This window comes from Chelonoidis abingdonii, chromosome 11 (assembly GCF_003597395.2).
Source record: "Chelonoidis abingdonii isolate Lonesome George chromosome 11, CheloAbing_2.0, whole genome shotgun sequence".
Lineage (NCBI taxonomy): Eukaryota > Metazoa > Chordata > Testudines > Testudinidae > Chelonoidis > Chelonoidis abingdonii.
The window spans coordinates 41,046,480-41,102,102 of NC_133779.1; the positions used below are offsets into that span (position 1 = coordinate 41,046,480).

The following is a 55,623-nucleotide window of genomic DNA, read 5'->3' on the forward strand; positions in this document are numbered from 1 at the left end:
TGGCACCTTTGCAGGGGAGGGGCCCAGGCCATCAGTTGCTAGGAGACAGAGTGCCAGGCATTTAGGTGCACTGGCCCTTTGCTCTGCAGCAATCACACACCCTTATTCCACCACCTAGATACTTAAGAACTGCCATGGGGACACTGAGGCACCAACACAGTATTCAGAGAAAACATTAAGAACATTCCCAGTTCGTCACACCAGTTATAAGTGCCAGTTCTGCAGGGCGAAGAGGATCGCTTGGGGAGCTGGGCTCACTTGAACAACGTGTTTTAACGCAGCCAAATGCAAGGTCATACCCCTCCGACCCCAGAATGGCATCAGACAGGATGAGGGACCACATCCTGAAAAGCAATTGCCCTGCAAAGGACTGTAGGGGTCACAGAGGATAATCAGCTGAACATGAGTTCTGCATATGGCATTGCCGAGACCGGTCCTGGATGCAGTGTCCAGTTCTGCGGTCCGCACTTCAGAAAGGATGTGGGTGACCTGGAAAGGGTTCAGAACAGAGCTCCCAGGGGATCTGGCAAAGCCTGGCACAGAGAGAGGCACAGGAAGCTCAATCTATTTAGCTTATCAAAGAGGAGGTTAGGAGGTGACTTGATCAGAGGCGAGAGCCTGGAGGTACCTACATGGAAAAATGGCTTCTGAGAGCAGGGGGCTCTTTCATCCGGCAGGCAGAGGCAGACTGGGCTCCAAGGGCTCGGTGCTGAAGACAGATACATTCAGACCAGAAATAGGACACGGTGTTTTAGGACAGGGAGGGGAATTGGAACAGCTCACCCAGGGATATAGTGGGTTCTTCAGCGCTTGGGGTCTTTACGTTGAGACCGGGTGCCATTCTAAAAGATAGGCTTGTGCTCAGCCGCAAATTCTGGGCTGGAGTCTGGAAATGTGGGGGGAGCTCCTCGGGCCTGAGTTACGCTGGAGGCTAGATGAGATTATGGCAACCCCTGGCTTTATGGTTGGGTAGTGTTGTCCTCCCACTTTGCCCAGATGTAACTGACTGGACAAGGGGCTACAGAGAACCGGGCCTGCCCCTTCCGCCCTAACCCCAACTGTTACCTCTCCTCCTCCTCCCCTGGATTTGTTTATTTAAACCAAGGGCTGCACAAGTGAAGACGTGGGGAGACTCAGCAGCAGGAGGGACAGTCTCCACTGCAAAGCCAGCAGTGACTGGAGTGCGCAGGGTGGGCTGGGAGCAGCAGGAGGGGCAGCCTGTGAGATCCACCAGGAGCACCCGTCTCAGCTTCTTACGGGCAGAACTGGTAATGGGCCGAACCTGCCTGGGAACAAGGCTGGGGCAGCCACCCCATTGATTGGAATCGATTCACTCTGCGGCTTGGGCTGCCTCCTGGAAAGCAAAGCGAGCATGGGGCGGGAGAGATCCCATGGCGAGCGCAGTGCAGCAAAAGAACCCAGGCCCATGCGGGGCTGCCAGGGGCAGGGGAACCCCCTTGAATCCTCACAGTTGCTGCTTGCTGGCTGCTCCCTTGAGGGTCCCAGGGCACACAGTGTGCGAGCCCCAGCGCAGGAACGGGGCACACTACTTTGCTCCAGTTAGCTCCCATCTCGCCTGTGTTTCGGGGCTTGAGGCGGATGGTTACAGCAGCCCAGACCTTTGAAAGAAAAGGTGGGCAGGGGGAGCCCAGAGGCACCCCTCGGAGAAGGGACTCGGAAGAGGAGAGCTAGGTAAGACACCAGCGTTTCGCTCTGTACAGGGTGCGACGTTTCCTCCCTGCCAAGCCACTGCAGGGCTGTGTCGCTCAGTGTGTGGCCGGTACCAGTCTGTCCTCAGGACCAGGACCAGCTAAGGCGGATGGCTGAGCAACGTCACGCGCAACGGTCAGGATCCCCTGCCACCTCCACCTGGCCCGGAGCCCTTCACAACGTTCCTGGTAAGCAGCAGGCTGCAATTGGGGGTGTCTGGTGGCAGCAAATGCCCCCTCCTCCTCCGGTTTTGTACTTGCTCAAATTTCCATAGGCCGCAGAGCTGGGGGCCAGGGTCTGGCCACTTCTGAGCAGTGGTCCTAGGACGGCCGCTGCCAGTGTCTGGAGCGTCGCTCTGGCTGCATGGTCCCAGCGCCACTGACATGTGATCCGGCTGCTGCTGGTCAGGCAGAGGGGCAGCAAAGCCACATGTCGTGAGTGGTGCTGTGAGCTGGCAAACAGGGTCTCAGCGCCATCCAGACAGGCCAGTGGTGCTGTGACCTGGCGCCCGGGGAGTCTGTTGCTGCTCAGTGGAGTGCGGGGTGGAGGGTCTGCTCCTGGGAGCACTGGCTCCTGGGGGGCGCAGGGAACTCCCCGGCCCAGGGAGACCTGGGCTCCCTGTGGGAGGATGAGGGAAACATGCGGGGACCAGAATATCTGAACAGGTGCCCTGACCCTGTTAAGCAGACGGGTGACAGGTGCTGGTGACCAAGAGGGGAAATGCCTCAATCTCCCATGGGGCTCCCATTCTGCTCCCCACCAGACTGAGTAGGAAGCAGCAAGGTATCTTTCAAGCCCTTCCCCACTGGGGCTGAGACCGAGGGGCCGCAGCGGTAGCTGGCTCGGCAGCCCGCCCTGGCTACAGAAGTGCAAAGCGTTAGCCAGGGGCCAGACGGCAGCCTGGAGTAGCCCCCTTGGCTGGAATCGCAGCAGCCAGGCATCCAGCTCGGCATCTGCACTGCGGCCTCGACCTGCTCCCGGGGCTCCCCCTTGCAAACCCTGGTGATATGGGCGATCACTGCAGAAACGGAGCCCTGTCTCTAGGACCTCTGCTCCCTGGGCCTGGCTCGCACACTCCCTTACAGCTTGTCCTCTGCCATGCCCTGCCCCCACTGCTGTGTTCTCCTCTTGCCCGTTGCTCCAGCGCCGGCACAGGGATTTATCAGCGCCCTCGCCAGCATCCCGCCCCTGCTGTATTAGGAACAAACCCTCCACGGCTAATCTGCCCGTGGCCGTTTGTCTTCATGAGAGAGGGCGCCGGCAGTGAGTTATCTGTGCTGTTCTCTCGGGTGATGATAAATGTCATAACAGACACCAGCCATCCGGGCTTATGGATGAGGATATAATAGACACCCTGGCCCCTCTCTCACAGCTCTTCCCCACGAAGCAGCTTCAGCTAACATGTGCCCGGGACGGAAGGGGAAACCAGCAGCTGCTAATGAACTCAAGGTGAAAATCACGAGCCAGGCTCGGCACTCGTACGTCAGTAACCAGCAAATGCAACCCATGGGGACGGGGTGCAGTTCCTTTTCCAGCCCTGCCCCACCTGGGCCACTAGCTGTGGCCCTGAAGCATGAGTGCTGATTGCTGGTGGATTAGCCAGCATAGCTCCAAACGGTCGGGTTTGCTGTTACATCCAGCCAGGGTGTTTGTCTCCTGCAGCAGGGAGTTCCGCTGGGGGGCTGCGCTCTGGGGAAAGGGGCACATTTCTCTTTGCTGCCTCACTGCTCCCCACATAACTTTACTGCCCTGGGTAGAGTGCTGCACCGTGCCAGGCTCCCCCATGCTAAGGGAAACAGCCAGTGGCCCTCACGTGGAACAGGAAGATGGGAGCTGGCTCTGAATGAGGGCAGGCCATGAAGGCAGGAGGGTGCGAAGGATGGACAACAGGCCGCCTCACACCACTCTGTTCCTTCCCCGCTCTCCTTCCCCGCGTTCCCCCGGACGGTGCCTCACAGCCGGTTAGCAGGCCCCTCTCCCACAGGTGGCAAAGCCCTGAGCTGGGGCTGACAACCCAAACCTGGGTGCTACCCACAGTTCTTGGAAGACACACTTGTGTTGTTAACAAACACAGAACTACCACAATGGGCACAGGAGTCCCCTGCTCCCCCCTCACACTCCGAGCTCTCGCTCCGCCCTGCCCCTGCTGCAGCCAGAGGCAACACTTCAGTGTGTGGCCCCCTCCTTCCCATGACAGGTTCTCGGCCGGGGGCATGACCCTTGGGGGGGTGTCAGCTCTTTGGGTGGGTGCAGCCAGCCTTTGAGTGGGTCAGTGGTTCTAGTAGAAGGAAGGGGGCAAATGGCAGCTGGCAGCACCCCTCACTCAGGTTTGGCCCAGCAGCTGCCCGGGCCGCTCTAGGCGAGATCTGTCACCCGAGGCAGCTAGTTTGCCTGTAGCTCAAGCGGCTCCCAGGCACAGCGCACTGGGCCACCCCTGGCAGTGATCTGCTAGCAATGCTGTACGCTGTGCCGGGGGAGGCGGATAATCCTGAGCCCTGCTGTGATCCAGTCCTGGGGGCCTGAGATTCACCCTTCCCTTTGCTGCTGGAACAGGCTGTCAAGTGATGTTCAGCTGCAACATGATCCAGCTCAGAACGTTTCTACCAGTGCTGGGGAATTCCCTCCCATGGGGAATCCTGTCCTTTCAGAATAAGGCCGGGGGCATCTCACAAAACATCCCTCACGCGCCCCAGGGTCAAACCAGGAGCACCTGCAAACTCACTGCCAGGTAGAAATTTACCCTTCTCTGTGCTCCAAACTCTCATCACCTTGCAGCCAGACTGTGGCTTCCAGGCTGTGAGCTCTGCCCCTGTTGCTGCTCTCAAAGCCCTACATGGGAGGCTGGGATGTGGCCAGGCAGATCCTTGAAACCATTCACCCCACTGAGCAGAAACTCCCAGGCCAGACTACTCAGGAACAGCCCTGCTCCTCTGAGGCACGGCTCATTAAGCTTCAGTCTCCCCATTTGAAATCAATGAGGTAGGAGTGGTGCTGCAGATCTGGCTCTGCCCCGGGGAGTTCCTGGTAACTGACACCTGCATGATGGTACTGAGGGATGAGATGCTCCAGCTGCTGGAACCAGCGCTCACCTCTCCCCAAACCACAAACCCAGCCTCCGTCTCCTATTTCCCTGCAGGGTCTGATAAGTTTAGATAACTTGGCCCCTGGTTTTTCAACATCTCCGCACTTCCAGCAGGGCCCAGCCCCAGCCATTCTGCTAGGCAGCCAGATGGCCTGGTGCTGCAGGAGAATGCCCAGGAGAATGAGGAACCAGCAATCTTCTGGGGCACAAGAAGCCGCATTCAGATCCCGGTTCCATTGTGTGAATCAAGGGGAACTCCCGCGGAGCAGTGGCTGGTGTTGCACCAGTTTGCAGGAGAGGAGAATGGGCATCGGAGAGTCTCTTAAAGCTGGAGACAATCCATCTTGCTCTGGAAACCAGCCGCAGCGTTGCCTTGGTGACCCTCCTGGAGCTCCCCGTACAGACGATTTCCCTTTGCTGTGACAGAGAGAGAAGAGGGCTGGGCATTTGGGGGAAGACAATTAGCCCCTCAAGGCTGGGACCTTTAATGAGTGGTTCCTCGCCCTGGGGCTAGCACCCTCCCTGCTCCCACAAGAGCTTCAAACCATCAGGGCCCAGCTATCCTATGTCGGCCATGCAGTGACAGCTCAGAGGAGAGTCCAAGGACCCAGGGTAGCAGCACAGGGGAACAGTGATTAAGATCCGCAGACAAAAAGGGGCTAAAGAAGTGCAGAGTTGCCAGGAGTCAGCGCCATCTCACAGCCAGGTGTGCAATGAGTTTGGTGGGTCTTAGATTGGTTCCTACTGGGCACGTGATCGAGTCATAAACACCACCGCTGCCCCTCGTAGCTGACTCAGCAGGGATGCTTAAGGGCTGAATGGATCCTGGCACTTGAATTCACCTCCCATCCTCACTGCTGAGAGAAGGAAGGATGGTCTAGTGGCTAGGGTGCTGATCTAGGACTTGGAAAGCTGGGTCCATGTCCTGACTGTGCCACAGATTCCCTGTGTGACCTTGGGCACATCACTTAGCCACTCAGTGCCTCAGTTCCCCATCTGTAAAGTGGGGACAATAGCACTGTGGGGGGTTGTGAGGCTAAATAGGTTGAAGCATGTGAAGCATTCTATGGAAATCAGGACCGGTTAGGTAGATGAGCTAGTGGGTTTGGGGCAGGGTGGAGGGGCCCAGGCAGCCATTGTCCAGACAGTAGCTTCTCTCTGGCTAGGTGGATGCGGGCCTGTCCACTGGGGCTGGGTACATGCGGCCCGGTTCACTAGCAGTCAATTTATTTTATACAACAAACACCAAGGGAATCAGTTCCAATCTTGTAAGATTTCTAGAGAAGCGATTTGCGGATGCTGCTGACATCTCCCATGGGAACCCTGATCCCTGCGCCGGGGCAAGGCAGGCACCTTTGTGAATGGCAGGCAGGGAGCTGGCTCCAGAGAAGTATTGGGGAACTGACTGCCAAGGACCAAGGGGCTTCTCCCCAACATGGGGCAGTTCGAGCATCCAAGACCAGCTGTCAGAGTCTGCGCCTCCCACTCAGCTGCCTCTAGGGAGTGGATGGGAAGAGCTTGGTGTGGCCGCATCAGTGTTCCCAGGGCTGGCCTCTGAACAGAGCAGGGAGCGAGGGCATGAGGGCAGCTCTTTAGGGATTTGGCCTGAGCCCTTTATCCCGCCCTGCTAAGGCACCTCAGCCCTCACTCCCCATGCCAGGGCCCACCGCTCACAGCACAGCCAATGCCCCTCAGTTGTCCCTGTGGCCCTTGATCCCAAGCCACAGCCCCCTTCCCTTCCCCATCCCCTGCAGTTCCAAAGGCAGAGCCGGTTGCTTGCAGTAGTTTGTGACCTGGGGCAAATTGCCCTCAGGAGCAAGGCTGCAGGACCCTCGAGTCCTAGCTAGCTAGAGGGGTGTGTATGGGGATGGAGGGATGAGTGGACAGACACTGGAAGGGAGCGAAATAGATGGAGGGGGCTGTGTGGGGATGGTTGGATGGGCTGGGATCTGGGGGTGGGTGGATAAATGGACACACTAGGATCTAGACAGATAATGCAGTTTGCATGGCCCGTGTCAGTCGACTGACACACGCGCTTGCTCTGTGGGAGGGTGGAGGCAGCCAGGCTCCTACGGGGGCAGATCGGTACCTGCTCCCATTATCCCCACCACCGTTTCCCGTGTGCCCTTGCTTGCACGGATGATGTTTGTGTGTCTCGTCCCTGTTTCCTCCATCGGCTGATCCCCACAGAGAGGCCTTGTGCCTGTGACATCCTCAGTCTATTGTCATGGCAATGGAGGTGATGTCACCCACTGGGACTCAGGATGGCCTCACCGAGGACGGACGCTGGGGAGCACGATTCTTAGTGCATTAGGGTCAGCAACAAGGAAGAGGAGGAAGTGACTTGGCGGTGCTAGAGGGAGGCAAGACTGACTCCTGCTGGTGAGACCCGAGGCTACAGGCTGCTAGCCACAGCCCAGCAGCAAGGCAGCTTCCCCCACATCTCCCAGCCCCCTCGCCCCATCACGGGGAGATGCCAGGAGGGGAGTTTGGTCTCCGTGGCCCATTCAGTCCTTGGCCAGCGAAGAGGCTGGTTAGTGCCCTCAGCTTTGGTGGAGTTTTGTGCTGTGGATATGCTGCCCCTTTGGAACCGCTGTGACCCACCAAACTCATCACCCCCATGCTGGCAGTGTCTTTCCCATGCTGCGACACCCTTGGGGGATAAGGCCCCTGGTCCAGCAGCCCCACTGGGTCTGTGAAGCAGACTCCTCAGCAGTGCCCAGAGCAGGGATGCTGCAGGGGAAAAGGCTGCCCTGGCAGGGATCGGCCTGTCCTACCCCAGGGGCTGCTGGGACTGGACTCTAACACATTGTAGATAAGCCAGGAGCCTGATTTGGCAGCACGAGCAAAGCACCGTGCTCTGCAGGGACCCCCGCAGCGTGAGGTAGGGCCCACGTGCCAGGATGCACCGGAAGAGGGGGAAACTCCCCACAGGATGGCCTTTCCCAGCAGCCCAGTGCCTCGGTGGCTAGTGGGGGTGGCGGGGGCTCACTGGCGCTGGCTGGCCGGCTTCGGGGGCAGTTGTGTTCCTGCCCCCGGGGTCCAGCAGGAGGAACTCGGCGGCCAGGCTGCTCTCACAGCACCAGCCGCAATTAGACTCTGTTACAGACTGAGCCAGCGCCAGGCTTTAATGTTTAATTCAGTGTTGCCTGGAGTGCAATCCCATTCCCTGGAAAGCAGCCAGCCCAAGCTGAGCTTGCCTCTGAGAGGGAGTGGGCCTGGTGGTGGGAGCAGGGCACGGAGGATGGGTATCTACGCTAAGAGTTTGCACTGAAGTGGCTACACCAGTACCAAAGCAGAGACCTGCATGGACGAGACCAAAGAGCCAGGGCTCCTGGGTCTATTCCCAGCCCCCTCTGTGGCCATGGGAAGGCTCTGCCCCCTCTCTGCGTCAGTCCCCACCCCTGTAAGATGATGAGAACTTGGGGCTGGGGGATTTGGCGTGTGAGAACAGGGCAGGGGCGATTGACAGGGGCCATTGTGCCAATTCATCCTTAAAAGTTGCCCTGTTTTCTGAGACGTGGGGGATTCGTAGGGGGTAGCATGGATGGGAAGGGGTGGAATGGATACAGAAAGCCTCCTGAGCAGTGTCCCACATGGCTGCCTGGGCCACGCTTGCCAGGTCAGGGTGCCTTGCTCATGCCCGCACCCCCTGGCTGTGTGCTGAGCCCCCTGGCATGCTGAGCATGGGGCTCCCTGGCCTCTTCCCCTCCATCCCATGGAGATGCTTGTTATTCTGCTCATGTTCCCTGGCTGCTAATGAAGCCTGTTCCAGGAGAACGGCCACATTCATTCGGAGACTGGCTTATTAATGAGGGCGCTGCAGCTGGAGCCAGTGCCCGGGGTGTGAGCAGAAGGGAAGAGAGGCTCCTCCAAGATGGATGGATGGATGCCTCCCCCTGGTACCACGCTGCACCAGGAAGACCAGCCCCAGAGATGGGGAGGACAGAGTGCTGTTTGGTCCTGATCCTGCTCGTGGTGGGGAACGTCCGTCTGGCCGGTGCACAGGGAGGGGCAGATGGGGGTCTACAGAAGCCATGGTCCATCCCCAAGGCTCCCAGGCTCTCCCCTGAGATGGCCCCAGCACAGAATGAGCCACTCACCTCCCAGCTTCCCCCCCAGATAGCAGGGCTGGCAGCTGAGCATCCCCTGGGTGGTCCTACCCAGACAGGATGCCAGGAGAGCTCAGGGGCTTGGCAGCTTGTCTCTCACCAACAGACATTGTCCAGTCAAAGAGATTCCCTCCCCCATCTTGTGTGTCAGACTTTGTATCAAGCTATTGAGAAATGGGGCTGGATGCCCCAACCTTGCACCCCTTTGCCCAACTGGCGGGTGGGTTATCCTCCTGCTTGGGGCTGACTCTCATTGTTCAGGCTGGGGAGCGCCAAACTTTTTGCAAAGGCACGGAGCTCCTGTTGGACAGATGGAGAAACTGAGGCACAGGTAGGGGAAGGACTTGGCTGAGGTCACCCAGCAAGCATAGAATCATAGAATCTCAGGGGTGGAAGGGACCTCAGGAGGTCATCTAACCCCCTGCTCAAAGCAGGACCAACCCCAACTAAATCATCCCAGCCAGGGCTTTGTCAAGCTGGGCCTTAAAAACCTCTAAGGAAGGAGATTCCACCACCTCCCTAGGGAACCCATTCCAGTGCTTCACCACCCTCCTAATATCCAGCCTAGACCTCCTCTACTGCAACTTGAGACCATTGCTCCTTGTTCTGTCATCTGCCACCACTGAGAACAGCCGAGCTCCATCCTCTTTGGAACACCCTTTCAGGTAGTTGAAAGCAGCCATCAAATCCCCCCTCATTCTTCTCTTCTGCAGACTAAAGAATCCCAGTTCCCTCAGCCTCTCCTCAAAAGTCATGTGCTCCAGCCCCCTAATCATTTTTGTTGCCCTCCACAGGACTCTTTCCAATTTTTCCAGATCCTTCTTGTAGTGTGGGGCCCAAAACTGGACACAGTACTCCAGATGAGGCCTCACCAATGCCAAATAGAGGGGAATGATCACGTCCCTCGATCTGCTGGCAGTACCCCTACTTATACAGCCCAAAATGCTGTTAGCCTTCTTGGCAACAAGGGCACACTGCTGACTCATATCTAGCTTCTAGTCCACTGTAACCGCTAGGTCCTTTTCTGCAGAACTGCTGCCCAGCCACTCGGTCCCCAGCCTGTAGCGGTGCAGTCAGTAGGCGCGCCCTCCCCCATATGCAGACGTGCATGCACACAGCCCCTCGTACCTAGTGTAGCTCATTCAGTTACTCACAAGTTCCCTGCTCCGGAATAGGAGAGTTCTTCTCAGAGGGAGGTTCCCTCTGCTCTGAACTGCTGCTGCAACACCGCCCTGGCTTGGAGTAACTGTGCCAGCTGCGGCGCTGGCACCTGGACCAACCAATGACACCCTGAAACCAGGGCCATGGCCTCCTCCCAGAGCTGGGGCTAGAACCCGGGAGTCCGCTCAACCCCCCTAGAGCCCCCTCCCAGTCCCATCCCTTCAAAGACTTCCTCCTTTGTATTAATTATTTCCTTGTGGAAAACTGGCCCTCATTTTCCTCCCAACCCCCACTTACATGGCATGCGGGTGCAGCCAGGACCATTCGCCCTGTGTACTAGAGCTTTGGCTAGTGGTGAAGGCAGGGGACGGGAGCCAGGACTCCTGGGTTCTATTCCTGATTCTACCACTGACTCATCTGTGTGACCTTATGCAAGACGCTTCCCCTCCCGGTGCCTCAGTTTCCACATCTGCAGCATGGAGGCAATAAGCCCCTAATGAGATCTGAAGCGTGAGTCGTGCGCTGATGTGTGTGACGGGTTTGAGATCTCCGCTGGAAGGTGATGGAGAAGGGCACAGGGGCTGTCATCGCTCTAATCCTGCTCAGCAGCGTCCCTCACCCAAGAGGCTGGAAGATGCTAACAACACGTTCAGGCAGCCTGGCAAGGCGATAATCCGTATGCTGCATCGCTTGTCGCTCCAGCTTGCGGAGACTCCCATGAGGCACAGGGCATTGCTCATTTCCCCCCATCCTGCTGTGGCTGCTGCCTGTGGCCCATCCTCGCACCATGGCTCGTGGCCCAGGCCCTGGCTCGTCTCCATTAAAGTTTTCCGGATCAGCCATTTAACAAAACCAAGACAAGACAATGAGTTGGCAAGATGGAGTGTCCTGTTGTCCCTTCCAGAGACCCTCTGACTAGGATCTCCACCCTCCCTGTGCTCCATGGCATTGCCTCACACCCCGCTTCAGGGCACAAGGGCAGACAGCTAAGGATCTATCCATGTATTGCAGGATCGGGGCCTGAGATAGTCTTGGGGACGCCACATCCCCTCGTTTCCCCCTTCCCCTTTGACCCTGATCCAGGTACTCAGACAGTAAGAGCCCAAGTGGTCCTGCTTTACATCCAAGACCAACAAACACCACAAGGAATCGCTTCATACAGCCCTGAAGTGCAGCTGCCTCTGGGGTGGAGCTGACAGTGCACAGCAGCGAAGGGGACTATCCCAGCCAGTTGGATGCAGCTAGGAATCAGGGAGGCAGGCTGGACTTCTTCAGTGCAGTTTGTCTGGGTCCCAGCTTAGCATGGTCACTCATGACTCCAAGGGGACAGGACATCTGTCTTCCCGTGTCCTTTAGTGGAAAATTTCTCAGAGGTGGCCAAAGCTGCCTGTTCACTCCTCGAGCTTGGGCAAATCAACCCCCCGTAACCCCTGCTTCCCCAGCTGGTAAAAAGAGAGGCCAATGCATGTCCTCCCCCCGTTTGCATAATGCTTTGATGTCGAGGTGCCATTTCAGAGCACAGCCCGGTGCATCTCATGCTCCATTATGATATAATAAGAGCAATAATTTAACCAGCCCCAGCTCAGGTCCCAGCTCCCCTTTCAGTGGGGACTGGGCGACTTCAAACTAATTGCATCTGATTCTCTCTCCGCCTGTTCCCACATATCTGCCAGAGCTAATTACGGAGCTGGCAATGCCTCGCGCCTGCCACATGAATGCAGCCCCAGTGGCCGATAAATTGCATCTAAGGTGATGCTTACCCAGGGTGATAGACCAGCCTGCTCCCTGGCCTGACCCTTGCCTTTCAACTACTCCATCATCCCTTGGTCCCTGCATCAGCACGGAGGCATTGGTGTGTGCAGAGCAGCCCCTGATCTAGAGTTTGGGACGGGAGCCCTGGATTAATTTGGCTCCTGTTGTCTGGTGATACACGACAGCAGCTGGTCAGATAAATGGACCCACCTCGTCCCTTTGGGGCTGCTCCCGCTCCCCTCCAAACCCTGCTGGGAGCTGAGATGATTATTCTTATGTGCATTACAGTAGTGCCTAAAGACCCCGATTGAGACCAGGGCTGCATCATGCCAGGTGCTGTACAGACACAGTGACACCCCCTCCCCTCCCAAAGATCCTGCAATATAAATAGACAAGACAAACATGGGGTGGGTGCAAAGAAGGCTTTTTACCCCAGTTTCCCAGATGGGGAAACTGAGGCCCAGAGAGATTAAGGGCAGATTTTCTTCAGTCTTTGGAAATCAGTGCACTCTATGGTGAGGATGGAGGATTGGGGCCACAGGGATGGAGGCCTGAGGGACTGGGTCTGTTTGTCCATCCCTCTCGATTCACTGGGAGCAAATGGATCATTTCTCTCCTGTCCCTCCAGCTATTCCCCTGTCCCATGCTGTAAGGAGTTTCTGGGGCATCTCTCCTTCCCCCGAGCCCTGATCTGGGCAGTCTGCCCAGCGGCCAAAAGAATGTGGTGCTGTCTGTCTGACCTGCCTTCCTGTCTGTCTGCGGAGGGTGAGTCCCTGCAGAACCATCTGCAGGAGCAGCCTGGAGGTCTGGGACCTTTGGAACAAGGAGAAGATTTTCATCTCTCTCCCTCCAGGCTTCTGCTCCACCCCTCTCTGGGCTGGTGGCTCAGCAGGGGCTTATCCAGCCAGGGGTCTCTGGCCCCTGCTTTGCTGCAAGTTCCCTGCTTTGCCCAGAGCCACAGTGGGGCTGGCAAAGGCTCTGGCCAAACCTTTCTGGCCCCGCTGGGCAAGTTCTGCCTTGCACAGCAAGTCAGCAAAAGCTTCCAGAGGGAGCAAGCTCGGTACAGCTCCGACTGGCTCCAGGCTTGCCAGCTCTCTTGATTTTGTCATGAGTCTCACGATAATCGAAGCCCCAGCTCCTGGAGTCATGTGGCGATGTGATGACTTCAGCCTTCATTTGTCAAGAAAGATTCTAGCCCTCGTGGCTGTGGTGAAAGCTTCCAAATGCGACCTCAGTGCACCTGGCAGGCTCACAAAACAGAAAACAAATACAGGTCTATTGTCTTTCCATAATCTCATGATTTCAGGTGAGCCTGACTCCCGATTTTTGATTTGGGGTTGGCAATCCTGCGGCTTGGGCAAGGGCATGGCAGCATCGAGACTCCCACAGTGTCTGCAGTGGAGGCATTACCCAGCTCCATGCAGCTGCCACCAGCTCATCTGCCAGGAGATGAATCTTCAGTGCAGCTCCTACTGGTTTAAGCCTCGTGACGGGGATGGATTGGACTCAGGTCACCATCCCCACGGTGCTGGTAATGAAACTGCGGAGGGCAACTGACACGAGCACAGGGCACCCAGGCCCAGCGCTGGTCCCTGCAGGGCTGGCTGCATTTAAGTCCCTGCTGTGACTCTCATTGCTCTTAACTGGGATCAGACGGGAAAACCAACCCATTCCCCGCGACTGAGGAAATAAGCAGGGCCAACGTCTGTCAAAGTTCTCCCCACTGAGAGTGGGGTGGCATGGGGGGATACCACTGGGCTGCCGCAAGCCGTTCCCCGCTGCCAGCTGAAATGCCATTAGCTGTCTATTTGTTTTGCTTTGCTAAGTCCCTGAGTCTCATTTTGCTCCTGGCGGTGAGATCCTACATGAAAAATGAAGTGCCCGGCACCTTGTTTAATTTGCAGTCAGAATTACATTCCCAGGAGGTGGGCGCTGGGGAAGTGGGGGGCTCCAGCCCACGGGGGGGGCCGCTGCCTAGTCATAAAGGAGATGCAAGAGCATGGGGCAGCCTCTGGGTCAGAGCCAGGACCTGGGGGGTAGGAGGGGGCAAAGATCCTCGGCGAGGCTGGGAGAGCTGGAAAGGGACAGGCCTTGGAATGGCTAGTCAGGGATTCCCCCTCTGCTGGGGGATCCTCAGCTGGGCTCCCCCCCTACCTCGTCATTATCCTGCTCTGCCTCAGTGGCCCCCAGCCCCCTCACTTTGCTCTGCCCTGGCTCCCTCTCCTCACCCTGGCCCCCTAACCCCTTGCTCTACCCTGGCCATGAGGCAGCCTGGTCTCCTGGCAGATTGATTGTGTTTGAAATAGCAATGCCCAGGGGCCCCCAAATAACCCCTTGCCCCCGGTGATGGGACCATAGAACCGGCCCTGGCTGAGGGACCTTCTCTTTGGTCCTCCCCTCAGGGGCTCTGTCCAAGCCCTTCTTCAGCGTGCTGGGGTTGAGCCTCCCTGCCCTGCTCCCTTCCTTTGTGCTGCCAGGGAGTGAGCAGAGGGTAACGGACAAGGACAAGCCCCTGGCTGGTGATGTGGCCTGTCACCAGCCCGTCCCACGGGGATGCTGTTTTAGCAGGAACCGGGGTGCTCTGGGCCGCTCTCGCCTGGACGGGACCTTGCACCAAAACCAGGGAAAGATTTGATCAATTTTTTAAAAAATCTCCATGGTAACCCCCACCCCTTTGCCAGCAGGTCAGATTGATTCTGTGCAGCTTCCTGGAGAGAGCAACATGTGCAGCAGGTCTGCAGGGTGCCGGCTGGGCCTTCCTCGCCAGGAGCCGTGTGCATCGCGGCCGGGGCTCAGGCAGTAGCCTAGCGGCCTTGCCAGTGTCTTTTATTCACCCTCCTCCGCCTGGCTAGTGTGTAGGTGCCACCAGTGCCCCCTACTGGATAGAGCCTGAGCGGCTCAGCAGTGCCATGGCTAGTGTGGGTTCTCCTTTAGCCCAGGTGGCAGGGTCCGGGCTTTCTGAAGCAGAAGGGTCTGAGTTGTGGCCCCACGGAGGGTGGTGTGTGGTTTGCCAGGGGGCCAGGTCCGTGCCAGCCGGAGATGGCACATCGAGCCCTGCGTTCTTCACATGTGTCCCTGGAGACCTTTGCCTGTCTCCAGCAGGCATCGCAGCGCGGAGGAAGTTTGGCTCCAGTTCTAGGCTGCTGGTTGCAGTAGGAGGGGAATCACATGGGATGAGGCACTCGCCTTGTTCCTGGCAGGATTCCTCGGGGACTGTGAGGGGCTGCAGCAGAGAGAACGTGGCCGGCGCATGGTCCCGCGCAGCTTGGTGTCTGTAGAGCAGCCGGGGCAGAGCCGTGTGTCCAGGGTTTGCAGCCTCGGTCAGGGCTCTTGCTGGGGTTCAGATGTCATCACAACGATGAAGCCGCTGTGGCGGAGCCCAGCCCAGTGTGTGAGGGGCTTCTGGCCTGGGACTGGGCTGCCCACGCAGCATCACGGAGCCCAGCTTGGGTCGCTCTCTACTCCATTTCCACGGCGATACCAGGGAAATCCCCGCTCCCACAGCAGCAGTTGTAGACTGCGGCTGCAAAGGAAGGAGGCAGGGCAGGGATTTAAATGGGGAGCAGCTCCTCGTGAGCTGGAATGGGGATTTTTAATGGTGTCTGGAAATCTGCAGGAGACGGCAAAATATGCCCCGGAATGGAGCCGAGTGGGCAGTGCCAGCAGGCTGCGGGTCGTGCTAGACCCAGGCAGGGACACGAGCAGTGGTGCTGCATGGTACCAAATGGCTCCCTGGCATGGGGCCTGGATCCCAGGATAACATACACACACACTGCAGCTGAAGCATTGAAGTTTTCCAGCTCAGTCTAAGGCAACGTGCATCTTAATGCTCCCAGCCCTGTGCTCTGGCCATTAGAATGAACTACAGGATTCCCCTGATCCCCTTGGGGTGGCTGAGCCATGTCTGCTTTGGTGGGAGCCAGGAGCCCCCTTGTGTCAGGGGGCTTGAACACCAGCAATCGCGGGGGGTTGCTGTCACTGGCCCAGGGCAGCACCCGGCATATGGCCTCCCCTGCGGTCCCATCCGCTCCATGATGCCAACAGTGACGCTGTGGAATAGAGCTGAAGGGAGCAAGTGCTGGATCTCCGGAGAGGAAGCTCTGGCCCAGGTCTGAGTTTGCTGGAGTGGAGAGACTCCAGTTTACCCCTCCCTGAAATCCCAGCAGTGAAGCCGAAGGCTCGTTTTCTTGGGGCTGGCGACTGGCTTAACTGAGCAAGTCCAGTCCAGCATCTGGCCACCTCTCCCTTAACAGAGCATCACTTCTCGCCTCCCTCCCCCAGGGCACGTGCTGCCTATTCCATCATGTATCACAGCCATTGGCACGGTTTGACCACGTCCCCCACAACACACTGCAGCCCCGGCGATAGGTCAGCGATAAATCAAAGTCCAGGGCCTGGTTTGCAGACGCCCTGTCCGTGTGCAGGAGGAGGTTCTGAATAGCCTCTGTGCAGCGTTCAGTTCTCACCTCCAGCGTTTACATGGAAGTGGAAACCAATTGCTGGAGCTAATTAACTCAAAAGGGCACAGCACCCACTTCTGGTTCAGAAACAACTCGCTACACCAGCTGAGGGGGCCAGTAAAACTCACACACTGAGACCCCTGGCACACAAAAGACCCTGCCGCTCGCTTTCTGTGCACTAGGCTTCCTGGTCAGTAGCTCCCTGCCTCTCGAGCTGCTGACCACGCAGATTCCTGGGGCTGTGTGTGGGCTTTTTGTGTCACCGGCACTATTGTTCCTCATATAGGGGCTGGATCCTGCCAGGTGCTGGGCACGCTCCCATTGACTTCATTGAGAGCTCTTGCGGCCCTGAAGGATTAGGTCCTTCCAAAATGGTTCTGCTTTCCTCACCAGGATGGATTTGTTAAGCCCTGATCTCACAGGTGCACACAGGCCCCATGGACCTGGCAACAGGACTGGGGCCTGAGCCTCAGCCAGCTCCTTGTTAAACACCAGTTTTTCTATTAGCTATTTTATAGAATGCAAACTACCCCCAATGGGCTGCTAAGTGCTGGGCTGGAAGGCAGCCTGGAATCCCAGCCACAGGGGCCTCTCTGTTCACTCGCAACTGCCTTTTGAGCAGCTCTCACTGGAGGAGAAAACTAAACAGCTGCATTTACTGTCTGCATCGTTCCTAGAGAGCGCGGAGCCGGAGCGAGACTTCCTGGAAATGGGGATGATTATCAGAGAGAAAGAACAGCTGTTTGCAAACATGACTGAGCCCTGCCCAGCCGCTCTGAATGGGGGGGCTCAGTATCATCTTTTAGGGTTGCCAACTCTGACTGAAGCTATTCCGGGAGATTTTTCCCCCAAAACTGATGGAGATGGATGTCAATTCTGGGAGACTCCAGGCCAGTCCTGGAGGGTTGGCAATCCTGTCTTCCCGGTTTTACAGATGGCCTAGAGTGGGGAAGTGGCTTGGCCAAAGTCACAAGGGGACTCAGGGGTGGGGCTGGGGCGGGAGCTGCAGAGTTCTTGGCTCCATGCCTGCCAGGAGCACAAAGAGAGCAAAGATCTAATTCACGGGTGCCCTGCACCTTGTAAAATGATGCAGCCCATGGTAACGTGGGTGCCAGTTTTCGCCATTCCAATCTGGTGCAGGGTGATGGTGCCCTGGGCTGTCTGGTGACAGGGAACTTGCTACATGGAATTCAGTTCTTGGTCTCTCTGGGTGTGTCTACATTTCCCACTAAAACCTAGGCTTGTGGGCTCAGTGTTTCCAAGCCCACAATCGAGCATCCTGGGTTTACAATGCTGCACCCGGGTCTCAGAGCCGTGCAGACCTGGCTTTAGGCACTGCATTAGGCAGACCTGGCTTGGGCCTGCGGCTTGACCTGCATCCACATTGCAAGATGACAGGATGTGGACCCAAGTCACAGCAGGACTTGGGCTCTGACCCATCCCTCTAGCTGGGGTCTAGGACCTGGGTGCTGCCCGCTTGGTGACTTGAGTCAGACTGATTTGTGTGTGGATGGAAGTGGGGCTCGGGCTCAAACCAGAGTTAGAGTCTGGGCTTAGTGCGCAGTCTAGACACACCAAATGTGTCAGTCAGTCCCAACTTCAACAGTGGCAGAACTGAGACCCATCAAATTCATCTCACCCAGGCCACTGATACAGCCGCTGGCAGGACTAAGAAGTCTCTCTCTCAGCTGTTTGACTGGCTGCTGCTTGCTCGCTCAGGGGCTAACTGATGATCAGATGCGGGGCCAGGAAGGAATTTGCCCCAGGTCAGGTTGGCAGGAACCCTGGGGTGTTTTCACCTTTCTCTTTAGCATGGGGTGGGTATTGCCTGTTAATACATATCTCACCTAAGCAGTTCCATGCCATATGCTGTGGCAGGGCCTCGGGCATTGGCAGCACCTTGGTCCCTCCAGTTCTTTGCCTGTGTCATGGGTCTCCTGAGAGCTGTAATACTTTGCTTGGTTCTGGTTGTTGGCTTGGGGCAGGGATGCTGGGTGGGGCGGTGGCTGGTGACACACAAATGAGATGATCTGCTGGTCCCTTCTGCCCTTAAACTCAAACTCTGACAGTAAAAACTTTCATCCACATGATCCACCGCTCCCCACGTGGGGGGAGTTTTCTCCCTGCAAAAGGAGATGCACCCCTGTGACGAACTGGGACTGTTCTTAGTGTTTGCTCTGAATACTGTGTTGGTGCCTCAGTGTCCCCATGGCAGTTCTTAAGTATCTAGGTGGTGGGATAAGGGTGTGTGATTGCTGCAGAGCAAAGGGCCAGTGCACCTAAATGTCTGGCACTCTGTCTCCTGGCAACTGATGGCCTGGGCCCCTCCTCTGCAAAGTTGCCAACTAGAAGGTGTTGTGAAGACAAAGGGATCAGGTGACTCCTGGCCGGGAAGGAGCGGAGCAGAGAGGAGGGGCTGGAGTGGGTAGTTATCTGGAGCTTGCTGGGGGACGAGAAGTGAAGTGCAGACCTACGGTCTGGCCCACTGCCCCCCAAATGGACCCGGCGAGGGGTCTGGTTCGCTGTATCTCAAGCTCGTTAGACCCTGTCCTGACATCGAATAAACCTCTGTTTGCTGGCTAAGAGTCATGTCTGACGGCAAAGTGGGGGTGAGAACCCTGTTGGCTTCCCAGGACCCCGCCTGGGTGGTGATAATGAGAGACCAGGCATGCTGAAGGCTAAAAGAGACGGTTCAGGGGCAGTACCCTGGAAGTGGTGTGACCAGCGAGAGGACTGTTGAAGTAACAGGTCCCCTGAGGATTGCAACGAGCAGTCTCAGGGCGGAGACTTGCCACTCGACCCTGGAGAGAGAAGAATTTTGCAGTGCAGGGTCCCCTGGGGATTGCAGGAGCAGTCCCAGGGGCAGAGAGAAGTCTGCAGCTCGACCCTGGCAAGGAGGTGTGATCACGAGAAGGGCTGCACACCAGGGTTTTCCGGAAACCATGGGGAGCCAAGAGCACACAGGCCTGTGAGTCCAGAGCCACTTGGGAACCGTGAAGTGATGGCCTATCCAGCTCCTTAAGAAGGACATTGTGATCCTGTGCACAAGAGAGGTTACACATGGGGAAGTTCACCAAGGCACAGTTAATCGTGCAGTTGAGGAGGAAGGACCGCTCTGAGGAGCAGATTCTGTACCCAGATGGGCTACAAGAGGACTAGGAGCAGCTAGCAGGCAGCCAGGCACTCCTGAGAGTCTGGTGCCCCAGCCGACAAGGATCTCACGAATTGGGTTCCCCATCAAGGGGATCGGAGTACGGATGGATTGGACAGAGCCTGAGAGACGAGAGACCATGAGAGAGAGCAAGAGGCTGTGAAAAGTGCAGGAGAACAGCGCAAGCACGGACTGGGTGATGGTGGATGGAAGAGACATAGGGGGCTGCCCAGGGTCAGTGGGGGAAACACGCCTGCAGGGGCGAGGCCCTGGACAGAGGAAACGGGTGTGCGCGGCCGCAGATGCTGAGGACTGTGGACCTGGGTGAAGGTCCCTGGGTGAAGCCCTCGCCCTGCCTATGGCCCGATCCCTGTGTCAGACGCAGGAGGGTCAGACTGGCTGGTCATGGGTTCTCCAGATATCGGCTGGGAGGCCTGTTGGGTGACGTCTCCCCTCTGGGACAGGATCCCGGCCGCTCCTGTAACTGCCGAGGTGTTGAATTTAAATCCAGGGAACCAATGGATGGATGAGAATATACGTCAGTGAAAATGCAAATAACCTTACTGGCAGTGGGAGGTGCTGGCCCAGAACCTGCCTACTGTACCAGCCCCTGGGACTGAGGGGAGGGAGGATCTCCCCGCCCCCTGCACACCAGAGAGGGGCTCACGCTGGCTCTGATGCTGAGACCAGAGCAGAGAGCTCGCTGCCTGCCCACTGGACAGCCAGGGCAGCGCTGAGCACGGGGGAGCTGGACCCCAGCTGATGGGGGACACCCAGCAAGACTGGAGTGTCACGCCTGCCCAGACCAGGTTTGCCTGGCCAGAACAGCGCTGGGAAGTGAATTAGCAGAGACAGAGAGGGTGACTACAGGGGACAGGAGCTCAGGGGGCTAGTGAACCCCAGGCCCAGCCAGTGAGAGGGAGCAGGTCCCAACTACGTGACTCCCTCAGCACGCTGGATCCCAGACCGGAGCTGCAGAGAGATCCCTCGCTTGGAGATATGTGGGAACTTGCTGGTCATCAAGCGCTGCAACCCCCTTTTGGCGGGAACGCCTCAGGGGACAGAGCTGCTGCGGGGAGAAGGGATTCCTGTCCCGGGAAGAGGCCCCAAGGGGAAGTAAACTGGTGAGACGGGAGGCAGCCGGTGCCCGAGAATCCTCACAGGGTTCTTACCCTCCAAGTTGCTGATGGGAGGAGGAGTGAGGCACCCCTGGACCTGAAAAGGAGGGATTGGGAGGAGAAGGGGAAAATGACCCCCTGGTGATCTCTTCCGAGGTGGACACAATCTCCCATCAGGTTGGTTCCCCATCAGAGTGCACTGGGATAAGCAACCCAAGATCCTGGAGAGACGGAGGTCAGGCATAGGTTCTAGATGATCCAGCACCGTTTTATCAGACCATGGGAAAAGGATGGTCTGGTTTAATGGGGGGACTATCAGAGCTGAAAGCCAGCACAGAGACGATGCTGACCCTTCCTAGGCTCGGAGATTCTAATCAAAGTCAGAGTGGATGAGTACTCTGGGCCCTGGCAGACCACTATAACATGTCATCTTTAGCCAGACTGGGAGAACAGGGTGTCCCCAGAGGGTGGAAGGAGGGCTGGCGCCGCCGTCACGAGGCGTGAGACACTGACGGTAAAAGCTGGAAAAGTATAAGAGGGGAGGCTTGAGGTGTTTGATCTGGGCCAACAAGGGTGGGAGCGCGCCAAACCCAGAGCTGGCACAGGCCAAGATGGGGGCTCTTAACAAGAGAGCCGAATCAAGCCCAGGGAGTTGTCTCGGGGAGAAGACCAGCTGTCCCAGGTTAAAACCCTCAGTGTAATTGGTGGTGTGGCATAAAGGGTACCAGGCCGCGAATAGAACCTTGCCTCATCTCTCTCGGCCTCACAGTGCCATCAAGCACACAAGCGCAAGAGAGGGCACAAAACTGGGAGGGCCGGCCTTGTGTGTAACTCACCCAAGGAATGGGAGAGATCTGGGATCATGGAACGTGGTGGGTTCGAACTTCCCAGGTCATCGGCTGGATGACCTGGCTCAGTTCGGTCTCGAAGGGGGGAGAATGTGACGAACTGGGACTGTTCTTAGTGTTCGCTCTGAATACTGTGTTGGTGCCTCAGTGTCCCCATGGCAGTTCTTAAGTATCTAGGTGGGGATAAGTGTGTGTGATTGCTGCAGAGCAAAGGCCAGGTGCACCTAAATGTCTGGCACTCTGTCTCCTGGCAACTGATTGCCTGGGCCCCTCCTTGCAAAGGTGCCAACTGAGTGTTGGAGACAAAGGATCAGGTGACCTCCTGGCCCAGGAAAGGAGCTGAGCAGAGAGGAGGGGCTGGAGGGGTGGTTAGGTCGGACTTGCTGGACGAGGAGTGAAGTCCAGACCTACGGTCTGGCCCACTGCGCCCCAGATGGACCCGGCTGAGGGGTCTGGTTGCGTGATCTACAAGCTCTGTTTAGACTTGTTCCTGTCATCGAACTAACCTCTGTTTGCTGGCTGAGAGTACATCTGACTGCAAAGTGGGAGGTGCAGAACCCTGTGGCTTCCCAGGAGCCCCGCCTGGGTGGGCTCGCTGATGGGAAGCACAGCGGAGGGTAGAGGATGCTGAATGCTCCAGGAGAGACCCAGGAGGTGAAGACGTGTGAGCTTCTTGCCCTGAACAAGTCTGCTCCAAGGGAGAGGAGGCTCCCCAAAGTCCTGACTGGCTTAGTGGGGAGCAGTTCCAGAGCGTTGCCCGGGGACTCCGTGACAACCCCCACCCCCACCTACAGGGCCTCGCAGCAGTCATGACGGGGCGTCACTTTCCCTGCAATCAGCATCAGAGGGGTAATTTTATCCTGCAGGCAAAAAATAGCAAGACGGGTTTGATTTGCATGGCAATCCTGGGGCTGACAGCTCTGTATCTGTATACAGACAGCCTGTAAAACACAGGGGGAATAGCCAGCTGCCTGTAAATGTCCATCATAAAATACTGTGTTGTCCATAAAAAATAGTCCCTGGAAAGCAGGGCTGTTTTCTGGCTGCTCTCGCTGGCTTTTATTGGACGCAGGGCGTTGGGTTCCGTTATCCTTCTGAGTTTATAGTGGGGGAAACGTGCCCCCTTTTATAAATGGCCCAACCCAGCACCCACAGAAGGCAAGGAAAAGTCCTGTGTCAGTTTCAAAAAATAAAAGTAAATGGTGGGTGTCTGGAGCGATGCGGCAGCTGCTCATCACTGGATTGTTTGTCTCTGGCTTGGCAGCTCCAGATAATAAGCATCGGATGTGATATTTTTTGTGCACAGCTCTGAATTTGCCATCGCAGGGACTGACCATCCCCCAGTTCCCAGGTGCCAGGTTGGGAGATGTCTATTTATCATGAGCACTCTCTAAACCATGAAGAATACCAGATAATTTGCTGAAAAGGTTTTGGAGAGGAAATTCCTATCAGGTGGGAGGTGCTGGGGAAATGGAAGAGGTTGGTTCTCTTTTTCTTCCTCTTGTGCCTCAGTATTTAAATGAAGCTCAGGCTGGATTAGAAAAATGACAGGGAGCCCCCAGAAAACCCAGAGCAGAAGTTAAAATGCCGAGGCTGCAGAAAAGACACAATGGATTGGACGGACCATCTGTGAGGGTCCATTCAGACCTTGGTGGGTCTGTCACGTGAACCTCAGCACACCAGGAACTGGCCTGAGAGCCACAAACCCAGTTCAAATTGCTATCAAATGGCAGTGAGCGATTTCCAGCCATTACTGACCCTAGCTGAATTGGAACAGAAAAAGTCTCAGGTCTAAACTTAAACCCATGAATCTGGAGCTGTTCAGCTACCACTTGACAGGCAGGAAAGATGGTCTGGGCCTTTGGAGCCCTGGACTGGATTCCTGGTGCTGTCACAGACTCACTGTCTGCTAATTTCTCTGAGGCTCAATAGTCTTTTGTCTATTTTGATTGTGAGCTTTTGGAGGGCAGGCCTGCCACTTGCTGTGTATCCACAGTGCCCGGCACAGTGGGGCTCTGATCTCGGTCAGGGTCTGGGGCTGCTACCATACCACAGTGATAAGAGGGGTCCTTGGGCAGTTTGGATTCTTCCTGGCTAACAGCAAGTGAGCTTGCCAATCAGAAGAACTGACCACTGTTTGGTGTCAGTACGTTTGCAATAAAAGGCGCTCTTATTGTTAATGACTTTTTTTTGCTTCTGCAAGAATGTTTTTTTTTAAAAAGGAACCTGAGCCAAACGAGCCCTTAATTACCAACATATTAAAAGCAGCTTTCTAAAGGAAGAGGAGAAAAAAAGGCAACCTTCCATTCTGCACAGTTATAGAAAAAATGAGGCCAAAACACACATCAGAAGTGGCTCAATTAGCAATCTCTAGGAGCTGGGTGGGTTTTTTTTTCCCTCTGTACTCCAAGCTGCTGACATGATGGATAAATAGTCCTGAAAAGTTGCTAATTGAACAGATTTCAAACATGATTGCCTGATATTTTGCAACTCCCAGGCCTTCATTACCATGCAAATTCTGCTCGCTTGGCGCTGGGGATTGTGAATCACGAGGGAGAAGGGACAATGTCTCGCAGTGGGGGATGGGAGACAGGAAAGAAAGTGGTAAAATTAGGGGGAAGGTTTATAACAGGTCCTGGGAAGTTTAAGGAAATCACTCCAGCACCTGGCTAAAGCCCCTTTACTACACTCTGGCAGCATAAGGCAGAGAATCCCCCCTGCGCAGTGCTCTGCTCCCAGTCCCTGGCCTAGCAGGCCCCAGGGCATGGCCAGAGGGCACTGCTCTGTGGCTATTCTCTGCCTCTCAGCACCCATGGGGAGCAGAGTGTAAGGCAGAGCAGCCCTGAGGTGGCTCTAACTAATACCCAAAGCCAGGCGGGGCCCTGCAGTGCCCCAGAACATGGGGAGCACAAAGCCCCACTCCAAGCCCAGGGACAAGGGAACAGAGAATCAGCCCCCCCACCCCAGCAGGATTTGATCCGTGGCCCCATGAAGCTTCCTCTCCTGCCACTGCATGTGCATCTCCCCAGCGAGGCCCTGTGGAAGCTGTGACTTGGCCCTGGCCCACCAGGCTGTGCCAGGGACTGGCTGCCCATGGCTCAGGCAGCAGATTCCTCACCTTCCCCCTTGTGACTCAGGGGGCAGGAATCCCACAGCCAGCGAGTGCCCTCTAATCTGAGCCGACAGACGCTGCCCCGAGCAACCGTCTCTCCCCATTAGCCTCCACTGAGGAACATGGGCTGGAGCTCCTGGCACTCTGTGGCGGTTTCCTGTAAGCTCCCGGGAAGGAGCCCTGGCTCTGTTGTTCATGTGTGTGGTGGTGGTGGGGTTACTCCTCCAGCTTTAGGCAGGCACGGGGAGAGCTGGCCTAGAAGGGTGGATCCCCCCCTCTGGCAGCAGAGTGTCTGGGAGGCACATGTGCTCTGGCAGAGGAGTGATGCCTGGGCTGGGGGTCCAGTCGAAGGACTGGGAGCTCCTGAGCCCGGAGCCTGGCTCTGCCACAGACTCCTGCTGTGGCTCGGAGCATTCCTGGACCGCCTTCCTGCTTGGCCAGGCCTCCCTGGGAAGAGCTTTCCCTTGGCCTGGACACCTCCCCAGGCAGCGCAGGCTGCTTGCATTTGCCTCCCATGCACACCAGAGAGCCAGTGGGTTTCAAGTTCTCGTAATCGTGGAGAAAAGCTTGAAAATGGGACCCCTAAATGCTCTACACCCCGAAGGCAAACAAAAGACCCGGATTCAGTATGGTTAAAGTCTTGTGATGTGATTTTGGGGGGACTTCTGATATTTGCAACCTTGGAGCTGGCTGGCAGCCGGGGCGGCTCTACGTTTCACCCCAAGCACGGCAGTCATGCAGCCTTCGGTGGCGGTTCTACGGGAGGTCCACCGGTCACACGGATTCGGCGGTGGCTCTGTGGGTGATCTGCTGGTCCCACAGCTTCTGCCGAAGCCGCGAGACCGGCAGACCTCCCGCAGAAACGCAGCCAAGGGCTGCCTGACTGCTGCCCACACAGCAACCGGCAGGCCGCCCCCCATAGCTTCCTGCCCCAGGCATGCGCTTGCTGCGCTGGTGCCTGGAGCCACCCCTGCTGGCAGCACAGCAACAGAGCGGCGGTAAAGCTGGGGCCCATGGGAGAACAGGGTGCATAGGGTGTCGGATCCCCATCTGCAAAACAGGGAGCAGCTTTCCTCCTGCTCTGCAAGGCGGGGGCCGAGCCAGGGGCTGCTCAGCCAGGGCTCAGTATTGCTGTTTGTTCATTAAATTCATCTGAATTTAAAATTGTGCTTCCCAGATTGGAGCAAAGTGGCACATTCCAGGGTTAATAATTCACCAAGCACAGAAACCCATCCCCCTACCCCGACACCCACTGGGTTAACCCCTTGGGTCATGCTCCCGCCCAGCCCTGCTTGTTTCAGATGTCAGCGGGGCTGCACGTTGCTTGACAAGCCCTCGGCCTGGCTGCCAAACTTTGCTAGCTCAGAAATCGTTAAGCCTCATAAACTTGATTGCTGCTTCCCTTTCATCAAACACATTTTTTTCTTTTTTCTCCTTGATCTGACATGAACCTCACTCCCAGCCCACATCTCTCCCCTGCTGGAGACACCTTCAAAATTCCTCCAGATGCTCTGTCCATTCTCCACTGCTAGCCACTCCTCCGCAGCCTGGCTCAGGGAGGGGAAAGGAACTGATGCCCAAGGACTTGCAGTCTGGGTGTTAACTCTGGAGTCCTTTCCCTCTCTCCACATCTCCCTGCTGCAGTGTCAAGCAGAAACAATTCTCCTCTTTTTCAGTCCTAAGCAGCTGTTTTGGTAAGCCCAGGCAGGCAGCACCTTGAGGTGGCTGCACGTCAGTGGTGGGCTATGGGTACCTTGGATACAGGTATATGCAACCGATAACCACTTTGGGATCTTTGGGGATGAAAGCCATTATAACCCTGTAACCCAGCAGTGCCTCTCTCCTCACGGACAGGGGCACATCGGCCTCCCCCAGGCATCCCAGCTGGCATCTTGCAGCTACCGTGCACCGCAGCACACCCGCAGCTGCTTGAATCAATGCCACAGGCCTGGCTTGACTGATGCATTTTGCCATCACCCTGCACTGCGAGCTCTGCTTCCTCCAGAAGACACCCCCAGTCCAGCATCTGGGGCCTCCGCTCTCCAGACCTGCCGTCTACCAGCTGAGAGCTCCGCTCCCACGGTGGAGGGGCCATCAGAGCACCCTGAATGGGCAGAGATATTCAGTACTGACTTTGGGGGGATGTGAAACTGTTCACCCCAACTCCAGCGCAGGTGACTGGGGACTGGCACCATTATCAGCTGGTGCTGTTGAGTGGCCTTTGTGAATAGGGTTGGGGGATGGGGGCTGGGCCCACTTCAGTTTCCAACTCCCCTCGCAAATTGGCTGTGACCACCCTCCTCATTAGCAGCCTCAGCCAGAGGCCATGGACTAGAGGCTTGAAGCCCGTTGGCTGAGCAGTGGTGTATGTACACACTATTGGGAGTGTGCACGTGAGGCTCTGTGCATGCATGTGTGGGTATATGTGCATGTTCATACGTGTGTGTGCACCTGTGTACGTTTGTGTGTGAGTCTGTGTGTGCATGCGTGTGCGTGTGTATGAGCCTGCACTATTCAAGCCTGGCTGCATTTGGCTGATGGTCCCCCGGGTGGCTCGTCTGGCTCCTGTAAGCAGTGGGAAGATGATGCCTAATAAATCAAGCGCAGCGGCAGCCCCAGGGACTGACAGGGGATCTGGGGTATCAGTTACTGTGGCGTTCGACGCAGTGCTGCACACGAGGCTAATCCGGGAGGTCAGTCACGGGTGAGCGGCTCTAGCAGGGATGTGCCTGGCCCGGCCATGGCAGGCAGGGGACAATTCCACAGGGGTCGGGCTGGGGTCTGATTTAGCTCATTGCACACTGCAGTGATCTGGAAGAAAGGAGCAGGCAGGACAGGGCGGCCGGGAAAGGGTGAGCGGAGTGAGTGCTAAGCGCTGGGGGCAGCCAGGGGGCTCCTGGACACAAACGTGCCCTGTGCGTCTCTTGAACTGGGCACTAGTATCCGCCACTAACACCGCAGGCTCAGCATTGGTGTGGGCTTGGCCCCCTGAGTGGTGCTGTGTAAGCATAAGACTGTCTGTGTGTCTGTCTGTGCTACGCTCCGGGGAAGGATGTCTCCACGGTTGCATTCCCCTGGCTCTACCTGAGAGGCAGCATAGCTCAATGGGCAGGGCGTGGGCTGGGGGCTTCTGAGTTCTAATCCCCTCTCTGCTGCAGGAGGACCTGGGCCAAGTCTCTCGCCTGTCTGCGTATTTAAGATGTCAGTTCTGTGTCTGAGCAACCCTGGGCACAGCAAGACCTCTGGGTGCTACTGTAATATATGTGGCAGTAGTTCTCACTGGCTGGGGGGGGGCAGCACCCCAGGATCAAAGCTCAGCAGGAGCTGCCAGGGCAGTTGTGATGTCTTGGGTCAGGCCAGCTGCTTTACCAGGTCATGGTCAGTGCTGAGCAGAGCAGAGAATCCCAGCAAGGCCTATAAGAGATCCCCTCCCCACCATAGGGCTGTGAGATTGCTGGGGGGTTTTATCCTCTGCAATTAGCAGCAAGTCTATGGCCAAGGGTCTGTGATCCTCATGGACTCTTGCAGGCTGTGGTTAATTATTCCACCGCTCATTAACTGTGCGGCTTTCTTGCTTGGTTAATTTGCTTACTGCCAGTGACTAGGTGCATGGCACATTGGCCTCCGGATGGTGCCCCCTGTGCTGCGTTGTCGTCATCCCCTCCCTCCCCCCATGCAGAGCACTGCCTAGTGTCCGTGCTCCTGGGCTCAGCGAGCTAGAGCAATCTCCCTGCAGTGCCTCAGCGCTGGCTGGGGAGGGCACAGGCCAGCTTTCCGAATGCCAAGGGGGCATGACCACCGGTGTCCCTACCGAGTGCCGCCAAAGCTGGAGATGTGCAGCCTCTGACAGTGCTGGAGCCCTGAGACGGGACGCAATGGAAGTGAGCTGCAGGAGTCAGTCACGGGGAGTCAGGGGTGGCTGGAAGCTGGGGACAGGGAGAAGGCTGAGTCTGCTAGGAGCCCACTTGCCCCCTGGCTCCCCATTACAGCCCCGCGGGCCCTATGCCATGTGTGACATACCACGGACCACACCCGGCTCCCACTCACCCAGCCACTAGGTCCTGTTGCAGCCTAGACTGTGGAATGGGGAGGGTGGAGAAAATCAGGGGATCGAGTGAAGCTCAAGCGCTTGCGATTTTCAAGAGTGTCCTCTGAGTAGGAAGGCGTCCAATTTCTCAGAGCCCAGCATGAGACGCCTGATTTTTCTTGAGATGGGGTGTGTGTGTGCGCGCGCGTGCATACACACACGTGTATGTGCGGGGGGGACTCCAATTGTGGTCACTGGGGTCCCAAGGGTGATTGCACCTGTCCCCAAGCCCTGGTTTCAACCTTGGCCTGGGTGAATTAGTGCTGATCGTACGAGGAGGAAGGCTTTGGGGTAGGGGCGATTTGCTTTTTGCTTTTCAGCATGCCCAGGCAGGCTGTGTGCGCTCAGAGCGTGACTCAGCCAGGCACAGTGACGGGGAAAAAATCTGGAGGCTTGGGAGTGCTGCGGATAACGTGTTTGGGTTTGGGTTTGACTTCCTCGCCCGGAGCGTTGGCTGGAGAGAGTGACTAAGGCAGGGGGGTTCTGGGGCCTGGCGATCGAGCGCCTGGAGCTGACTCATTGTATTACAAGGGTGCCCCTGCAAAGCTGCAGGTAAATTGGAGAAGTGAGAATGCACCATATGCCGGCGAAGGTTAATTTTAGACGGCTGCTGCTGGGGCCTGTGTGTGAGCGCATGGGGCGTGTGTGTGATTATTTCTCTCTTTCGCAGTCATTCCCTGCTGCCCCACCACTGCTGGCTGCTCTGCCTCGGCAGGTCCCAGTTTAATAATGTGCAGCGAGGAACTGGGGCAAATCCGGGTGTTGCCTCCAGAGGCGTCTGTGCTTTTGTTGGCTCAGAGGAAGAAAAGGCACCGGGCAATTACCTGGCCTGCAGGCTTTTCTCCACCGTGGGCCACCAGCGCCACCTACTGCCCAGGCCTAGCCTGTGGCCAGCCCCTCCCTAGCAGGCCCTGTGGTTCAAAGGCCAAATTCCTGCCCCTACATGTTCAGATCTGTGCCTGGTGTGATCCCACTGAAGGCAGTGGGTGAATTCAGGCATGAGGGGAATAGGAGAGGCACGGTCCCTCTGGCTGGTGAATACTTCGAGCCCCGTGAGAGCCTGCAGTGCTTCTGCTTGAGAGTGAGGGGAGGCGGGTGCTGGTCCCGAGGGCTCTCAAGAAGTTACTTGAATAAAGGGGAGGGGTCCCATGCAATGCCCCACGAGTCCTTGGCAGGGATTGAACCAGTTCTAAAAACAGAGGCCTCCAGCACAAGGAGAGACCCTATTAGCTGCTCCCAGCAGTAGGCTGTAATTCTCATAGGAGGACCAGCCACTCAGGCTTGACCTGCAGTGAGCATAGAGCCAGTGGGTTACGCTGGCTTTGCCTTTCTCTGCATAAGGGCTGGCGTGAGGTGGGGTCTGATTGCTTTTTGGGAGGTGCTGGGGGCTCTTTGCTGGGTTCCTGGGAGACCTGACATTGAACCTGACCCCTCCCCATGGCAAGGTAGTGGGGACCCCTCCCTATGTTCAGCCCTGGCATTTGAATCCAATGGTTTCCATTCTCGCTCTCCCTGACCTGGCAGTCCTGCAAGCTGGAGCTGGCTGGCTGAGCTCTGTGGGGCCATACATTGAGATCTATGCACTGGTGCTGAGGGCAGCTCACACACGCGTGCACACACACACTTGCATGCCCGTACACACACAGGCACAAGTGCTCTCTAAGGACTCCACTCAGCGCCCTTTGGAGCCAGTGGGGATCCTGGCTGGTTTCGGTGGGCGTTGGATCAGGCCCTAACACACAAGCTCTCCCTTTAGCAAGTGTACGCAGGAGGACCTAGGCACAGGCACTTATCCCTGGCGCACACTCCTCAGGCCACTGTCAAGTCACAGGCCCCACCACGTGGGTTCAAGGAAGTGAAATGCGGCCACCTCTTTCCAAGGCCTGCGGCGCCTACCGCACCAGCCAGGCATGACTGCTGTGGGTTGGTTCTGAGCCAGTCTCTGTCTCCGGTGGCTGGGTTGCAGAGAGAGCTTTGTGGGTCCTTGGCCCTGTAATTCCCAGTGTAATAAAAGTTCAATGGGTGCCATTGCCCCCTGGGCTTCCCTCCCTTCGCTCACAGAAATCCAGTTCTCCCATTTGCATGGCGGGACGCAGCTCCACATCCTGGATTGTTGATGCTCAGCTTCTCCCACGCTAACCCAACCTGTGCCTCCAGCTTGGATTTCCCATTGGTTAACAGGCAATTTGACCAGCTGGCCCAAGCCCTGGCAGCGCCTCTCCCAGTGGGGATCACTCCTGCCTCTTCTCGTTGGCCAGCCCTCACATGCAAGTGGCAGGTGTTGGTAGAACCCCACATTGTCCCTCGCTGGTAGCACCACTTGGAAACTTTCTGCGGAGAAAGAGGAATTCCCCTGTGGCTGGGCTGGGAATCAGGAGAGCTGGGGTCGGTTCCTGGCTCTGCTGCAGACACCTTGGTCAAGTCACTGGGCCTTGCTCTGGGTGTGAAATGGGATAATAATCCTTCCTTTGTCCCACACACCAGGGGCTGGGTTCCCCAGTCTGCCGAGTGAACCTGCACTGGCTGGCAGTTCTCGCTGGAGCACTCCCCTTGCATTGGGGCAGTTCTGATAGAAGTGTCTCTGCTGGAACCCCCACAGGGAGGAGGGGTGTATGTCTGGGGAAGGGAACCCTGTATCCGTGACATAAATTAAATCTGTCCTGCAGGATCAGTCTCTGCCCCTCAGTTCTGCTTCTATCTTTGGCTCATTCATTCAGTCCCGGGCAAACAAGTCCCTAGTGCCAGAGGGATCTGCTGGGGAATGCTGGCTGCACAGAGCCTTTTCGATCAGCTATAGGAAGGATATTTCCTCTCCTCTCCTCCTGTTCTCCTCACACTAACTGTCCTGGTGAGGGGGGCCCTGGTGTGGAGGGCAGGAGTGCTGAGAGACAGTGACAGCGCTTAGAGTGGCAGGATGAGGGATTCTGCAAAATAAGAGATTGTGTCTGCAACATTAAGCAACACCTGACAAACATCTAACCTGGGAACCGAAGGAACTGGGCCATTCCTTGATTGGCTGGGGTTGTTACGTTCAAGCAATTTCCAGATCATCATTTCAATTTGTTTAATTCCTTCCCTGATTGTTCTGTTCTGAGTAATTCCCCTGCCATCTCTGCGCCATTACAGAGCCTTCCCCAGGAAGTTGGCGTGCACTTCCAGAACCACTTGGCAGCTGCGTGGGACAGGATTACAGTCCTGGAGCAGGCCCCAGCAGTCAGAAAGCACCCAGTGGGAGGAGCCATGCGTGCATTCTCACTGGGTGCAGCACCGGGCACCCCTAAAGTGCTGCATACAAACGCTCATTCAACAGTAATAATAAATATTACTGCTCTCTGCAGACAGAGGAAGGGGGCAATGCAATGAGCCACCTTTGGAGCCTTTTCTTTGCAGCTGGAAGCACTAGAGACTGTTAGGGGGTTGTAAAGAAAAAATTGACTTCTGCTTAAAGTGATCAGCCAAAGCACTGGAAAGACAATCTAGCTGCTAATGTACCACCCGGCCTGGTTCTGTCTGACACCTGCTGTCATTATCACAAACATGGTGCAGGAAAAACAGCCCTGGTGCCTGTTTAATTCAGAGCAAAAATATTTCCATTTTTCCCCATTTTGTTCCTACAAAATGTCCCGTGTGTCTGTTCAGCCACTAGCCAGGGTGGGATTAGCTGCTCAGGGCGAGGACGGGGCACAGGAATAAATGCACTGGCTTCCCCGGGATTTCTCCTTTCCTGTAGGGTCGCAATCATCCTCACATTTCTCCTTTTCTGTAGGGTCGCAATCATCCTCACATACATGCACGTGTGGAGTCACCCATTCATGCACATGCAGCGATATGTGCTCAGACACAATACTAACATGTGATGTGCATATGCATACATTTGTGTACACATGCATGCTCACAGTTAGCTGCACACACATACATGAATGGTTGTACAGTCATGACACATCCCTCCACTCACACACACACAGACGCTTTTGGTATCTGCATTTTAAAAGCTACTTTCTGCTGGGTAGGTGGTTGCGCACATTGAGGTTAATAGTTAAACACTTCCAGGGCGACATCTGCAGCCTTTACACAGAGACCACTGAGGACACTTTGTCACTGCACTCCCGTCCTCCTATTGTATCCAGTCCGCTCTGCCCCCACTCCAGTTCTGTAAGATTTACAGGTGTGGCCCTATTTGGCAGGGTCTTGTCACCTTCTTCTGCATGTCAGGGTAGCAGCATTATCCCCATTTTAATCAGGGACACAGGCTGGTTCAAGCCAGGAGTGGGAAGTCAGCACTGCTGAAGGCCAGTCCACACTCCATCCCAAAGGCAGGCACAGAACCCAGGAGTCCTGGCACCAAGCCCCTTCCCTCCCCCACTAGACAACACGCCCTTTAATAGCTTTCTTACAGGGGTGTGCTGGAGGCAATAAAATGATGCTAGAGGATTCATGTATTACCTTGAGGGTCCCATGCAGGGCGTAATTAGTGCCAGGGCCTGCCAGGGCTGAGCCCCGGCACCTCTGGGCCTGGCAGTTCAGACCCACGGCCCTTTCGGCAGGGGTAGAAGGACTGAGAACCAGGACGCCTGGTTCCTTTGCTAGCTTTGGCAGTGGAGTGGTGCCTAGTGGTTAGAGCAGGGGAGTGGGCACTGGGACCCCCCGGCAGGGGCTAGGAGTCGGGACTCCTGTGTTCTCCAGACTAGCTGTGGGACCCTGGGGGAGCCACCGGGAAGGCAGGGCTGGAGCCCCCCACCCGGGCTCGGGGGCAGAGGGGCTCTGGTCTCTTTAAGAGGCCCCGGCAGCCGCAGGAAGCAGTTCAGGGCTTCCTGGGCAGCCCCGCCCGGAGCCCAGCTCCGCCCCGGCCGGCCAGCGTGCGCCTCCCTCCGGCAGCCGCCCGTTCCCGGGGCGCACGCAGGGGCGCAGCGCGGAGCGCGCTCGGGAGCCGGGGTAGGTCCGCGGGAGGCCGGGGGCGCTTCCTTCTCGTCTCCCTCGGGCTGGGGGCGCTGCCGGGGCAGGACTGAGGCTCGGCCTCCGCCGGGGCACCCCGCGCTGGGCCGTGGAGCTGGGAGCGGGCTTTGCTGACACCCTGGGCGGGGGGCGCGAAGAGTCTCCGGCCAGAGGAGCCCTCGGGGGTCAGCTCCTCCTGGGGCCCTAGAACTTCCCCCTGGCAGATCTTTTAGGAAAACATGCGGAGCCATTTAAGCATTGGCCGTGATGGCGAATCCAGCCCCCCACGCGTGGGAAATTCCACTGGTTAATTACCCCCCGCCCCATCAGTTTGTCCCGGATTCGATCTGAGGCTGTGTCTACACTAGCACTTCTGTCGGTCAGGGTGTGAATACCCCCTCCCCGTCCCCCCACACAAGTTTCACTAGTGTGGACAGCGCTAGGTCGGCAGGAGACTCTCCTGTGGAGGGAGCTCCGGCTGCTCCTTGGGGGTGGTTTAATTTAAATAGAGCTGGGCTCCACAGGACAGAGCTGCAGCAGTGCGGCTGTAAGGTCCCTAGTGGAAAGGTATCTTGCTTCAACTTCTAACCCTTGGTTCACGTGTTAGATCTTTTCCTGCTAGACTGACGGGTCTGTTACAGGGGCGGCTCCAGGCACCAGCACTCCAAGTGCATGCCTGGGGCGGCAAGCTGCTGGGGGCGCTCTGCCGGTCGACGCTAGGGCGGCAGGCAGGGTGCCTTCGGCAGCACACCTGCAGAGGGTCTGCTGGTCCCGTGGCTTCGACAGACCTCCTGCAGGTCCGCCAAAGCCGCAGGATGAGCAAACCCTCCGTGCTTGGGGCGGCAAAATGTCTAGAGCCGCCCCTGCACTCTACACCCACAGTGTCAGAGTGGGAATAATCCAGGTTCAGCTGATTATTCACCATGACCCTCAGATCTTTTTCAGAGTCCTTCCCTGGATAGAATCCCCCTCCTTAGGCTTGCTATTGATTTTACATAGAAGGGCTCTGAGGCTGCAGCGATGGGCAGCAGGATAAAACCCAAGTCCTTGATGCTAAAACCCTGGGGACTCTCTCAGAATAACTGTGCTAGGAGCTGGTATTTTCCAGTTTTGGTCTGAGCCTAAAAGTGGGTGGAGGTAGGGGGGAGGGGGCATTATTACTGTACATTACATTGGTGCCCACAGGTGCCCACTGAGAGCAGCTGTGGGGAGTTAAGTGTGGGCAAGATCTTTCCAGCCGTTTTTGAGTTAAATGAACACTGGGATGGAAACGCTCCAGTTCTCCGCTTGGAGGAAATAGCGGGGTGGTGTTTTGTGTGTGGATTGTTAACATGCTCGGGGTGCTTTCTTTGCTCTGGGGGGACGCACTGCAAGAGGGGCTGGATTTTCAGCCTCTGTTTTCATTCTGACTCCTCTTGTTTTCACACAGTCTGTGATTAACTGTTTTGTTTGGGGGGATATTTTAATCTTGTTTCTGTTTGGGGGTTGCAGATGGTGGGTTGGATCAAAATAGGATCTAGGCTAGTGCCTCACGTGGGCCCCAATCTCTGCAGGTGGGCCCCTGTGCTGCTTGCAGCCCCACTGACTTCAGGTTCTGCCCTTTGCAGGACTAGGGCCGTGGTACTGACCCAGGTGTGGCAGCATCTGCAGCCACCCATACGGTACCGCACATCATTCCTGACCCCCCCCAGCCAAGGCACGGCTGGCTGGCTAAGGCTGCTCTATGAATAGAGCTACTTGTCTCCTGGAGTCTGCAACTGGTTCTGGGGAGTGTTTCCTTAATTTCAGGACCCATGTTCTGTGATGTTAATTTTTCTGCAGCAAACAGAGAATAGATCCTCTTTCCCCTCTGAACCCTGCAACTCTGCTGCAGCCCCATTACCAGGCGCCCCTCCATCGCAGGCTGCACCTGGGTGCTTTGGCACCGAACCTCATCAGTGGAGTGTGCTGGAGGTTGCCCTGGCTGGAGAGGAGCGATACTTTCAGCAGCGACATGCCCACGGCGCCCTTGATCTGCAACCAGACTGTGAGCAGGTGAGTTTTCCTTTCCATGTCCCGAAGAACATCTCTGCCCTGAATTTTTCCATGCTGTAGTGAACTTGTCCTTGGTGGATGAGTCACAGCAGAAAGGAAAATCCCGCCACCCCCTGAGAAAATGAGCTCTCAGGTGGGTTGGTTTCCCCGGTGTACCTGCCCTGGGTCAGAACACTCATGGATTATGGTTTAGTTGCTAATGCCAGCAGTATGCTAGGCTCTCCACACACAGGGCTGAAGCCCCAAGGAGCTAGGACTGGGTGAGGCTCATGTTGTTACCACTTGGCGGCTCTCTGCTGCCCTGAGTGCAACGAGTTTGATGGCTCTCAGCCTCGTTCATGCTCAGTGAACATTCCTGAAGCCACTTGTTATCGGAGTCGGCAGAGACAGGTGGCTCCTGACCTGACCTCCCCTCCCCGCCCTCAGAGGGGCTCTGAAGGGTCAGTGTTGTGGGGGATGGGGGTTGGGGGCAGCTTGTTCTGCTGTCAGAGTTGCACCTGCTCTGTGGGACTTCAGGCTCCGGGGCTGCGTAGTTGGCACCTTTCCCAAACACCCGGCTCCATCCCAGCCTGGTCTCGGTGCAGCACCACTGTTAGAGACGGTCTCCTGAGAAGCCTGGCCTTGTGGCTGTGGACACCGCGGGAGTACTAGGCATCAGAGCCCTGTCCCCTCGCGACTCTGGTTTCTGTCTCTGCAGAGTGAGCTCTGTGCTCAACCGGGATGCCAAGCAGTTCGGGAAGAAGCACATGTTCGACGGGAGTGAGGAGACGTGCTGGAACTCGGACCAGGTGAGCTGCACAGACGCCCCCTGTGCTTGCTCCGTCGGGGCAGCCATGGAAAATGGAATGATGGCACGTCCACTCGCTGGAGCAAACGTCCCATCCGAGAATCAGGGAATTGGCCCAGATTACGTGGGGGCTATTGCTGAGCACAGAATGGCTGCCATGCTTGCCTCCTCGTGCCTGGCCGCTGTGCCATCGCTCCGCAGTACTGCATGTGCCATGTGCTGTGCCCTGCCTCAGGGCTCTGCTGTGCCCTAGCTCCAGCCACACAGCGCTGGCCTTGGCTAACCATGGGGAGGGGAGGGGAGCGGCGCTTTAACCAGTGCTCACTCCCACCTTTACGGGCCTTACAGGCTCCCTGCAGACTCCGCCATCGCTGCCTGTAACTGGCCAAGTGGCCCCTGTGGAAAGCTGACTGTAACCTGCGCTCCCGTTTCATTCCTGGCTTAGGGCTCCTCCCAGTGGGTGATGCTGGAATTTCCACAGCCTGTCAAGGTTTCCCAGCTCCAGATTCAGTTCCAGGGTGGATTTGCGAGCCAGCTGTGTGCACTGGAAGGTAAAGCGCCTCCCCAGCGGGGGAACAACCTGCGGCATTCTGTGCCATTCATTCATGTCAATTGCAGGGTCTCTTTCAGGAATTGGAAGGGCTCTAATTACAGGATAGAGGCAGACTGGGGCTCAGACGATGTTCTACTGATGCTGTGGCCACGCCAGATGAACTGAGACAAGAACTAATCCAGAGAAAGATCTGTGGCCGATGCACTGTAATTATTTTCAGTTATGCATAAGAGCACTCTGCCGTTCTCCGGTGCCTTTCATGTGAAAACACCTTGCCAAAGAGCTTGCGACACACTGGATGGTAAATCCACAGCCCGTTGTGTTCACTTCTGCAGCTCAATGGGTGGCCTTGTGCCATGCCTGGCAGTATATCCAGATGCAGAGGATTGCACTGAACTAGATGTTCCAGTATCAACTGTATTTAATTCAGCATAAATCTCTGTAGTGGAATGTCTTTCCCCGGTGCTGGTGTGTGGGAGAACTTTGGTCCAATTTGAATTCACAGGGCCTAGACTGATCCCATTTTATAACCAGAAAAACTGAAGCCCAGAGAGACGAAGTGATTTGTCTAGGCTAGAGCAGTGAGGGCTATATAGGTACCTGGACAGATAATTTCTACAGTGTTAAGTGTCAGAATTAGGACTGAAACCCAGTTCTTGGCCTGACCTCCAGTCCTGTACTAAAGCCATAGGGGTGGGAGTTTTCAAAAGTGCCAAAGACAGTTGGACGTCCAGTTCCCAGCGTAGATCCAGTGATGATGCGAATCTAACTCAGCAGCCAGTGCAGACATTTCCATCCTCTCCTCTTGCTTCTTAGGTGGCAGGAAAGGTGAAGAACTTGTGAAGATATCAGACTTCTACCCTGAGGACATCAATGCCCTGCAGATATCCTTCCCTTCCCATTGGGGGCTCGGTCTGCTGAGTGTACGCGCAACATGCTGCAGGTGGCACGTGACCACCATGGCTAGGGCTGGGTGCGGACGGGAAGTGCAGTGTGATCGCTGATCCATGAGTCCCATGGGCTAGGTTAGAATGGCTCTTCCATGGAGTATACGCCCAGAAGGCCCTGCTGTGATCACCTGCTCTGACCTCCTATGTGGGACAGGCCATAAGACTTCCTTGAAGTCAGGCAGCTTGCAGGGGGAGGGATAGCTTAGTGGCTTGAACATTGGCCTGCTAAACCCAGGGTTGTGAATTCAATCCTTGAGGGGGCTATTTAGGAATCTAGGGCAAAATCAGTAGTTGGTCCTGCTAGTGAAGGCAGGGGGCTGGACTCAATGAGCTTTCAGGGTCCCTTCCAGTTCTAGGAGATAGGTATAGCTCCATATTATCTTTTAGAAAACCAAGCCATTTTGGTATTAAACCTGCCAGTGATGGAGAATCGACCGCAGCCCTGCATAAGTTGTTTCAATGCTGCACAACATCAACAGGGCAGGGTCTGTCTAACGCAGGCATATCAAAGGGCAGGTGGCCTTAAATCTGTTGGTGCAGGTGCTGGATGGAATCCTTGCACTCCGTGAAGTTTGCGGAGGGTTCCAGGGAAGGTGGGGGCATGAGATGAACTTCTTTTGGTGAGAATATAGCACATTCCCTAGCTCACTACCTGCTGTGATTGGGTTGTGCTGGGTGAGTGAGTCTCCTGCTGTATTGGAAGTTGTGCGTGTGTCATGGACCCCTCTGCCCTTGTTTCTTCCTTTACTGCTCCGTCCACAGCTTCAGGACACAAGAAACCATGCTGGATAAACTGAAAATCACCTTTGAGAACAGCACGGATTTCTTCGGGAGAATCGTCGTGTATCGCCTCAGTGTCCTTGGGGAAAAGCTCTAACCTGGGACAGAAATGGCAGAACAGCAGCCCATCACCCTGAGTGGGTTTGTTCCCCTGGTGTTTGATCAGCTGGCACTCTGCCTTCCCACCCTGTCCAGTAGGGCCCAGTGGCATGAACTGGCACGAGGTGGCATATTTGCCTTGGCAGACAGCACCTCTTACAAGAGAGGAGAGATGCCAGACTTGTTCTGCAATCGAAATGTAGCCACTTGGAAGTAAACCAGGAAATGCTCAGACAGAAAACAGCCGTGGGCATTAACAGAACAAGGCTGGGATCCTGGCCCCCTCCCCACCCAGCTGTGGCCTCACAGCAGGATCTAAAATCCCTGGAAGTGCACCGTGGCGTTCATGGGCTGTCTGCACAGTGCATGACAATCCACACGCTGTATTCTAGTGGCTCGTCACGCGGTGAAGCTCATGTTTAATGGCTGAATAAATGCGTTCTCCCTCCCGGACCACACTGGATTTGGGGCAGGTGAGTGGTTCTGTAGAGATTAAACAAATCACATACTGAATTTGGAAGCTGCCTCCTTTCCCCCCAGCTCGGGCCCACTCTGCCCATCCAGTGGGGTCACGGAGGTGGCAGCTCCAGGCTTTGCTCAGAAACTGGTGTTGAAGAGCTGGGAAGTGTCTGTTCCCCCAGGAACACCTGTTTCCTTAGGGCTCCTGCTCTCAGTGCCGCAGCCCATGAAGCCTGATGAGTTTCAAGCCCCTAACACTCAGCTGTGATGGAGAATGGAGCTAGCTGCCCTCGTCTCTGCAGGGGGCGAGATAAGACCAGAGGGCCTGTGACCAGTTGTCCAAAGTATCATTAACACCTACATAAGAACAATCAGCCGACAGTCCACTCGCTCCAGACCTTTTACTGATGGGGGAGTCAATCCCACTGAGCCCAATGATCAAGGCTGTGTGCCCCAAAGCACCCTGCCATACCCAGGCAGCAGTGGGGCAGTGCCTGGGGGAGCTCAGCCCATCTGCATGCAGCGTTTGTGCTGTTCAGGGAAGTGCCCAAGCAACTGTAAGTAAGGAGCAGACGATTCCCCCGCTGATTTTTTTTGGGGGGGAGGGGGTCTGATTCTGGTACCAAGCCCAGCCCCCATCACGTAGCCCAGATTCCATTCGAGCTCATTTCTAATCTAACCCCGTTTATACCAATCGCCCTGTGCCAACCCCTTTTCCACTTTGCACACTCTGTGTTTCTCTCTCTCAAATGGGTCGTTTCTGTGATTTCTTTTTTAAATAAGACGACAAACCCATTTCTCTAAATCCGCCCTCCCGAAAGCATCATTGTGTGACTTCAGCATTCAAAGGAAAAGCCATAAACTAGCCACCTCCGTCATGTAGAAGAGCCGGGTTTCTGGCTGTTTTGGTTTCGCCATCGTTAATTAAACACTGTCGTCCCTCGGTTAAGCAAGGCAACGTGCTAGTTATGCACCAGAAGCTCTCCAGTCTGATACAAGTGAGGTTTCTTTGGGTTCAAAGCTAATGGCTTTGCATGTAATTCAGCTGGTTTCTCTTCTAACTGAAGTCCCAGCTTCGACTGCAGCTGGCAGAGGGTGGCGGTGCACACAAGCATGAACCAGGCCATGGCTACCCAGTGATGCGCCTAGAGCACCTTAAACAGTCTTATGCTGCCCATGTGATGATGCCCAGGTTCTGGGCCTGGGAGAAGGCAGCTGGGCTAGCGGAGGTTTCCACGCAGCAATGGACACTTAAGGAGAAAATGTGGGAGCTCAGCTTGGACCATGTGGACTTTAACGTTGGTGGCTGGATTCTATCGATGAGCGGACGGGGCCATGCGCAGAGATGAGCTGACTGGACGGATGGAGGCGACATGGAGCTGTCTCCAGAGGGCACCCCAGGGGCCTGCCCAGAGAACTAACGAGGGGCAGTGCCTCTGACCCCAGCACTGAAAGGGACAAATGGGAACAGGGCAACAGCTGGTGGGGAGAGTCAAGGGTGGTGTTTGGTGGCGGAGGCTAAAATAGGCATGTGGAAGTGGGAGGGTGGCAGGGACAGGTGGAGGTGTTGCAGGTGATGAACAGGAAAGGGCCCTCAGTGCTGGGGGGGAAGAAGCTGTGGGGGGGGGGGGGGAGAAGGAAGGAAATCCACCCACGCAGCAGCTTGGAACAATGCTGCAAAGATGCACCATGGTCACTGGAGGGAACCAGGCAGAAACTGCTGCTAATGCTCCCTGCAACGTGCAATTGGTGGCCATGGGATTGACCCCAGCGGCTCCACCAGCACATTGTTGGTCCCATCCGTCCAACCCAACAGCCCATTCTGGACGGAGAGATGGTGGCTCGCTCACCGGGGCTGCCCTGCAGGCCAGGGCAACACAGCGGCTCAGGGCTTCCCTGGGATCACTGAGGGACACCTTGTTTTAATCACGGTTGAACTAGAGCGGGTAACTGGCCCTTTAAAGAGGTGAGATTTGAAGCACATGCAGTGCTGGTGGGGGAGTGATTTAACCATCTACTAACATGAGAAGGCATAAACCTCAATGAGTGTCACGGGGGGGACTGGGCCTTTAAGGGGATTTGCAGGCTCACTTGTAACTAACCTGCTGCTGCCCAGCTGATGCTGCAAGGTCTGAAGATACAAGCAGCAGAGTTCTCCCCTCCAAAGACACAACAGCTTATTTGTCACCAAGCACCATGGAGGGAAGCCCCATGACCCACGAGGCTGGTTGTGGGACAGGACTCCCAGCGCTGCTGCCTGTTCTGTCCACCCTGGGAGCGAGGGTAAGTGCAGCAGGGCGGCGTTTTCAAGCCCTATGCGGCTGGTCTGAATAGCAAGGTGAGGGGGGCTCTGGTTAGGATTAGGCAGTCTAGTCCCAGGGAGGTAGGGAATTGTCGAGCAGACGGTCTCCCCACTTACCCTGCTTCCCCCAGGGCTCGATGCAGCATGATCAGCATGCTGTGCACTGACCTGAACCCTCCCTAAGCCATTGCAACAAGCATGGTCAATGGCCATGGCGTGGGCCGGGGAAGAGGGTTGCCCCAACAGGGCAGGCTTTCAATCCCCCGATGGCCTCCTTTTGGAAGGCGGCAGGGTTCATCCTCACCCCATCTGAAGAACAGGCAGCATCCCAAAGAGCACTTCTCTGAGCAAGTCCCAGTTCCCAACACAGCCCCCACTCCATGGCTACTGCACTCAGGCACGGTGCTTTAGGCAATATTTAATACACAGGGGGCAGAGGGAGGCGGCTTGCAGTCTTGTTCACAGCAGAAATGCAGCTACCTGGACAATTCAGTGTCTCGCTGTGTGTGGGAGGCTTCTCCTTTGCCATCTGCTTGGAGAATTAACAGCTCCTCCTCCATCAGGGATTTCCTGCCAGCCCAGCTTCTAAAGCTCCCTCCACACCTGCTCGCTCAGCCGTGGCAGTGCAGATCTGCTGCAGGAGCATCAGCCCTTGGAAAGAGACAGCGTGTCTGGCCACCTTGTTCCCATGCAGCATCTGGAGACAGCAAAGCCCTGGTTCTCTCAGCCAGGGAGCATGAGCCAGCATCACTCCAGTTTCTTGGTCTGAAACAGCTTGAGGATGTGGGTCTCAATAACCTGTTGGACTAATGGGCACAAAGAGAAGAGACACCAGTAAAGTTTCAAACAGGCACAGCTGAAGTGTGGTCAGTCTCTGTGCACTCCCAACATGGAAGCAACCACTGGGGTTTCTTAGTCATTCTGCTTCCAGCATCCCCTTGGACGTTGGCAATTTAGATGAGGAGTTTCTGTTTGGCTGACCACGTACTGCACCCAACCCCTCCCCGGCTTGGCCCCTGTGAGCAGCTGAGTGTGAGCTGTGCTGTGTTAATGCCTCTCTAGAGAATCTGATTTTTGGGCCAAATTCAGGAAGCAGGAAAATGGGACGATCCTGTATCTGTGCAGATTAGGGGATGCCATGGGTGGCACTCGGCACTGAGGAACCGTACTGGAGTGGGGCAGGGTTCGGGTCCAACCCCTCCATTCTAGATAGTCCGAAGGGCAGGACACTTGCCTTTCTTGTGTCCCAATGCCACGGCCAGATCCATGGGGGTGTAGCCAGAGTCTGCTTCTGTCGTCAGATCAGCACCGTGAGCTGAAAGCAGACAGGAGCGTGTGCTCAGGGGCAGATCCCTCTCTACACAGACAGCTCGTCTCCCTCTACGGAGCAGCGGGCTCTAGGGCCAGCCTGGGGGCTTTGATCTTCCCCGGCTCAGGCTGGGCGCCCACTCCAGGAAATAGCAGAAGGACCATTGTAAATGCTCGGAGTTGAGATGCCGGAGCTGAATGACCTGGCACGTGACACACAGGCTTTGCTTATCTTGGCCATTCCATGCAGAGACCCAGGACAAGGTGCAAGCACTGGAAACTCGCTGCAGCTTTGGGTCTCGGGAGCCCTGGCTCTGGCCCATCTGTTACGTGCTACTGTTTGTCCAGGGATGCACGTCACCTTCTGATACCCAAATAACTCCATGCCTCTCCCCACGTCAGCACTTCCAGGCAGAGTTAGCAGTAAACAATCACTTAAAAATCAGCATGTGAAAATCTGTTGTTACCTAGTAAAGCCTCGACACACTTCACGTGGTTGCCACGCACAGCATACAGCAATGGGGTGCCTCCGTTCTGCAGGGACACAGGAGATGGCAGCCCTGAGAGCGCGCCCTGAACTTCACCTGGACGCCAAACGCTCAGGTACCATCAGAACTCAAAGAAATTTCACAGGGTGTCATGCGGCAGCTAAACAGAGTCAGCAGCTTTGGGGTGAGCTCAGCTGGCCACCGCGCTCCCACCACCCACCCGCCATAGCAGCACCCCGAGCAAGTCGCAACGGAAGAACTGTGTAAATTAAGGACTCGATTCTGCTGCTCTTCAGGCTGAGTTGGGAGCTCTGTCTGAGGGGGTGAGATCTCAGCGGCATACCAGGCCTGCCCTTGTGCCACATCTCGTGGTTGTGTCTCTCTGGGCTGGCTGGAGCTTTGGGTTTGATTTTTCAAGGCTCTGCATTCTCTGGAGCTTTAGGTGGGTTAGACGTTTGTTTTCATTTTATTTCTAACTGTGTTGGCCTGTAGTTTGTAAACCAGCGCAGGGAATGAGCAATTGCCTCTCTGAAGGGGCCACTTTAAAGTCTCCTAAGTTCCCCAGGATGGGCAGTTCATTAACAAAATGATTTTGCCTGGTCCTTGAAGGAGGCATTCAAGACACTCCTGGTCCTATGTGGAATCTTAACTGAAAACAGACCAATGGGCTTGATGTAGGGAGCAATGAATTTCTCCCCAGCTTGGCATCGGTGTTTCTTTTTCAAATTAATTTTTTTAACCTCCGCCATAAGCAGGATATTTTTTTAAAGCCAACCTTTCGCAACAGCAAAAGCCCAGGATGGCTGTTCCAGGGAGTGATACTGGCAATAAGCACCAGTGCATTTACCCAGTCGTATATATTGATATCTACATCTCTCTCCAGCAGCATGGTCACTATGTCAGTGTATCCTCCGGTGCTGGCCAGCGACAATGCACTCTCTCGCTCCTTAGCCAGTACGTGGGGGTCCGCACCCTGGGCACAGGACAATGCAGAAGAAAACAGGTCACACACAAATGCACTGGGAGGGTCAAAGCTCTGTTCGCTCATGGTTACCACTGTGTGACGTGCCACTTCACCAGCACACACATGCCCAGGCTTATCCGCTCACCTGAGCGGCTCCAATTCACAGAGGAATGGCCATGAGGGTTCAGAGTACTGGAGGGGGTGGGGTGATGGATCTAGGGGGGTGCTCACCTTGGGCGGCTCCCCACAAGCTGTGACCTGTCCTGGCTGCTCCTAGGCGGAGGCGCGGCAGACAGCTCTGCCCACTGCCCCTGCTCCACCCTAAGTGCTGGGTTGACAGCTCTCATTGCCAGGTACTGTGGCCCATGGGAGATGCGGGGACAGCCCCTGCCTGCCGCACCTCTGCCTAGGAGCAGTTGGGACAGGTCACCGCTTGCAGGGAGCCACTGAAGGTGAGTGCCACTCGCATGCGGCACCCCGAGCTTCCTCCTGCACTCCCTCCCGTGCCCTGAGCCCCCTCCCACACCCAAACTCCCTCCCTCTTAGTTAACCAGCACTTTTCACTTACCAGCACCCCCCATTCCCCCAACGTGCCAGATAAAACAGCTTTTACTGTATCTGTTTCCCGGGTAGATACTTAGATTGCAATCAAGTCACTTAACCTTCTTTTTGTTAAAATAAATACACTGAGCTCCTGGAGTCTATCACTATCGGGCAGGTTTTCTTACCCTTTAATCATTCTTGTGGCTCTTCTCTGAACCCTCTGGGGGTAGCAGCTTCCCCTCGATTAAACACCCCATGCAACAAGGAATTTTGCTTTGTCCGAAAGCTAACAATAAACCCTCCACTGCTTCAGGACTGTAACTAACACATTTCTAAAGGCCCCAGTCAAACGATGCAGCCCGAGGACAATGCAGCACAGAGTTTATTAAACGTAAAAATACTTGAGCAAAAATACCAGTGGATTATGCAGCCCAGCGATAAGGCGGATCTCAAATTACCAATATGCAGATCTTTAATTACAAACAGCTATTGCAAGTCGCAAGATAAGGCTCTTTAAGCTCCTGACTTAGCCTACAGATGGCTCAATCAGAACTGTCTGATAATAGATGTTGGAAAAACAGTTTTGCAAGGTTAATGTATCTGTTTTGTTCCCCTGGAAAAAAATCCGCTGATAAATCCACCAGTAAAAACCACCCTGCTGTGAAGACCTGAGGAGGAGATAGCATGGCTGGGTGGAAATCCGACTTGCCCTGGGGTCAGCAGAGACTTTTCAGCGACACCGATACTGTAACTAGCACAATGGGAAGGGGTGGTAAGGGAAGAGAGATGGGGGTTCAAAGTGTAGGAGCAAGTTTTGTGACTGGATTTCCAGGGTTAAGTACAACGGAGGTGGCCCCTTCATCCCAGAGGCAGTAGGAAAGAGCAAGGGAAAGCGCTTTGTTTTGTTCCATCAAAACATGGCTGACTAAGCTGAGCCATTGCCAGGCTCAGCTACGGTCTGTGCTGTGTGCCCAGGAGAGGTCAGCGCAGGGCACTCAATTTTGGGAGAAATCCAGAGGGGCATCTTCGCCCAACCGCCAGCCAATATAAACACCCAGGCTGGGTTGGGCTCTTACCCAGTCTAGCAGATGACGGACTGTTTCAATCTCCCCGAAGGCAGAGGCCCAGATCAGAGGAGTGAAGCCTCTCTCGTCAGGCTTGTTCACCAAGTTCTCCCCTGAGCAGACAAGAAAAAAAGAGCCTTGTACATACGGACCATCCACCGTTTGCTCCCATGGTTACAAGAACTCAGCCTCCAGAGGGCTTTGCAGTCATAAGAATATTCCTCTGCACCCCCTGGTTCAGTAGCATTAGCTGCATTTTGCACATGCGGAAACTGAGGCACGGACTGGTGGCATGACTTGCCCAAGGTCACAGAGCAGGAGAAGAGGTCAGAGAGGTTCCTGGCTACCAATCCTATGCTCAGGTCGCATGTCACCTGTCCCCCCACTGCTCCCAGAGGAGCATTTGTGTCCTTAAAAAAATTCAGTGCTCCCAAAGAGAGAGGAATTTCCCAGTTCACTCATGTACCACTCTGTCTGTTGCTCTCTTGGGCCTAGAACACTGGCTCAGAGCCTGGCCCCGGCAACGAAGGGAACAGCAAGGCTCCAGGAGGGATATGGGGGAAGGAAAACAAATCAGGAAGAAAATGGAGGGAAAATACAAAATGAATTTTGTAGAAGAATTGGTGCTACGACGTATGGGAGCACTACCTGATCCCTGGGGAAGAAGGGGTTAATCTCAGCCTCCCCTTAGCCTTGCACAGAGGCAGGCTATCTACTGGCTGCTTGTGAGACAGAGATTGGCCCGTTTTCAGCGGGGACGACTACCCTGCTGGTGCTCCAACTAGAGCAGTCTGGGGTTGTGTGAACTGGGCTTGGCTTCCAGGTAGAACTAGTCTCCTTTGAGGAAAAGCTTCTGTGATGGCACCTGGGGTTTGTTCCTGCTGACTGCTCACACCAGGACACCAGCTATTCAGCACAGTAAATGCAAAGGCAAGGCTGGAGCTGGGGAGAGGCTCTGCCCTTGCAGCCTCCGCTATGGCCTCCCTTGGCTGTCTGAGCGTTTGCCATGTCTCTAGCCTATCACGCAGAGCCAAACATCACCAGGCAGCTCCCCTGCGATCAAAGTGCTATCGCGCGTCACACGCTTCCTATTCCAGGAGAGGCCTCTTGAAGCAATGGGGAAGACCAGCCAGATACGTGCTTAGGACTCTCTGCAGCCATTACTTAAAGTTCTACATCAAAAACTTAAATTGTCCCTAAAAACCAGGATAAAGTGGGAGAAGGAGAAGGAGAGACAGACTTGAAGTTCGATGCACACACCTTTTCGGAGATACTCTTTCAGCTGACTGAGTTCACCCTGAGCAGCCAACTGGTGGATGGACAAAGCTGGTATTGGAAAGGAAACAAAATGTTAGAATTATGTCCTTTAGTATTTGCTGTCTGGAGATACAGGCAGGTACGTGTACAGCCTAGGCAAGATCAGGCAGCTGCATTATGGCTTCCCATTCTGTGCTCTGGTGGGAGTGTAGGGTAGAGTCAACTGAGCCAAAATGGGTGAATTAGGAGTTGGGTTTTTTCCTCCTCACTAATCCTGCTCAGAAAACTTGCTCTCACTGAACCAGGGGATAAAATAAGAAACATTATTGGGATAAAGATCGGATCTGTAAAAAACCAAAAACCCCTTGCCTACCTATTAGCTCTACTCCCAGCCTCACACCAAAAATAATTCTGAGATCCCACTGGAGGACCTCATCTGCAGATGCCAATGTATGGAGTCACTGCAACTCTTCATGCATATTAGTTACACACGTGTTTAGATGTCTGCTGGACTGAGGCCTTGCCATTTACCACCAGCGCTGCTGCTTGGCATCCGTTTGCCCAGTTAGCCACAAACTGACTGTCTTTGGCTAGTTTTGCATTCAAGTTCCTCTGCACTAGCACTGCCTTGCAAGGTTTGGGGTGCAGGAGCCGCAGGGATGTTCGTATCTAAAACAAAAACTATCACAGATTTTTGTTTTTTAGTTTCATACAAACATTCCTCCACTGACATTTCGGTTTGATAAACATTTTATTTTTTAAAAATTTACCTGTTCAACCTAATCTTTAACTTGCTGACTGTCCCATTCAGACGAGGCAAATACAAACAACACAAATACAATAAAATATCCGACTGATCTTGTTTGAAAGATTTACAACAAGGTTCACAGCGACTGGGGAGCTATAAAAACATGGAGAAATGACACTTTTTTCCTACCATCACTTACCAGGCTAGTTGTTTTAAAACTAACCTGCTATTGGTTAACTAGTGCCGGGGAGGAATGGACGTAGCATTAAAACAAATGGGATGCAGTAAAAATGCTCTGGGAACAATTTCACTGTAGGAGGGAGACGCAAGGACAATGTCCCGCTGGATGCCCTGATTAGCACCCCACTGTGGAAACAGTGGGAGTGCCCCATGTGACTTGCAGGAGACAAGGAGGAAGAGTGGACATGTACTGGTGTCTTAGCTGCAAAAGCTGCTCTCTCCTCTCCCTGGCCCACAGGGCTGAGGACAGAGCCTAGTGCAGTGTCTCAGTGACCAGTCCCAGACATCTCCCAGACACAGTTTGATCCCACTTTGGTCCTTGGGATCAAAAAGGTTAAGGGACACTGGCCCTAGCACACAAGCGTCTTTCCCATCGCAAGCGGCACCTCTGAGCGTGGGATCTCGCAGCCCTGTGATACTCACTGTCGAGGGTTGCTGGGAGGGCAGAGACCTCGTTGCCTCTCTGTCTGTTTGTCAGGGTGGTCGAGTGCTTCAGGGATGTACCTGCCTCGTTTAAACAAAAAGAGTTGAAGTGGTGACCTGTTCCAGAGCAGAATCGAGGTAGTTCCACCCGGGGGAGGTTCCTCCAACAAGGGGCGGATAGCACAGAACTCCGTCCCGCAGGATTCTGGGACGGTTACTGCGAAGCCTAGAACGGCCGAGTCAGCATGAAGCGAGGGGAGCAGCTACAAGCATCGCTGACAACTCTGTGTTTGGAATATCACCAGGGTCAGTCATCCGTGGGGCTCATGGTTTATCATCACCCAGGAAGGTCTCAGCCATTCTGACTTTACAGAGGACACCGGGGACAGCACGGACGTTCAGCTGCAGTAAAGTGTGTATCTATGCCAAAGCAGGAGTCCTAGACCATTGTGATACCAGAGGTAACCATTTTGTGAGGCAGCCCCCCTCAACCCCGCAGAGGTGTGACATCGGCCAGGCCACTCCAGGCTGAGTTTCCACCTGGCCTGACCCAGAGAGATGGATGCAGGCGTGGAGGGGCAGGGAGGCATGAGTCCAAGGGGGAAGACTAGACTGGCTAGGCAAGGAGGCTGGAGTGCAGGGTAGGGTGAAGAGGGGGCAGGGACAAGACGGACGGGACAGAGGCCGAAGACTTTGTGTCCACTGCAGTACATTCCCCTCGAGACCGTGGAAGTTCCCTGACTCTCAATGTTCCTTTGCTGTTAGCAAACAGCTGTGAAACCTGGGGCATTTTTCCCACAGGCCCCATCCTTATTCACTGCACAGGCTGAATGTACTTGGGTTGTGCAGAGGAGGCTGTTGTCTGTAAGGCCCCTGTCTCATTTGTTGCAGAAGCTGACAGGTGTGCAGCGAAGGAGGCAGGGGACTGCAGGAAGAGCAAGCAGGGTCTCATGGTTAAGGTGGGTGAATGTAGCCCTGGAGAACTGGATTCTACCCCTGCCTCTGCCAGAGTTCCTCTGTGATGCTGGACAAGTCACTTACATCAGACTTTACGCGGGTAGCCGCTAATTGTGCATGCCTCATTTTCTGGGGGCCCACCCTGACCCCCCGGAATCTGACATACAGAAGAGCTGAAGTCAATGGGAGCTGTTCTTTGAACGTCTGAAATGTTCTTTAATGCTAAGGACTCTGAAAAATCAGCCCTCGCCCTTTCAGATTGGGCACCCACAATTACTGGACACTTTTATCCTATTCTCTCTGTGCTTCAGTTCCCCACCTGTACTATGGTAACAATAATCCCCTCAGCTCACAGGGGTGTTATGAAGCCAAATTCCTTCATGTTTGTAAAACATTCCGATGCCACAGTGAAGAGTATTGCAGAAAAGCCCATGAGGAAATTCTAATTCTGTATTCAGAGCAGGGTTAGAACAGTGTGCAGTAAATAAGGCCTGGGGACACACCGAGCAGTGAGAAGAAAACAGAATATTGACAAGCTGCTCATTCGCGTAGCACCAGCCATCCTGGGCACTGCATGAGGCAGGGTTTCGGTGTTCAAAACAGTATGTGATCACGTAATTAAATACTGTGTCATAATGCACACGCACACAGCGGGCCAAGTTAGGTTGCACAGGCAACCTTAATTCTGGCATTTCCTACCTTCTGAAAGCTTGACTTTCTAACCTGAATGTTTATTTACCATATTTTAATGCAATTTCCTAAGGTCTTTAAAAAAGGAAAACTTGGAAAAATTCAAAAAAAAAACCCACCCCAAAAATCCATGATCTTTGGATTCACAGCACGGTCCTCTGCTATGTGAACTAATAGAGTAACTGGCAGCAGTAGAAGCTATCATCTTCTACGTGGCCCTGCCCCTAGAGCGGGACAAGACACACACTTTGGTAGTGGGATTCACAGTTATTTGCTGAACACCAAAGAAATGCCAAAACTTTGGAGTCTTGGATCACAGCCTTTCCTAGAAGTGTTTCACAGCAGAAGTTGTGCCTCTGAGAATATGATCTTGAAGACCTGTCATACTCACTGTCGAGGGTTGCTGGGGGGGCAGAGACCTCGTTGCCTCTCTGTCTGTCTGTCAGGGTGGTCAAGTGCTTCACGGAAGCACCTGCTTTGTTTAAAAAAAAAAAGAAAAAAGTTAAACACTGGGTGAGAATGTGAGTTGCTTCTTGCTGAAGAGCAGAATCTGGGCTAGTGATGTTTCCCAAAAAGGGACTGATACTATATAACATAATGCAATGAACAAGTTACACAGCACCCATCTTCCAAGCGCTATACGTTTACTAGCTAACCCTTAGGGAATCAATCCATCTTCCTCCCTCTTTTACAGAGAGGAACCAGACTGGAGTTTAAGGCCCAAATCTTCAAAAGTAGCTGTCGACTTTTGGATGCTCAACTTGAGATACCGGAGCCAGTGCCACTCCATTAGAAGTTGATGAAGGCTGCAGCGTGCAGCATCGGTAAATGCCAGGCCTGTGGGGTCTCAAACAGGACACCCACAAACTGTGACATTCACAAACCTGTGACCACTTTTGCTATCTTTGACCTGAGTGACTTGGTCAAGGCTGCACAGAGCTAGATTAGACTTCAGGAGCTTCGAGTTCCCAGTCCTATGTTCAGTCCTCTAATAACACAACCCACATGTCTTGACCCCCACGCTCCTGCTCCAACCACAGTAGACTTTGCTGCTACTTCTCACTCATACCTTTGTGGAACAGCTGTCCCAGAGGCTAAGGGTCATTCGGGTGCTATTTGTGCACTGCTTGTACAAAGGCACCACTTACTATCCATGTGTTCCTTGGTTATTTGAATGACAGAAGTGGGTTTAGTTCATAGCGGCTGGCCAGAGTCTCCCTGGGGTGGGCTTTATAAGCCCAGGAAGTATGTAAAGGGATGGGTTAATAAAGTGGCATGGAGATAATTAGCCATTCCAGACAACTCTTCCTACACTCCCTCTTCTTCTCTCCTAAGAGCACAGCGAGGGATTTTCCTCTGCTGCTGGGTTTATCTCCCACTCATGGTGCCCAGTGATTACCAGCTTCTGGATCCATTCCTCCCAGCCACTCCCCACCTCACCAACCCCAAGCAACTAACCAGTTTGTGCAGCAAGGCCTTGGTCAAGATCTGGACTGGCATTGTCCTGCATGCCTGGATACAAATGCAGACACACTGTCGCTGAACTGTTCTGATCCCCACCAGCAGCTGTGTCCAGATCTCCTGGTGGGATATCTTCCATCGTTCAGTGTTACGCTCCTTCAGGCGCTCAGTGGTGCTTCTGCTGCTTACCGAGCCCTCCGCAGAGGGGTTGGTGACTGTTTTTTCACCTTCCCTGGATACAGCTGCTGTTACACAAGGAAATATTAAGGCCGGGAAAGTAACAGACAAAATGTCTTTTACAGAGATGGACGTAGACCTATGTATGCACACTCCTACCAGGGAATGGGCTTCCAAAGAGCTTGACCAGAGTGAAACTCCCAGTGGAACTAATAACTTATTCAATAAGGCAGGAGCAGAGCTGGGGATTGCAGGGTATATGCTGCAATTATGATTAAAAGTGGATCTGTTATGCAGAGCCTCTCTGGGGGCATAATCCGGAGCCAACTGAAATCCAGAGGAGTTTAAATGGGATTAGGGTTGGGATACATCAGAGATTTGTGTCTGCACACCCGCTGGTGCACTTCATGCCAAATCACTTGCTCTCGGCACCAAGGCTTGAGCAAGTCAGTGTTGATCAGAAACTCAGCGTTCATTTGTGAAGTCCCATTACGCTGATTACTAGCTATGTGTAGTGGTAGCTTAGTGGTTCCAGGATATTAGAGAGACAAGGTGGAGGAGGCCATATCTTATATTATAGTTGGTCCAATTAAAGATATGGCCTCACCCACCCTGGCTCTCTAGTTACTCTCTAAGATATTTATATGGCTCCAATTACTGCAGTGAGCACCTCACTATCTTTAAATGCACTTCTCCCCCCCCATGCTGAAAAGACATTCAATTCATCCCATTATACAGATGGGGAAACTGAGGCACAGAGAAGCTAAGTGACTTGCCCAATGCCACGCAGGAAGTCTTTGACGGAACTAGGAATTGAACCTGGGACTCTCAAGTCTGAGAAGTCAGTACCCAAAACTCAGACTCTCAGGATTTCCAGCTCGAACCATCAGAGACACTTTGGCATCTTGCACTGAAGAGTTTACATTAGTTTCCCCAGGCCCCTGCAGAAATGCTTCTAGGTCAACACAAGAAATCACCAAGGGAAGGAAAAACCTTCCAGTGGTAACAGTTGTGTTTAACGGCACTTTGCTAGCAAAGCACTCAAGTTGTGCAAAGCCTGGACCCCAATCCTAACCCCTCCCCTGGGCCAGCCCCAGCCTGCATCTTAGGCCCACATCAGGCGTGCAGAGGACCCCAGCCAGTGGGTCCCAGCCCCCTGGGGAGGCGACTCCCAGCCCAGATTGGCTCAGTGCCTCTTTTGCTGGTGGGGTTCATGGGGAGCTGTTGGCTCCAGACCCTCCCCCCTCCCATTGCAGTAACTTGCAAAGCCTGATCACGCAGCCAATCCATCTGCCAGAGGACACAGACTCCGCTAATGGGTATGGTCCCCTTGGGCACCTGGTGGCACATCTCACTGCAAGGGGGCAAAGCAGGGCCTAGCGGGGCTCAAGGCAGCGTGGGCAACGTGGGCATTGCCCCCTCCTCCCCCCAGGCCACAGTCTGGCGAGCTGCACCAACTTCTCTTTTTGCATCCGCTCCCCACGCCCCCCAGCTACCCTTCCCCACCTGCTGCACTGTCCACCCGATCCTCGTGCCCAGACAGAGCCCCACGCTGCCCCCGCGGCTGGGGGGCCCCCAGCGCAGCTGTCCTGCGCCCCTGCTCCCCTTCCGCACTCCGAACTGAAAGTAACTTTTGTTGTCCCACAATGCACCTGAGCCCCGCAGCAGCGGCTGCTGGTGCAGAGCCGGAGCCCGCCTGGCCCTTTAAGAGTTCCGATGGGGATACAGTGGAGGGAGCAGCTCTGTGCGGGGCGCGTGCATTGCAAAGCTGGGGGCGGGGGGCACGAGGAGGACGCTGCTCTGCACCGGCTTGGAGCCCCCATCAGCTGACCCGCTGTGGGAAGGGCTTCGCACAGTCTGGCTTTAAAGGGACAGTCCATCTCTTTCGGACCGGGCTATGCAGCCCCGCAGTGAGCGGTGACGCGGGGGTTGCCAAACCATCCGGTTGGAGATGCACAGATCTCAAGGGGGGGTGTGGGTGGAGTTTATACGGCTAGTGGCCAGACTCGCCTTCCCCCTTATTGCAGGGTAGGTCTGTGGACTTTCTGGGGTGCAAATAGGACCAAATCTGGACTGATGATGGGCCCTTATTAATGCTTGAACTGGTGCGGTCTGTGCAAACCGCTGGGGGAGCTCAAACCAGATTGATACAAACCCAGAACCTGTCGCCTGGATTGTTGCTGTTTGTAACACACCCTTGCCCAGAGGTGCCAGTTGTTGGCTTCCCTTGCGCCAGGTGCTGGAGGAAGCCAGGCCTTCAGCGAGCCTGGGAGGGTGGCCTGGGTAGGAGACAGGGCATGTGTGGTACTAGTTTAAATACCAAGGTGCCTGGATTCCAGATCTCATTTATCGTTATTGCATCCTGCACAGGGTGGAGACTAGTCCCACTCCCGGCCATTCCTCTCTGTCATTTGCTGCTGCTTCCAGCTGCTCTGTTGTGTTGGTCTCCAGAGTACATGCCTTACATATGTCCAGCGCTTCCTTCTGATTCTAGTGGAGATGAGCTACTGGTTGGTGATTTCTTGGATCTCTCTGTTGCTGATGAAATCTTTCCATCCAATTCCCAGGATATTTCATAGGCACTTCTTTGCAAAGGTGTCTGACGTTTTAGTAGACCTTCTGCTCTTGCAGCTGTATGTTAGCATTGAAACTACATTTGAGTTAAAAATCTCTTTACTAATTGCTAATTAAAATCACCAGTGAAAATCCCTCCTCTCCCCCACTTCATAATCCATGTGTGTTCTTTCTGGGGAATCGGAGTAATGGTGTGTTGCCCTTCTTTCTGTCCTGGGATCCCAGAGCTTTATGTACCTATTGAATGAAGGTGGGTAATGGCAAATTAGTTCTCTGTCATTCTGCTTCTTGGATCATCTCACTGGATTCTCACTGCTGGGTCTCATGTCTCCAGTGTGAGACATGCAGGCATCTCACTCCACAAGAATATAAACAACCCCCTTTCTCGCTCTAGCGACGAGCAGTGCAGATCAGGAATGGGCCTTGCGTATCTAGTACGTGATTGCCTAGACTGTGAACCCCACACACATCACCCCCTCCTCAAAGAAAATCCAAATGGTGGGGGAGGGAGGGGGATGCTGGGTGGGATGAGAATCCTGCCAGACAATATCTCCAGAGAAACAGAACTACTCGTGAGCAATTTCCCCCTCTCTAAAGACACCATCTGGGCTGGATTCTCACCCGTGGAGCATATGTACAGCCAACTGACCAAAAGACACAGGCCAAAGAAATCCTTTATGAGGCTCAGAGAGTTTGGCACACTCTGTACAAGGGGCAGGATCACAATGCAATGCTCCCTAGAGGCCGGGGCCATGCAGAATTAGTGTATATACAGACGGTGACCTATGGTGCCCCTGGGCTTATGTCTCCCATTGAGCCACTTTGAGGCAAGACGTGTTAGCTGCTCTCCTTAGACTGAAAGAGTCTTGACCTTGTCAGGCAAGCCAGGTCACAGCAGTGTAGTGTGATCAAACAAGCAAGATCATGTGCAGCATTGGTGTCTACTTGCCCCTCTGTACTGCTGGTGACAGCCACCAGCATTGGTCAATGATGCCAGCTGCCCCTCTCCTGCCTCAGTGCAAAGGGGAGTCTCCCCACACAAGAGGGCAGCAGTAGGTAAGAGGCGGGTGAGGCTCACTTATCAGTGATGGAGCTACCTTGTGGAGAGGGGCAGGCGTGATGGGCAGAACCCCCCCCCCCAATACTATAATCACCAGGGGTAGCTCCCTTGGGAAGTTCCACTTGGCCCTGATACATGGCAAGGGGGGAGGGGTTCACACTCGGAGGGCACCGATGCACC

General features: G+C 55.1%; 2 protein-coding genes across 8 annotated transcripts; one reads left to right on the plus strand and one right to left on the minus strand.

The window, feature by feature from the left end:
• Nucleotides 1-33,435: 33,435 nt before the first annotated feature.
• Nucleotides 33,436-39,567, plus strand: NR2C2AP (nuclear receptor 2C2 associated protein). Of its 2 annotated transcripts, none has more exons than XM_032801654.2 (6): nucleotides 33,436-33,525; nucleotides 35,347-35,559; nucleotides 36,257-36,347; nucleotides 36,792-36,897; nucleotides 37,716-37,783; nucleotides 38,610-39,567. In XM_032801654.2, the coding sequence occupies exons 2-6, from the start codon at nucleotides 35,519-35,521 to the stop codon at nucleotides 38,724-38,726; spliced, it is 423 nt and encodes a 140-aa protein (XP_032657545.1). In that variant the 5' UTR covers nucleotides 33,436-33,525; nucleotides 35,347-35,518; the 3' UTR covers nucleotides 38,727-39,567. The 2 variants fall into 2 exon arrangements, with proteins under 2 accessions (XP_032657545.1, XP_032657615.1); XM_032801724.2 differs by having other exon boundaries at nucleotides 33,454-33,525; nucleotides 35,133-35,559.
• A 2,325-nt stretch (nucleotides 39,568-41,892) lies between these two features.
• On the minus strand, nucleotides 41,893-53,598 carry RFXANK (regulatory factor X associated ankyrin containing protein). 6 transcript variants are annotated; one of them, XM_075070940.1, is made up of 10 exons: nucleotides 53,462-53,598; nucleotides 51,630-51,874; nucleotides 50,563-50,646; nucleotides 48,525-48,605; nucleotides 47,117-47,182; nucleotides 45,869-45,969; nucleotides 44,133-44,258; nucleotides 43,265-43,331; nucleotides 42,724-42,804; nucleotides 41,893-42,295 (listed from the first exon to the last, which is right to left on the minus strand). In XM_075070940.1, exons 2-10 carry the CDS (start codon nucleotides 51,769-51,771, stop codon nucleotides 42,237-42,239), a joined length of 807 nt encoding a protein of 268 aa, XP_074927041.1. In that variant the 5' UTR covers nucleotides 51,772-51,874; nucleotides 53,462-53,598; the 3' UTR covers nucleotides 41,893-42,236. The 6 variants fall into 6 exon arrangements, with proteins under 6 accessions (XP_074927041.1, XP_074927043.1, XP_032657080.1 ...); XM_075070942.1 differs by having other exon boundaries at nucleotides 50,563-50,643; nucleotides 51,630-51,877; XM_032801189.2 differs by having other exon boundaries at nucleotides 51,630-51,877.
• Nucleotides 53,599-55,623: the final 2,025 nt, after the last annotated feature.

What these genes read in the sequence shown, in the direction of transcription:
- NR2C2AP (XM_032801654.2), top strand. Translation starts at nt 35,519, where the DNA reads ATGCCCACGGCGCCCTTGATCTGCAACCAGACTGTGAGCAG. An exon ending in CCAGCTGTGTGCACTGGAAG is followed by an intron (nt 36,898 to 37,715) that starts GTAAAGCGCCTC and finishes CTTGCTTCTTAG; the next exon opens with GTGGCAGGAAAGGTGAAGAA. An exon ending in AGGACATCAATGCCCTGCAG is followed by an intron (nt 37,784 to 38,609) that starts ATATCCTTCCCT and finishes TGCTCCGTCCAC; the next exon opens with AGCTTCAGGACACAAGAAAC.
- RFXANK (XM_075070940.1), bottom strand. Translation starts at nt 51,771, where the DNA reads ATGGAAGATATCCCACCAGGAGATCTGGACACAGCTGCTGGTGGGGAT. An exon ending in GAAAGAGTATCTCCGAAAAG is followed by an intron (nt 45,970 to 47,116) that starts GTGTGTGCATCG and finishes TTGTCTGCTCAG; the next exon opens with GGGAGAACTTGGTGAACAAG. An exon ending in GGCATTGGGACACAAGAAAG is followed by an intron (nt 42,296 to 42,723) that starts GCAAGTGTCCTG and finishes TGTGCCCATTAG; the next exon opens with TCCAACAGGTTATTGAGACC.